Source organism: Hydra vulgaris, chromosome 01 (assembly GCF_038396675.1).
Source record: "Hydra vulgaris chromosome 01, alternate assembly HydraT2T_AEP".
NCBI classification, from domain to species: Eukaryota; Metazoa; Cnidaria; class Hydrozoa; order Anthoathecata; family Hydridae; genus Hydra; species Hydra vulgaris.
The window spans coordinates 885,936-958,024 of NC_088920.1; the positions used below are offsets into that span (position 1 = coordinate 885,936).

At 28.1% G+C, this 72,089-nt stretch overlaps 2 protein-coding genes across 2 annotated transcripts; both read right to left on the reverse strand.

Annotated features, from left to right (window-relative positions):
* Window positions 1–3,004: 3,004 nt before the first annotated feature.
* On the reverse strand, window positions 3,005–59,903 carry LOC136074988 (tetratricopeptide repeat protein 28-like). Its single transcript, XM_065787167.1, has 3 exons — window positions 56,997–59,903; window positions 28,697–28,779; window positions 3,005–8,837 (listed from the first exon to the last, which is right to left on the reverse strand). Exon 3 carries the CDS (start codon window positions 7,285–7,287, stop codon window positions 3,220–3,222), a length of 4,068 nt encoding a protein of 1,355 aa, XP_065643239.1. The 5' UTR covers window positions 7,288–8,837; window positions 28,697–28,779; window positions 56,997–59,903; the 3' UTR covers window positions 3,005–3,219.
* On the reverse strand, window positions 7,290–8,780 carry LOC136075292 (uncharacterized). Its single transcript, XM_065787924.1, has one exon. The coding sequence runs from the start codon at window positions 8,778–8,780 to the stop codon at window positions 7,290–7,292; it is 1,491 nt and encodes a 496-aa protein (XP_065643996.1).
* Window positions 59,904–72,089: the final 12,186 nt, after the last annotated feature.

A 72,089-nucleotide genomic window follows, 5' to 3' on the forward strand; every position in this document is an offset into this window, starting at 1 on the left:
GATTGCAGAAACGCGAGAGCTATTGTTGATATTGGATATTCAACGACGACTATTTTTCAAAAATTTGTTTTGTAGGACCACCTGGAGAGATCGAGTGATGTAAAGCTTACAACATTCAGAGGCAAAGTTCAACAATGTGTTGCAATGACAATGGTTTTGCTTGAGGTTAGCAATGTCTTTGAACGGGATCAGGTTCTATGTGCAAGTTTCCAACCATTTGAAGCAGATGCGATGCTTGGAATAAGTTCAATACAATTGCTAGGATGGCTTATCATTTGTCCGTCAGGTAAAGCGAGATTTGGGGGAATTGTTTGTGCGATAGCAAAAACGAAGAAAAATGCGATATGAAATCAAGAAACGGGACCAAGTCTTCGATGTAGTGGACTAGACAGTTAAATAGATATAGAAAAAAGCAGACGATTCGAAGTTATCTACGAATACTGTTTCACATTATGCGATTCCGGAAAAAGATAAGCAAGAGCAAAATACGGGAGTTGAAAAACCCAAGATGGTCATTGGAATATGATGAATATATAATGGGACCGCCAAATGTCGCGCTTCCACAAACGGCAGTGGTCAAATGCAATTAAAACAAAGTTCCACCGTTGTTAGACTGGAAGTAAACCAATAGGTTCATTAAGACACTTACAAGAGAACACGTCTGTGCTGAAAAGTTGAATTAGTATAAACAAATGAGTTGCAACCCAGAAACTGTTGACCTGCGAAAAGCATTTCTCCAGCTGAAATCCGCTCAGACACTATGGCCGTATCAAACGGTGATGTTTAACAAAAAACGGTAATACCTGTCGCGATATGGTCTTGGACTTGAAGTGGCACCAATGATCATAATGATATTTAAATCAGTAGTGAGTGCCATTGTTGAACAAGATGAAAAATTGAAAAGAAGGACATCGGCATGCGTAGATGATGTTTTTGTACGTAGAAACATTTTTCCAAATATGGCTTAAAAAGTAAGGATTGCGAATAGATAGATGGTAGTGTAACTTAAGTGTTCAACTTGGCCGTGAAGAAGGTTGGCGACAAATTAATATGGTCGAGGGGCAAACGGCTGAAGAAAATTCTGCGGACATTTTTGGGGAGGACAGTTTTCTCCATTTGTGGGCAGTTTGTGAGCCACTTGCCGGTGTGTGGTTGGTTGCGCTTTGCTTGCAGTATTATTAGGCGGAAGGTGGTTTCTTTGAACAATGTTGGGGGGGAGGTGATGAGGTCCATGATGTGCGGATAAGATGTGTTCTGAAAGAAGTGTTGGAGAGAGTGGAATAAAATGACCCTGCTCGTGCAGAAAAAAAAGTGCGTGATGATGAGGTTAAAGTATAGGTTGGAGCTAGTTCTTTGGCATTTCGAGCTCTTGTCCAAATTGGAGGAGTCACTATTAAAGATGCAACATGGCTGCGTAAACTAGGATCTGAAGTTCACATAAACACGGCAGAGCTAAACGACATATTATGCAGTGTAAATATTGATCTGGCTGCCAAGTTCAAAAGACTCCAGTTGTTCACATACTCTGTAATGGTTTCTTTAGAGATTTCTAAAGCTGTAAGCGGAATTCCAGAATGAGATCAAAAGCGTCAGTGGAACTGCTTAAACGGCAAAAAATAAATTTGTTGCGGAAGTTGGCTGACGACTATAACTTGGATGTCAACGTAAATCTGATATCGTCAAAGGACAACTTCGCCGACTCCTTAATCAGAATAACCGGTCTGTGGATGAGATTGTTAAAACTTAACAATGTTACAAATTGTGCCGGATTGGCATTGAGGGATAGAAAATTAGTTTTGAAAATACACATATGGAGTGGAGGTTTCGGAGTCGTAGAACTTTACAATTCGTTCGTAAGATGTTCCCGTCTGTTCCCAACAAAGGAAAATTTACAAAAAGTATTTGGGAGTGTAAACCATGCCAATCCATAGATCTGGTACCTGTTGCGTGCATACACGGCAAAATAAAAGTAAAAAAAACTTTGACAAGATTAGGTAAGGGTATCATTCTTTATAAAAGTGAAAAATTATTTGAGCATGATCAATTGTGAGCCTTCAAAATTCGCACTGTGACTTCAACTGCCACACTCGCAGGGAAGCTTTGCAGTAATTCGACAGTTGAAGTCCATATTTTGAAAGAAGGGAGCACCAAAAGAAATTATAACGGACAATGACACTGCATTTCGAAGTAAATAGACTAGAAAAATTCCTGAAAGTTAGGGGTGCGTTTAAAGCATAGAGCTTCTTATTGTCCTTAAGGGATTAATATCAATGAAAGAAACCACCAAACTGTCAAGAGAGTGGCAAAGCAGTAAAATATTTCAATATCAGAGGCTATTTAATGGTACAATTTCTAAATTGACAAAGAGGAACCAAGTCCGATGAGTAAACTGCAGTACTAAGCCGAAATTATCAAAGTATTGAACAAAAAGACTTAGCTGTCAATGATTGCGCCTAAAAACTCACGATTTGACAACAGTGAGTGGCTTTTGCCATCGAAGGCACGATGTTTGACAAAAAGGCATCCAGGTACCATTACTCGGGTTGTGTTAGTACAAGTACCGTCAGATCGAGAAGCGGAATGCAGCAAGCTTGAATAAACAATGTGGCAAATATTGAAGTAGAGGCTGGCAAAAATAGTACAAATTGCGGCAAAAACATGGAGATCACCCAGGCTATCGAGGACACGAATCATCTGGAGACTGACAACATGTTCAAGGAAACCGAAATACCCCTGCGGGTGAGCAATCACGAACGACGGATACCCCTTTGATACTCTGAAGATTGTTGCTCTTGATTTTAATCCCTGATGATCACGGAGAGGTGCAATTGAATTGCGTGGGAGAAATTATGTACGCAGGTTTTATCTGACATAGTTTCCTAGAGAAAATATAAGTATAGTATAATTGGTTTTTTTTATGAACATATTTGAGGTGATTTGTAAAGTATAAATTGAACTGGAATATTTTGCAAGAAGGATTTTTTTTAAATGATTTAAAAGAAAATTTTTAAAATTGTAACGTTGTGCTGCATGCAAAAAATTTAAAAACTATATTACAAATTACAACTTTTAATACAAACTACAATTACAACATTTAACACTCTCAAGGTTTAAAGGAGAATCAGCAACAGATGGATAAGTTTCATCTTTATAGATGAGATTCTTCTTCTCCAAGCTTTGATTGTGATACTCTATTGCCTTATCATATTGCCATTTCCTTTAATAATTGTTCACAAGGTTATTAAGAGACTTTGCAACAGATGACTGAGGTTCTTCTTTATAGAAGAGTTTATAAATCTCCGAGCTCTTAGTAAAATACTCTTTTGCCTGATCATGTTGCCCTTTTCTTTCATAAACACTTCCGAGGTGATTAAGAGTATGAGCAACATCTGGATGAGGTTCATCTTTATAGATGACTTTCTTCATCTCCAAGCTTTGAGTTAAACACTCTATCGCCTTATCTTGAAGCCCTTTGATGCCATACACTCCCCCTAAGTTATCAAGAATATCAGCAACATCTGGGTAAGGTTGGTTTTTATAGATGAGTTTCTTCATCTCCAAGCTGTTAGTGAAATACTCTATTGCTTTATCATGTTGCCCTTTATTGACATGTACTAGCCCGAGGTTACTAAGAGTAGAAGCAACATCTTGGTGAGGTTCTTTTTTATAGATGAGTTTTTCCATCTCCATGGTTTTAGTGAAACACTCTTCCGCTTTATCATATTGCCCTTTACTGACATACACAAACCCTAGGTTATTTAGAGAATTAGCAACAGTTGGATGAGGTTCATCTTTATAAATGAGTTTATTCATTTCCAAGCTTTGAGTGTAATACTCTATTGCCTCATCATATTGCGCTTTCCAGGAATAAATGTTCCCTAGGTTAATAAGAGTATTAGCAACAGATGGATGAGGTTCACTTTTATAGAAAAGTTTCGCCATCTCCAAGCTTTGATTGCAAAACTCTATTGCCTTATCATATTGTGTTTTTTCGGCATAAGCAATCCCTAGATTAGCAAGAAAATCAGCAACTTCTGGAAGAGGTTCTTCTTTATAAAAGAGTTTATAAATCTCCGAGCTTTTAGTAAAATACTCTATTGCCTTATCACATTGCCCTTTGCTTTTATAAACGTTCCCTAGGCTATTATAAGATTCTGAAAAAGATGGATGAAGTTCGTTTTTATAGATGAGTTTCTTCATCTCCAAGCTTTGATTGTGATACTCTATCGCTTTATCATCTTGCCTTTTCATGTAATAAACGTCTCCTAGGTTATCAAGAGTAGTAGCAACTAATGGATTTGGTTCGTTTTTATTGATGACTCTCATCATCTCCAAGCTTTGAGTTAAATACTCTATCGCCTGATCATGTTGCCCTTTGTTGTAATAAAATTTGCCTAGGTTATTAAGAGTAGAAGCAATATTTGGATGAGGTTTGTCTTTATAGATGACTTTATTCATCTCCAAGCTTAGAGTTGAACACTCTATCGCCTTATCTTGAAGCCCTTTCTTGCCATACACTCCCCCTAGGTATTCAAGAATATCAGCAACATCTGGGTAAGGTTGGTTTTTATAGATGAGTTTCTTCATCTCTAAGCTTACAGTGAAGTACTCTATTGCTTTATCATGTTGCCCTTTATTGGCATGTACTAGCCCTAGGTTACCAAGAGTAGAAGCAACATCTGGGTAAGATTCTTTTTTATAGATGAGTTTTTCCATCGCCATGGTTTTAGTGAAACACTCTTTCGCTTTATCATATTGCCCTTTATTGACATACACTAACCCAAGGCTTTTTAGAGAATCAGCAACAGATGGATGAGGTTCATCTTTATAAATAAGTTTATTCATCTCCAAGCTTTGAGTGTAATACACTATTGCTTCATCATATTGCGCTTTCCAGCAATAAACTTTCCCTAGGTTAATAAGAGTATTAGCAACAGTTGGATGAGGTTCATCTTTATAGAAAAGTTTCGTTATCTCCAATCTTTGAGTGTAATACTCTATTGCCTTATCATATTGCGTTTTCCCGCAATAAACGTTCCCTAGGTTAATAAGAGTAGTAGCAACAGATGGATGAGGTTCATCTTTATAGAAAAGTTTCTTCATCTCCAAGCTTTGAGTGTAATACTGTATTGTCTTATCATATTGCATTTTATTGGCATAAACAATTCCAAGATTATCAAGAAAATCAGCAACTTCTGGATGAGGTTCTTCTTTATAAAAGAGTTTGTGAATCTCCGAGCTTTTAGTAAAATACTCTATTGCCTTATCATGTTGCCCTTTGCTATCATAAACGTTTGCTAGACTATTATAAGATTCAGCAACAGATGGATGAGGTTCGTCTTTATAGATGAGTTTCTTCATCTCCAAGCTTTGATTGTGATACTCTATTGCCTTATCATCTTGCCTTTTCATGTAATAAACTTTTCCTATGTTATTAAGAGTCATAGCAACTAATGGATGAGGTTCGTCTTTATAGATGAGTTTATCGATTTCCGAGTTTTTAATGAAATACTTTATTGCTTTATCATATTGCCCTCTCATGCTATACACATAGCCTAGGTTATTGTAATATTTTGCAATAAATGGATTAGGTTGATCATTATAGATGAGTTTTATCATCTCCAAAGATTGAGTGTGATACTCTATCGCCTGATCATATTGCCCTTTCGTTTGATAAGCAACACCTAGGTTATTAAGAATAATAATAACCAATGGATGAGGTTGGTCTTTAAAGATGAATTTCTTCATGTCTAAGCAATACTGAAGTTGTTCAATGGCTTTATCTTTGTTACCAATTATATCATAAATGTATCCTAAAGTCATTCTTAAATCGAAATTATCTTTATTTTCTGAGCTTACTAACGCTTCCTCTAAATTGCATTGAGCTTTCTTGTATTGTGCTAATCTACAATAAATAAACCCTTTTATAACACTATCATCACTATAAAATCTATTACCCTGAAAAAAGGTTTCCTTACTGGTGTTATCTAATGTTTGATATTGCTTACAGAAATCTTTTAACATTTTATGCAACGGCAATGCAGTATAATAATATTGGAACAATCTACCTTGTTCTCCTAAATCTTCTTCCGATAAGTGGAATATCTGTCCTGCTTGTGCTTTGAGTTCCAAATCAGTTTCAGCTGGTCTAACAAATATCGACATATCTTCTGTTTGCGCTTTGTGATGTAGATAGGTCTTTAACCTTAGAGTAGTTGCAAAAGTTATTGCATTTTTAAGGTTTTTTGCTGCCTCTGTATTTATCACCTGTTTATCCTCTAATTTATTGATTGTATCCCAAGCACTATCTCCATCAATACCATAACACATACCAAGATTATACACCATACGATCAGGTAATCGGTATATCTCTTGTTTAACGTCAAATAATCTACCTTCGCCAGAGTCTAAAAATATAGGATTGAATTTGTCTAAGTCACCTTTTTTAGAGTTTAAAATAAGTGTTTGCTTAGTGTAGCTAATTTCCACAACATTCTCTGTGAGGAGCTTAATGGCTCTCGTCTCATAGTTAAATCTGCCATGTTGGTCATTCTTACTTTGCAAAAACTCTATAACTTTGCCTTGATATTCCTTAACAAGTTCCTCATCGCCATGAACATAACAAACCTTTTCTAGTATATATGGTAAGTTCTTATCTATCTTACTAGCTTTATCTTTTTCATTACGCACATAATACAGCATCCAATCTATTGTTTTTTTTAAGTCATAATGTTTGTCACCTTCTATTCTGCCAAGCGGTGTTTTCCCTCCGAGATCAAAGTTAACTCCTCTGTGTACTAAGTGACTCATATCTACCTTATACTTACTGGTAGGAATTATTGTCTCTCCTAGATTAATTATCTTGAAGTTTACCAAATAGCTTAGGTTTTTAAAGTATTGTTTTATCTTTCTACCTTCGCATTCATCTTGGCCCTCATTTTCTATTAAAATAGCAAATTCCAAATCTGAATATGGCGTCATTTGCTTTAGTGCCATTGAACCGAGTCCTATTACTGCATATTTACAAGGGGGAGGTGTAGTTAGTTCTTTTTCGCTATCACTGTATAATTTACCCAAAAACTTTTGCATTACATTAGCAGTTTCTTCAAATAACGATTTTGCTGTTTTTACATATAATAATTGAAATTTTTGTTTCTCTTCTTGCTGATCAGCGTTAACCTGATGTCGATAATTCATCTCTGTCATTTTCATCATTAGATCGGCTCTGTGTCGCAATTCCGATAATATTTTTTTATTACTTGTTGCTTCCTCACTAACAACAGGCATTTTCACTCTCCATCAATTGCTGTGAATATCAACTCTTGTATGTCGGTTAATTTCTGATATGGATTTGTTAGCTCTTGTTTGAAAAATGAATTTTTACTTTCAGTAGTTAGTTTTTCGTTTAGTATAGTAATGACATATTGATAAAATACTGCAGCATCTGTGAAATACTTAAGCTCTCCGCTTAACTCTCCTAGCTTTGTGGTTAAATACCCTAAGTCTGAGAGTACTTCAACTAAGTCCTTTAGTTCTTCTTGAGTCTTTTTATAGGCAAGTTGTTGGATAAATAGTTTATAATGTTCTTTCTCTATTTGTTTTAGTTCAACAATTTTATTTTTTTCTGTATCACTTATATTTTTTAAACTTACTATCTGTTCTACTTTCGCTCTTATTTCTCCTACTGTTAGCACTGGATCATTTTGTACAGGGTGTACAATTGGTGAGCCATCGAATTCATTGTCAGTTTCCTTAAGTGTAAATTGTTTTTTAAAGTGCTGAGAAACCCGATCCTCTTCTCCAAGTTTCTCTTGCAAAAAAGTCAACTGTGATGAGCTTAGTTGCTCTGCATCTAGTGGATAGGGTGATGAAAGGTTAAGACTGCTCTCTGATCTTCGCTTTACTACCTCATCAGCAGTAATAACGCTAGAGGATGTATCATCCACCATAGATAGTCTGGCATTAGTAAAAGGGCTTTTATGGTCAATATTTACAACTTTTTTACTAAAATTGGTTTTTCCATTTGTTTTAAAAGTATTATACTTTTTGTTGTTATATCTTTGATCTTGGTCATCAGGGGGATTTTGAGTTTTATTGTTTTGATCCGTTACGCTTATTATGTTTGAATTATTGTCAACAAGAGAATAAGACAGTTCTGCGGATTTATGTTCTACTTTATCTTCAAAATCTACTTTTTCTACTACTTCTGACGCTATCAATACAAACTCTTCCTCTTTTTTCAACTCTGTGTAAAGCACTTGAGTTTCTTTATTCTGTTTTCGCTTTGCTAAGCTAATTTTTCTATTTTTTTCTTGCTTATTTGCATCGTCATAGAACGGTAATGTTGGAATCAATTTTTGCTCAACGTTTTGATTTTCATCCTTATTAATTTCATCGCATAGAATTTTTTCAGAGTTTCCAGTTATTTCTTCCATTAAAGGTTGAGTTATGTCTTCCATTGAAGGTTGAGTTATTTCTTCCATTGAAGGTTGAGTTATTTCTTCCATTGAAGGTTGAGTTATTTCTTCCATTGAAGGTTGAGTTATTTCTTCCATTGAAGGTTGAGTTATTTCTTCCATTGAAGGTTGAGTTATTTCTTCCATTGAAGGTTGAGTTATGTCTTCATCTTGAGTTTGTAACATTGAATAAGTAGAATTTCCATTAAAAACTATTTTAAGTTTAGAAAAATTTTCGAACGGTTTGTTGATTTGATGGATCGAACTGAAATTTTCTTTGTAATCTAATTTTAATTTATCATCAAAGTTTGTTTTACCATTCATGTGTTTTTTTATTGAGAGGTTTTCCTGAGGTTCGCACGAAATATCTTTGCAAGTTTCCTAAATTAAAAAAAAGATATTCTAAAAAAAATCAAAATATTTTTTATTAAATAAAAAAATTATGAGTTAAAGTTTTTGTTTTTTTTCCTTTAAATTATGATTATATCGGTAAACATAAATGAATATATAATATATAACAGTTTTAGTTTCTGCATTAACAGTAACCAAAACTGCTTGGTAAGTTAAGGCAAAATAAAGTTTATTAAATAAGCCAGAAGCAACCCACTCAGAAACACAAAACTTATCTTTGATGATTTATCAAACTAGGCAAGTATTTAAATATAATGGACAAAGTTTATTTAAATAAAATATCTTCTTAATCTGAAACAGCAAATAAAAGTTTGTCTATAACTTTTGTTGTGTTTTTATGTCTTTTAAACTTCTTGTTTTAAAAATCTTTTGTTAACGCAAACTTCGGGATGTTTTCCCAATTATTTCAACTAACACAAATATATAAAGCCATTAAAAAAACGTTTATTTTTTATTTGCTTCCAATAAATAATTTCAAAATATAAATGAAGATAATAAAGGATTATATTGTGTTCACCCTTTAAAAAAAATATCCATCTTCTCTAAAGAAAGACTGCATTTTTAATACCACTAATTATTAAAAAAAAAAAAATTATAGTAAAAATTCACCCTAAAATTATTAGTAATAATGTTGCTTGGACACCCATTAAAAGCTATAATTCATTTTTGTGCGTAAAATGTCAGTTTGTATAAACGTTATTTTGCAAAACACAAGGCCAATATAAATTAATTATTTTCCGTTGAACAAACAGTTTTGCAGATAAAAAGCAAAAAGCTTGTAATATTAGAATTCTAATATTAGAATGTAATATTAGAATATTAGAATTATTATTAATTTGTAATATTAGAATATTACCAAATAGTTCGGTATATATATAGAAGAGTTCGATATATATATAGATATATATTATATTATTATAAATATGTAGACATATATATGTAATAATATAATGACCTAAATATTTAATGCTTAAATATTTACCTTGATAATCTAATCTTTTTGCACAAATATTTAATTTTTTTTTTTTCATTTTTTTACCCCGTTCCAATATTTTCAATAAAAGAGTATTTAAGAATGTAATTTTGTTAAAACTTTAAGATGCATTTAAAACTTTATAAATGCTTGAAAAGAAGTCATCATTTAGAATGATGATATATAATGTTGACTCTACTAAAAAATTGGATTTTTGCAAAAAGTCCACATTTGACATCATAAAAGAAAATAAACAAATATTTAAATTCAATAATCATGTTAAAAAATGTAAAACTTTAAATAAGCTGTAAAACATGTAATCATGTTTTACAACTTATTTAAAGTTTTATCAATTTTTAAAATTTATACAAACATTATTTTAATAATAATATTACTTAGCTTGTTTTATTTCATTATGATTTATTATATTTATAAGGCTGTCTTTTATAGACTTACTTTAGGTTTAGATTTTTTTTACTCTGCACTTCCTTTTTTCTCTTCTTTCTACAATGTCATTGGTCGCCATGCAGTCAGCATTGTGTCTAATTTGATTTGATTTTTTTATCTGCAAGAAATTTTTTAAAAATGTTTTAGATAAAATATGATCATTAAGTGTTTGTTTTTTTATTTTAATTTTGCTTTTTTTTTTAACATTTTTAGTTGCTATCTGCATGGAAAATTTGTTTTTAAAACAACTATGAGGTTTTTGAAAAGTATGAACTTTTTGAAAAGTAACTTATGGCAAATTCATCAAACAACTATTGAACCGTAAATCAATTACCGCAGTGAGTATTTTTTTGATTATTGATTGTATTTGAAGCATTTAACATCTTAAATTTAAAATTCATTTATAATAAAGATCTTAAATTTTTAAATTTATTGAAAACCGGTAAAATTTTGAGTTTGTTTTCAACTACGAGTTATTTTAAAACGGTTATTTTTTTAATGGTGGAATTTTTGTCGTTAAAATGCATCGAATTTTGGTTCCAGTTTTGACTCGCATTTAGAAGAAATTCAGATTTATTGAAACTTTAACTTAACATAAGTATTTAAAGTTTTCTACGTTTTTAGTTGAACGTGTTTTACGATTAACTTATTAAAACGTTTAAAACTTTTGAGCGATATATCAATAACATTCAAATCTTAAAGTAAAAATATTACAAAATCAATCACCTAACACTAATTTTCATGCCAATATATAAACTATTTTTATGAGTTCCAACTTTTTGTGTTCCAACTTGTATCAAGGCTTCATGTTTGTTGTTCTCATTTTTACAGCAGTTTTTTTCGATTATTACATATTATTACACTACAGTTTTTTTCGATTATTAAATATTAGCTGAGAATTCCTTCTAAATCAGACATTTCTTGACTTTCTGAAACTTGAAGTGCCTCCTTTGTATCTGGTTTTTTATTGTCTTTTACTTTCGTTTGACAAAAATTAAAAACCGAAGTTTTGTTAGGTTTATTTTGATGATCAAATATTAAATTTACATTATTTTCGTCTCAATGATAAAGTATTTTTAAGTGTGGAGAGTCCAAGTTGTACGTTTGTTTATCATGAATATTTTTTTTTTCTTGACATTATTCTTGCTATCCGCTTTGAATTTTTTGCTATCTGCTTTGAATAGTTATCATTGTTTATATATTGTTTATTATTATGTTTTAGAATGTGTAAAGAATATACTTTATATATTGCTTAAATATTTGAATTAACATTTTTCATAAAGTAGAACTATACTAATATAGTATTAGTAGTTTTAAAACATTTATTTAAAAAAAAAAAAAAAACTCGGAAGAGGAGTTAATTATATTAGAAAAATTTTTTGTTTTATGATAAACAAAATTTGTTAAAAAAGAACATCGTCTTACAATATTGCAGCAAATTTTGTTAAAAGAGAACATCGATCAATAATTTTGCAGCCGGCTTTGTTAAAAGGGAATAATGACCCAAAATATTGCAGTAAAAGTTTTTAATTTTGAATTGTTAGCAAATCAAGTTTATAATTACCAAAATAATTTTTTTTTGAGTAAAGTAAAAAACCATAATTTATTATGTATCGTTATTTTAAATCATATCTAACACCAACTAGGTTATTAATTTCATCAGCGCTCGTATTCTTTCCAAATATGTTTTAAAAAATCTCAGGATTTCTTTATATTAGCATTTAGAAAAAAAAGGCAATTTCACTAAGCAATCCACTCTCAACATGCAACTTACCTTATATTTTTGAAATATTTAATAAATAAGCAGAGTTGTTGCTAAACGTCCTAAGTTGTATTGGGAGGCAAAAATTGTTTTGTTTTAAATCAATTTTGCTTTTTTAATGAAAACAAAAAAAAAGTTACCATTAAGTTACCATATGTTTAAAGATTTCTAGTTTTAATTAACGGCGTTATAACAGTTACGTTGTTCATCATAAATTTAAGTCATATGTCAAACTCACTGAATATATACTTTTATTTTAGTTTGAAAAAAAATTTCATAAATTTGAAAACTTTTAGTAAGTGTGTTTGTAACCAGCTAAAAGATATGTTTAAAGTTATTCACTTTCTTGTTTTTTGGCTGTTTAAGTTCCCACTACAAGATATTATACATATTTTTTTTTTTTTGGTAAAAGCGTATTGCTATTATTAAAAGAAAAAAATAGTTATTTTATATTTTAAAAGCCACAAAGTTATTATTTCATACATGAGCAAAAATTTGTGCTTCGGCATAAAATGGCCCTCTTTTATTTTACGATATATAGTATTTATAGTCCAAAAACATGATGTCCTATAATTAACAAAAAAAAAAACTCCTCTGAGTCTAAAGCGACAACTTCGATAGCCAAAATAGCGACAGCATAAAAAAACAACGGCAAAAAAAAAAAAAAATGTAATTGCCAATTTATTACAAATTTTTTTAAGTTAACGGTTTTGATTTTCATAAAGCAAAATAAAAAAATTTGAAATCACACTTTTATGAAACACAGATGATAAAATATAGTAATTTTTACTAAGTTTTTATATTACTTTAACTTCTTTGAAAATTGAAGTAATGAAATGTATACCAGAGGCAACAGCGCCGGTATGCTGGTCGTCGGTCCTATGACGATAGTTATTTTACTTAACACTGAAAGTGATTGTTAAACATAAATATTATAAATTAAATACATATCACATATCGGCCTTTGATGTATATAATATGTGTGCATTTACACAGGTTATAAATAATATATGTTTAGAATAATACTTTTATGCAATGTATTACATAGAAGAATTATTCTAGACGATGGTGCGTAAAAAAGTAATATGTGATTTTATTATTCTTTAATATAAATATTTCGATATCTGTTTGTTTTAATAATTAGTAAGTTTCATATAAGTAACGTTTGTTTCTGTCCTTATAAGTATCGATAACTATTTCAATTTACTTTAAGTAAAAAAGTAAACGATTCTTTTAAAAAATTTTGCGATAAGCTAGTTGAAAGATTAAAGAAACTTTTATATAAAAAGTATGCGAACCACTGAAGTTACACTTAATGTGACATAATGTGACATTAAATAGGTTGAAATTAAAAAGTTAGTAACTTAAACTTTGTATAACGCAATAAGTTAAATTAAAAATAAGAAACAAAAAAAAAAAACTTGCTAAAACCACAACAAAAAAATGTTTCATTTCTTTCATTCTCTTTTAAAAGTAAAAACGAAAATACAAACTGAAATAACAAAAGTATAGTGTTGCAGCGTCAAAAAACCTAAACCTTGCGCAAGTTTTAAGACATCTGTTTGGTAATCTTAAATGATTATTTTAAACAATAGCTTTTATTAATAGACTCTTGTCTAAACTAAACTTTTCTTGAACTAAACAATTAACAATAGTTGATTGTTTTAAAAATCAAACAGATGTCAAACTCTGTCCTGAAATTTGTCAAAACAAAAATTTAAGGATCAAGGAAAGACAGAATCGCAAAGTCCACAAACCGAGATCTCACTTAAAAAGAAGGCAAAATTAAGGGATGAATAACAGCTTTTGAAACACCTTAAGACAACTATAGGTCTCCATATACCATGTGACAACTTTTAATAGGTCTCAATATAATGATATAAAAAAGATTGCTGTCTTTGTTTCATAAATACTATCATTTATAAAAATTGCTTAAAACATTTATTATAATTTATTATCTATCTGGTTTTAAATATTTATATTAAAATAGAATAAAAATATAGAATAGTAAAATACAGAAGCAAAGGAAAAGCTAAAACAGTAACTGTAATTGCACCCAACCCCACCACACCCACAAAAAGAATTTGATGGTTGAAAACATTGCATGGTCAGAACTTTCAAACGTTACAAATTTTTAAAAGAATAAAATTTAAAACTTTTTGATTAATTTAAATTAAGTATAAAATAATAAATTTGAAACTTTTATTAACTCACCGTTCTCAAGTTTGATAGGGAAAGGATAGGGTGGGGTGGGGGAGGGGCTGTGTAAATATTTGGTAATATTTTTTTCTTGGCCTCCATCTCCACATATTTAAAAAAAATATTCTCATATACAGATGAGCATATTTAAGTTTTGACTTGTCATGTCTGAACATATCACGGGTGCTCGTGTGTAGCTAGTGTGCTACATTGACAGCAATTAGGATTTTTTTTTTTTATATAGGTGGTGTGGTAGAAAGTTTTTTGTAATATTTTAAAAAATTTCGATGCTTTTGTGTTGTAGGGAGAACTCTTTCTGCGTATTTCCAGTTACTTAAAAAAAATATTTTTCAATTATCGTTTTTTAAGAAAGGAATATTTTGGAATATTTCTTAAAATGTATCGTTTTTAAAAACAAACTTTTTAAATCAACCTATATAATGAAATCTGTATTTAAGAACTAATCACAAAATATACTTTAATAAGTAATAAACGCCAAACTAACAAATAACTATTAACACTTAAGTTATGACATGTGTATTAACAACATAGTTATTAATCTAAAATTTGTTACATGTAATTACAACATATTAATAAATTAAATATATTTAAATTAAATAAAGTATTGAAACTTCATTACAATATTTTAGCCATAAATATTTGAGTCATATGTTTTGGCGATATATCTCTTGACGTTATGCTAGTTGGATTAGCTCTAGCCATTTAAAGTTTACAAACTTTTTGTTAATAGATACAAACAATCAATGAAATATATTTAAATAAAGTAAACAGAAAAATGTGTGGGGTACACAGCCGGAGATAAAACAAAAAACGGAGAAAAAAAAAAAAAAAAAAATCATTTTAATAACTAGTTTCAAATTTTCTTTTTAAAAAAATTGGCGTTAAAAAGGTAAAATCCATTTCAAGACTAAAACCACCTGATAGTTTGCTTGATTTAATGCCTAATACTTATAAAAAAATGTTTTTAAAACAACCATGCAAATAACCGTTTTAAAAATTTTACGTTATTACAGTGCTATGTTTTATAGTAAAAAGTAGTTGTTGCTGAAGCTAATAATTTTAACTTTTTTATTTTCGTTTTTGTGGATATTAGTATAAAGATCACTTTGAAATATTTATATAAAATATAACAAAAGCCAAATATTTGGCTACTAAAATAAATCAATGCATTGCTTTATTTTAGTAATTTTAAAATATAAACTTAACGCATACGCTTTAACTTTTATTTTTTTATTTTACCTTTTATTTTATTTTATTTAAATTTTTTTATTTTATTTCGTCATTAAAAAAATAAGCTTTTACAATATTTTTACAACATAAAAACATTAAAGTTACAACATGAAAACATTAAAGTTTCGACCGCATTTCGACCGCATTTTACAACATAAAAATGTGACATTAAAGTTTCGACTGGCAGAGGACATGGTCTTATAATTCAGCTCCGTTAATATAACTAAAAAATTCATCCGATAATAATGAAAAAGGAAAAAAGAAACTAAAGCGAAAACTGATTTAATAATCAATATACTTTTGCAGAAAAAAAGAAAAAAAAAAGTTAATTATTAAAAAATTAACTTCTTCTTCTTCTTCTTCTTATTATTATTATTCACTAAAAAATTATTATCTTATTATTATTATTATTATTATTTACTAAAAAACTAATTTCTTATTAATATTATTTTAATTCTCTATTTTATTCTACTTTTATGTGTATTTTTATTATACACACACGCTCACATACACATAAATATATGTCCGTTCGTTTATACATACAAAACCAAATAAATCTATTTTACATTCCATCAACAAATTGTCTAAGATATGATAAATATTGCATTTACAATTTGCGTTATTATTGTAAAATAGAATATCATACATGCTTTAAGTACCATACAATATAATTAAGTCAATTTATAAGTCATTATATAATTAAAATTATCAAAAGTTTTAAATAAAAGAATAGTAATCGCTTTGTATCAAAATCAAATAAGTGTTGCTTTGTTTCACGTTTAAAATGTTGAGTTGAAGTTAAAGTTTTTATATTACTTATTATAAGCAAGTTCCATAACCGCGGCCCTCCATAACAGCGGCCCTTGGCAAGATATTGAAAATCAGCTTGTTTTGATAATGTTTTTGGTATAATAAAGTTATTTATTGAGTATGTAATTTCATATTTGTGGTTTAAAGAAAAAAAGTAAATTTGGAAAATGATTGGTAGCATACCATTTTTAAACTTAAACTTACAAGTAAGTATATTAAGAATATTTATTTCATAGACATTAGGCACTACAATATCTCTTAGAAGTGGTCTGGCACTAGTGTATTTATTCGCATTTAATAACAAGCGACTTGCTCGTTTTTGTATTTTGTAGATCGTATTTAACTTTGAAGGATAAGATTGTATTTAACTTCGAAGGATAAGATAAGCCCAGATAATGTTGCAGTAGCTGATTTAGCTATGAATAAATGCTAAATAAATATTTGTTAAACAATTTTTGTTCAGGAGATGTTTTGTTTTATACATAATACTAATATGTTTGTTAAGAATTACGCCTAAAAACTTGATTGAGTATTCTCGTTTAAGTTTAGTTTTATCAATTAGTAAACCATGTAGTTTTAAGAGGAGGGTTTCAGATTTTGATAATTTTGTAAAAAGAATATATTTACTTTTTTCGACATTTAGAGACAGTTTGCTAGCCTTAAACCATTTGTTCCAGTTCTCAAGTTATTGATGAACAGTGTTCAATAATAGGCTAATGTTTGTGTGGCTAAAGAATACTTGCTTAATATCAGCAAAAAGGACAAAGTTAAGTATGTTAGAGGATAAGTATGTATTGTTAATTTGAGCAAGGAATAGCAGTGGACCAAGAATTGATCCTTGTAGGACCCCACAAGTAATGTTTTCAAGCCGTGTTACAGTGTTGTCTTATGATAAAGCTTGTTTTCAATTATTAAGAGGGAAACTATTTTGAATTGTTATTTCTTATTCCATAATTTACGGTTTATAAATAAGAATCTCATGGTCAACTGTGTCAAACGCTTTTGAAAGATTGAGAAAAACCCCAAGGGTGTATTTATTGTTGTCAAACCCAATTAAAATGTCGCTGACAAGTTTGGCAACAGCGAGTTCTGTTAAATGGTGTTTTTTTAAAACCATATTGATTGTTTTATTTAGCAGGTGGTGGTTTACCAGATAGTTGTAAAGTCTGATGTGCATTGTGCGCTCTGATATTTTTGAAATGCATGCTAAAATAGAAATAGGCCTGTAGTTTGAAGCTATAGAATAATCTCCGCTTTTAAATATAGGAACAACTTTTGCTAGCTTTAGCTGATCAGGGAATACCCCATTTTTTAAAGGCAGAAGGGGATATTCAATAATATCGTAGACATTTTTACAACGTTTACGCTTATGTCATGTATTCCTGGAATTTTGTTTTGTTTTAAGGTATTAAATGCATTTTTAAGCTCATCCGGAGTTATATCAATCTAGTTCATGACTGAGGCTTTTTTTTTAGATATGATTTATAACAGTTTTTTCCAGGAGTTGTTTTACTGGCTAATTTGCCCAATTTTTATATAATAGTTATTAAATTTCTTTGCAACATCTATTGTTTTATTGGCCACTGTATCATTCTCATCTGTTTTTAAGTATTGCGGGAACACTTTAGTGGCATATTTTTTTTTCCCTGTTACCTCTTTATATACGCACCATGTTTTTTTGGTGTTACCATAATTTTTTAATAAATTGCAATAATAGTTTCTTTAGAACGCTTTTTTAATTTTTTAAATAGATTTTCGTAATATTTGTTTGTAATATATTTTTTTAATAGATTTTCGTTTTTGTAAGTCTTTTTTTTCGAAAACTTTTCACAGTTTTTTTTTTTTTTTTTTTTTTTGATGATTTAATAAGACCTTTTGTCATCCAAGGCCTTTTAAGGTTTTTGAATTTGTTTAACTGTTCAAGATTCGGAAACGCTTTTTCGTACAAACTTGTAAAACTGTCTTGAAAAGTATTGTTATCTGTGTTAGTATCTTTGCAATTAACAACCTGATACTAGTTTTCCATCAATAAATTGCTTCGAAACTACGTTATATTTTTATCCATTTCGTTATATTTTATTCATTTGCTTAGTTATATTTTATTCACTTGCCTTTTTGTTATAATCATTGTTTTGTTTACTTTTTTGCAGTTCAAATTGTTAAGTAGAAAAATTATTGAAAAATGGTCACTTACGTCAGATTTTATTATTCCGCTACGAATGTGTCATTTTATAGTATTATTTGTAAATATATATTATCAATTAAGGTAGCGGTTTGGAGAGTTACTCGAGTTGGCTTATTTATAATGGGTAATACGCTATTCTGTAAGAGATTATTTTAAAAGCGTTTCTATTAGTTTTTACTTTTAAAAGGTCCAAGTTAGTATCATCCAATATGTATAAGTGCTTATTTTAATCCAGTTCTAGGTACTGAATTATATGTTTTTTAAAAGATTTTATATTGCCATCTGGTAGTCTATATAAGCCAGTTATATACGCATTTGCTTTACTTTGGTTTGTTAATTCAACAGTGAAAAGTTCACAGTTTGCGTTCAGTATGCTAAGGTATTCGACTCTTTTAATGAGTATTGTATTATGTATGTAGAAATATATTCCTCCGCCAGTATCTCAACAACGAGTTTGATGAGCTTCATATCTTTGTAATTAAAAATTTGCGTTTATGGTATTTTCGTCTTTGCACCATGTTTCTAAAAGGCATTTTACCGTAAACTTGTGACTTTTAGCATTTCTTTAAAGTTTTCAAAATTTTGCTCATGCTGCGCATAATAAATGTCAGCGCTGAAAATGTATTTTGTGACGCATTTATAAAACAAGATAATTTTTCGATGCCATAGCAATTAGACTTAAATGAGTTGTTTTCAAAAATATTTTTGTCTGGGTTTTTAAATAACTATGGTTATTTAAAAAGGTATGAGTGGAAACTCACCTTTAAACTACGAATACGTATTTTTTTTATAGCAACAAGCAAATGCGCAACTTCGACAAAAACAACTTTAAACTACGAATAAGTATTTTTTTTATAGCAACAAGCAAATGCGCAATCAATTTTATTTTGTTACGACGCAGCGACGCCGCAATGTCTTTTTCGTGGTTTCAAGGGATAGTGATTAATTCTTAGTTAATTGTTTTCTATTGTTGACCTTGTAATTTTTTGATTTGTTATGTTTTTTTTTATTTATCTTTTAACCTAAATGTACCTCAAGTGTACTAACTCAACGCCGTTAATGCATGTTCTGGAAATACAAGAATTTTGCGTTTTTATAAAAAGGTATTTTTCATGCATTTTTTCAGCCCAAATATTTTTTTTTTTTAATTTTTATTTTTTCCCAAGCGCTTTAATTTGTCTAAAATCAAACAAAGTTAACTTATTTAAAATGGTGCTGCTCTCAATGAAGATAAAATTGAGAAAACAATTTTTACAAACAAGTTTTAAGTTATATGTTTAATTTCTAACCAGTCATATGTCTGCAAGCATATTAAAGGTCGAAAAAAAATAGTTTTTTCATAATTAAATCTGATTTTTCCATTTTATATGAAAGTTTATATTAATTTGAGTGTGAAGAACACACTAATTGACATACGACCAGTTAGACTTTTAAAGTTAAACCTCTTAATGTTTATTTAAAAGTCTAAGCTCAAAATTTAAACATTACTGTGATGTGAACCAACCCTATTTTATAATGCCATAAAATTATTTTACTAAAATTCCGGTCTATAAATTACCATAGATTAATGTAAACATGTAATATAGTGGGCAGAATATAAATTTACTTAACCAAATTTAGAATACAAGGAAAACATTAGATTTATAATAAAATTAGCTCAATTTTTTGTTATGTCAGAACTGCCTATTGCTGATTCTTTAACTTGCGGTTTCTCTAAAGTTACAGTATATATAACTTTAACTGAAAAACCTAGAACCAATCATTTAGCAAATGAAAATTATAAAGTTTTTAGATCAAGAGTGCTAAAACATCAATACAAAATTTATATTGAAAAAAATCCAAAATTTCACTTTGATAACAAACAAATAAAAAAATAAGGCCTGGTTATTGTTAACCATTTTAAAAACTTAGGGAACACCAGGTCAAATTCTTTTTGAAAGATATTTTGTTTACCTTTTCCAAAGAAAGATTTAATAATTAAGGAAACTCAAAAATACTTTATAGCCTTTTAAAAGGTTCAAACATAAAGCAGAAAAAAGAGGAATTTATAGGCAGAAAAAACATTCAATCGCAACTCATAAAGCGCTGAACAAACTAGATCAGGATTTTAATAACACATTTTCCACCACATTCACAAAAGCTATGAAAATCAATATACTTAATCCACAAAATGAAAAAAAGAAACACAGATGTGATGCAAATAAAAAAAAAAATGATATTAAAAATCACTGGAAAGAAACCTCAACAGATAGGTATTTTTATACGAAAGCTCAGCAGATAAGTATTCATAAATACCTGAGAACTTATATCTATACTTACTAAACATTGTTTGTACATACTGCATATACTACACAAGTGTGTGTGTGCTTCCTGCGCCAGAGAGAGTGAGAGTGAGAGAGAGAGAGAATGAGAGAGAGAGAGAGAGAGAGAGAGAGAGAGAGAATGTACTCTCTCTCACTTTGTGTTACTTACATATATAATATATGTATACAACACAAAGTAAAATAAAAAATTAACTTTCTTGAGGCATTTGGTGTTCCTGTATTATTTGGTATTTCTGTATCAAGCAATAGAGATAATCTCCGCCTAACCCATAGTTTTGAAACATAAAAAAATGCGAAAAAAAGAAGAATATTAGAACTATCAGCTATAAAAAATGTAAGTCATGTACAAACAAATGAGTTGGTTGAAATAAGAATAGTATAACTTCAAAACAGATTTAAGTTAAGTCAATATTTATAATTACAATGCGTTATTATGTTAAACTTAGGGCTAATATAAGTCATTAGTTCATCCAGTGACTCCTGGGTGAAGTAGTATGTAGGGAATTTTTTACATAAACCAAATAAAGAATCTAATAAAACCTAACAAATATCAAATTGAGGAAAATTTAACTTATACCATTATAGTTCTTTACCAAATGATCATTAATTATAAATGATGTATGCATTTTTTATAATTTGGACAATATACACATTAATTAAATGCAACAGATGGCCTTGGTATTATAATTTCAAGTTGTATATTTCAATATATATATATATATATATATATATATATATATATATATATATATATATATATATATATATATATATATATATATACTCATACACACATACTTTAAAACTCTATTCACATTTAGAAGGAACCTACGGGATGTGGAAACACTCACAGGGCTCGTTTAACAACCCATATGACAAATGTGTTATAAGTACAGAGAATTACTAGCCATTCTATATGTAGTTATGTTATATACCTTCTAGCATACTACAGAGAAGGATTAAGGGTTGAAAAGTGCATATAGAGACGCTTATACATAGTTTTATTTTTTCTGCCACTAAATTAGGGAGAGAAAAAAGCAAGAAACCCTGTTGGTTCTATGGAGAAATATTCTTGGAAACAAGTTGAGTGTTTGGATGAAATTTCATCCTACCCTAATGGTTTTAAAATAAACTTTTCTGAACTAGCATGTAAATTTTCTGTGACAAACAAAAAAGGTAATAGTTGTATTACCTTTTTTGTTTGTCACAGAAAATTTACATAAATAGTATATTTACAAAAATAATAAACTAATTATAAATGTATTATGCTAATAATTTATTTTTACCATTTTAACAGTAATAAGTACCAATGAAAAATAAGAATTTTAAACAAAATAATTTTTAGGAATTACACCCGCAAACGGAGGCCAAGTACTAAAAAAACTTTTAGAATCTATGAACTGTAATCTAAAAAGGCTAAATCTAAAAAAAAAAATTTCAGATAATACATACTTTAATGGCACTAATATTAATAATATACAGTATAGAAGAAAAAAACAGAGGTATTTATTACCTTTTTCTTCACTTATCATTAATAAGTTAAACTTTTCAAACTTTATTAGTCATTCATGTTTAAACTCATGTATAGGTTAAACATGGCATACATCAGAGATATATTTTAGCCATGCGAGCCAACTAATAAAAAAATAAAGCAGCAACTCAAAAAAAATATACGGTGGAGTATATAATTCAGGGGAAAAGATTGTACCCCAAAGATATGAAAAAGTATTTATATCATCTGAAAATCAGGCAATTACAAAAAAATAGGTTCATATTAAAGGCAGAAAAAAGACCATGAGATTTTTATTCAAAGACCATGAGATTTTTATGAAAGTTTGAAACAATAATGAACTAAAAGCACTTTCTCAAAGGCAAATCGTTGATGCTCTTGATAATATTCAGGAATATAAAAATGAATATGAAACCTTAACTAAAAAAGAGCTGATAAATATACTTAAAACTTATGAAAGAACAAGGAGTTTAATATTTTGGCATGATTGCTCCAGTATATCTAATTACACTCACTTTTTTGTTACTGTTGGCGTAATGAAACAACCATATTTTTAAGTAGCTTTGAATGTAAACAAAAGTATGGAGAGGATATAAATGTTCAATTAGAGGTCGAAAATCCTTATTTGTACATACTTGGTAGATGTCCTTCCAATGACCAGCAATTTTTGTACAGCGATGACAGGATTAATGACATTTTACAATTGAACAATTCCTTAGAATTCAAGAGAACATCTATTTTAGATGTTGCACGAATACTCAAAGGTGACAATCCAGCAGCACAACTGGAAGCTGGTCATCAGAAGGGTGGTAATTATTTTTGTTGGGCATGTAACATGCATGCAGATCTCTCTAATAATATATCTATATCACTAAGCTTCCCATTCAATTCCTTACAAAATGGTATAGACCATATAAACGCAAGTAACACCTCACAGCTGGCAGTAAACCAAGGAAAAGCCAAATTATATTCATGTCTAAAAAAAGATCAGATTGAAAAAGAACTTTATGAAAGAAATATTCAATTTCCATTAAATGCATCTGTAAAACAATTAAAGGAGCTATTGGCAAATGAAAGGCAAGGATTGCCTGCCCTTGTTTTTAAAAAAACAGGTTTTTCTTTAACACAATTAAATCTTTAACACTATGAAATTTTAAATAATGAACCAATGCATGATATTTCAAACCATGTTAAAAATATATTTGATAAATAGCCATATTTAGTAGAAAAATAAGATTGTAGAAAAATTGTAGAAAATGTAATTTAAAGCACTTTCAATGGCATTGAAGCAAAAAATGCTGCCAACTATCAAAAAAGTTTATTTATAGTTACTAACTGGTTTCTAGAACAGGACAAGGTTGGTCAATTTGTTTTTAAATTTTTACTAACTATGTGCAAAATAAAAAACATCCTTTATATGCCACAAGAATTTAGATCAACACACAGTATTCTTCGTTTAATAAATACCGCATTTGTTTATAATTATTTGCAATAATTATAAAAAAACAAATTTAGAATCAAATTTAAAAAATAGCAAGCGAAAATTCTTTCGTGCATACTATCACTCAATCATATCCCATGCTCCACTACAGTGTAGATTGTTTGCAGGTCGTACGTCTAATGTGGAAAAAGAAGAAGCAATGTTTCAAAATTTGAAACTGTCTACAAAAACATCTTCTAATCATCATTCAGATAATGCTATTTTTAATACAATAATCCGCAACCAAACAAAAAAATATTTAAAGGAAGGAAAAAAGTTATGTGATTGTATTTCAATACTTCACAAATTCTACCAACCATTACATAGTCTATTTAATGACACAAAAATATAATTTACTTGGATTGAAAAGAATAGCAACGAAAATCAAAAACTTTTAGAAAAATCAGCTGACTATTTAGTAGTAGGTATTAGTATATGGTGAAAGAAGTTGAAGATGGAGTAGTATTCTTTAATACAAACTACCCCAATAATTCGTAAAAAAATTTTCCCATTTTTGTTCCTCGTCAATGCAACAACAGTCAGAGTACCTATAAAAATGCTGGAAACATTGTTTGGAAAACAAACACAAAATTCCTGCTTATAAAATCACAGTTAGTGCAAATTTGTTTTATTTAGACACACTTCAATATTTTTAAATTTTCAACACTGAAAATATATCTAGAAATATTATTATACCACTAGATATAATTTTGATTTAATAATATTAAAGTTTTATAAATTATTATTAAAAACAATTATATAAATAATACAATTATTCTTAATAACAACATCTAATGTTATTAATATTTTATTATAAAAGAACTTAAATATTATAAAAAATATGTTTATAATGTGTTTACAACATTATCATTATGTAACACATAACCATTGAATGTACAGTCAAGTACACAATTATTGTGCTATAATTTTAGCAGTATGCATACCATATTACGCATAATAACGTTATAATATATATAAATATATATATATATATATATATATATATATATATATATATATATATATATATATATATATATATATATATATATATATATATATATATATATATATATATATATATATATATATATATATATATATATATATATATATATATATTACAACGTTATTATGCATAAAATGCTACGCATACTGCAAAAATTATGGCTCAATGATTGTGTCAACAGTGCATTTAATGGTTATGCACTACGTAACGATTATGTGCATATATAATTATAACTATATATATATATATATATATATATATATATATATATATATATATATATATATATATATATATATATATATATATATATATATATATATATATATATATATATATATATATATATATATATGTATATATATATAATACATATTAAATAGTTAAAACACTACATATTAAATAGTTATAACTACATATATAATAAACAAAACAAAACGACAAAAGTAAATATAAAAGCCTATTCAGTGTCTATGAAAGCTCGTTACATTTCTTATTTATTTCAAAAGTCGTCACTCTTATTTAATCTTTTTTTTGTAACTCTTATTTTAATATTTTTTATATGTACATCAAGTCTACACTTATTTTTTAATTTTTTAAATTTTTTTAAGTTTTTTTATACTTTATAGGGTTAACAAAAATACTGTTTCAAAAACCTTTCATTTTTTTTTTTTTTTTTTTTTTGTTACTTGGTAGACATGGAAAAATTCGGTCAACTTTAAATTAAAACTATAAAAATCTTTTATTTCAAAAGTTTTTTAACTAAATGCATGTATTATAATTAAACTAAATTTTCTGTATGTATTATAATTAGCATATTAACTTTTTTTCAAAGGGGTCTTGGTATGTTACTTTGGGAGGAATTAAATTTACACGGCATTTTTCTATAGTTTATCAGTTATACTTATCTTATTGTCACCTTATGGGTCACAATAATGGTCTTTTCGTTTTCTGGAAGTTTTTTTTCATTTTTTACCATTACAATATACTACAAAAAACTCTTATAGCTATGCCTTAAAAATCTTCAATTATTCACTCTTCTGGTAGGTTGGGGTGATTTGCATTTTAAGAAACAGTTTCAACGTTATTAATTTTGCACCACTGGAAAACTACTTACAATAGTGAGAAGCAGATCGTGGCAAAAGAGATATCAAAGTTTGTGCTTTTTTATAAATGGCAAATATCATTTTTGGAGGCATCCTTTAAAAATAGAGATGAGCCGGAAATGATTATTAAGTGATAAAACAAGTAGACTTCATGTTACAGTTGTAAATTGCCTGCCACACAAAGAACATGACAAAATTTATTCTTGCTCAATATATTTAAGTTCTTTATTTACAAGTTTTTCTATGTTCCCATTGTAAAGTTGTTGATCAGGAATGTGTGAAAATTTTGCCTTGCTATATGTTTTGTTGCCTTCAATTATGCGCATTTTCTTATCACCCCTTATTTTTACCAACTTCTTTGCACGAAAAATTTCGTTTCATTTTCAATTTGAGCTTCTCTGATGTGCATTTTTATATGCAATTAATTTCATCATTTTTTGACTCTTTTTGGACTTAACCACGTGAGCTCTAGAATTTTTTAGCAAGATCACTTTGTGACAAAGTTCTTGTTACTGAACTGATAATCAACTTTACCGTTTTATATTTAAGAAAAGTTTTCTTTCATTCACTTCAATGCTTTGACTATAATTTAACTTAGTTATGTTATCCATGACCGTAGATAACAGCTCTGGCGCAGTAGTTATAGTCCCGGCTCAGAATCAAGAGATTCGACGCCGGCTCTATTCCAACGAGCGATGTTAACAAGGAAGGAGGCGTGAACTTCCTGGTCAATTGTTCCTCAGCCTTGCTCTGTGATAAGACCGAAAGGTTTTCTAGGAGCACCCTAATAACCAAAATAAAAAAATATTTTTTTTATTTATTTAGCAATCATACGACACGAAATCTGTCTAAACGACACCAAATCAATAGGTTTTGAAAAATGAAAACTTTCAAAACTACTTTAGGTTTTTCAATTTGTTTTCTCGACGTTTCGTGGTTGTTTAAACAAAAGTTTATTGAAATAATTGAAGACTAGATTGTAATATTTAATTAAAAAATGTTTGAAATAAAAAGCTTTTATGGTTGTTTTAGGCCCATTTTTTATGACCCGGTTTTTACCTATAATTTAATTCTGTGCTAATTGAAAAAAAAAAAAATAAGAAATAAAACAAATGAAATAAAAAATTAAATAAAAAATGCTTTTTTACGGTTTCTTTATGACAATGATGGATTAAATTATAACAATTTTAGTCAAGTTAAAATAAAAAAAGCTTTACTTGAAAAACTAAAAAAGTCATGCTAATATTGGTAGAAAAATCAAACGTAAAGGGCAGGATGATTAAAAAAAAGCAATTGCTTTAACTCAGTGTTTTTGGAGTAACTGGTCAGCTTTACGTTAATAAAACTTTGAGCCCAAAATTTTTATTCACATATTCTCCATAAACGCTGAGTAATTGGTCAGCTTCATTTGAATAAAAACATGAGCAAAATTACTGAAACTTTTTGTTCACGTAAAGCTGACCGATTACTGAGTAAAAGAAGTTGCTTCTTTTTTATTCACCCGTATTGAATAAATTCAAAAGGATTTTAGTTTAAAGTTAGTTCTTGTGTTGCTATATTAAAGAAACGACAAGGAAAAGAGAACTTTCATATCTGCTAAAAAAGCAACAAAGATTTGCTGCTCTTAGCCAAGGAAAAAAAAAGACTAATCTAGAAAAAGAAATTTTTTCCAGATTAGGTCACTATCAGGCGAGATGACAAATGCTTTAGTAAATACTTACATTGTCACCATTAATAACTTTATTCGGAAGTGATAAGAAGTCTTTCCATTCCCGGCACATCGATAACCTCAATAAAAGTCGATGGAGTTTAAGGTATCCCTTAGAGAGGCACTATGTATCCTTAAAGTGGGCCTCAAGGTTGAGCATTTCTCCTCCGAATGTTGCCTGCTCATAACAGACCTGCAATTTGTAGTTGTAGTCAAAAGCCATGGTTTTTGCAATTATCTGGGTCATTAAAGTTGAAAAAACTCAATTGTGGTTTCATATAAGCAGTTTTAAATTTTGTTTTTACGCCGTGACATAAACAGATTCTAAAAATAACTGAGGTAATTATTTTTATCAACATATTTGCATTTTTTAGATGTACTAGATGGAGTTCTCATAGCGCTGGAATTTTGAAATCCTTATTTTTACTGGTTGTCTAAAACTAACGGTACCCTAATTGTCACAGCGTGACAATAGGGGTTATATTTACTTAAAATAAATGGTTTTCTGAATTCTTTAGACAATAACTTTTTTTTGACAATAACTGTTTTTATCATAAGTAGCAAAGATTAGTTCACCTAAAAAACCTGATTGAAATGAGCAAGACAGTTTGTTTTTTTATAGGTTCAATTGAACTTAGACGATTTAAAATGAACTAAAATAAAATTAAACCTTCTGTTTCAGCCAGTAATATTTTTTATATTAGCGGCATACTTTAACAAGCTGTATATTTTCCAAAGGAGGAGAAGTAGAGCTTTATACTAATATATAATATTATGCAAATAGGCTTGGTTTACTTTTTTCATTTTTTGTGAGACATTCACGGAATTGCTCTGTTTTCAAATAAAATTTTATTCAAAAACTTCAGGTTAAAATATTTATTTTTTTATTAGTTTTTATGATGTTTTTTAAAAAACAACAACACATATTTACAGATGAATTTACAGAAAAATTATGAATTATGAATTATGAAAATTTTGAGAATCTATAAAATATGAAAACGAATTTACAGAGAACTTATAATGTTTTTTTAAAAAACAACAACACAAAGTTACAAAAAAACTTACATGTTTGTTTCTTATAATAGAAAACTTCAATTGTTGTTGAAATTAATGCGCTTCTTTTCTCATTCAAGCTTTACGAATTTTTGCTGAAAGATAAAGGCATTTAATTATCTGGACGCTGGTTGACACGTCAAGTCTTAATTTGATTGGTGAAATAAATTTTTTCATCAAGGGTCGTCCATTAATTACTCAACGTAAAACTTATTTAAAAATTAGAAGTAGGAGATCATTTTGCTCTTTTGCGCGGCGATTTTTACGAGTTTTTTTTTTTCATTGTAATTCACGTCCCCAAGGCCAAAAAGGTCACTACATATAAATAGGCTACTTATGGTTATAACCCGGAGAAACAAGTTGAGCGCGGTACTACCAAGGACGGAACTACCAAAGCGGAACCTCTCGCTTATGAAGCAAGCGCTCTACCACTACACCACTACCGCAGTTATATATATACTTGATTTAATTAAAGACTCTGCGAAGGTAAACTTGAGATCTTTTTTCTTTTGTCTATGTGTAATTTATCTACCTCACGTGATTTAAACTACCGCAAACCGTTTAGTTTGTTACTATTTTAATAAGAAGACTGTATAAAAGCATGATGATAGGACCCAGGTCACGCATAAACTTCTTAAATATAGTTATGCTGAAATATAATAACTTCATTGTTATCTTATCTCAGATTTTAACTAACGATTAGTTTAGCTATATAACGAACACTTAACATTTCAAAATAAGTTTAATAAAAAACGTCATATACAAATAATCATCTCGTGATTTTAAAATCAAGATAAAATTCAATTCTTTTTTCTATTAGACATAAAAAAGAAACGTTAAAACTTAGAAAAATCTAGAGGTTTTACATATTTCAGATTGCACGTTTGACATTATGAAACATGAAACTCAGTCTTGGGCCGTCTTGAAAAGATCTTAATGGTGTGTCGGGTATGACGTATCTATTTTTTGTCGAGTAATGCCAAGAAAGTTTTTTGCCGATTAAGATCTTTTTAGTAAAAACAAAAAATATATATAAACATGTCTTGATTATAAATCAATCCCAAACGCTTGTTTACTTACAAAAGAATACTTAAATTAATAAATAATATTGAGCAATTGCTTCTACTCCAAGTTTTTAGAGTAATTGCTTAAACTACGCAAATAAAAAGTTTGAACAATTGCTTTCTTTGGGGGTAAAAGCTCTAACCCTGCGCAACTGCTCCTCCAAGAGAAAAAGGCAGGAATAAAAAAACTTTAACTCATAGAATGGCGAGCATTTGAATCAATTTTTACGAGCTCCCATAATAGTTGTTTTTTTTTTTGTTTTTTTGTTTTTTTTTGAGACATTTTATTGTTTTACGACTTCATTTTACTATTTTTAACTATATATATACATACTTGTATATATACATACTTGTATATAAATATATATATATATATATATATATATATATATATATATATATATAATATATATATATATATATATATATATATATATATATATATATATATATATATATATATATATATATATATATATATATATATATATACATATATATATATACATATATATATATAGGCACTGCCACGGCCTAAAATGAAAATGTATTCAAAGTTTATTCTCTTTTTTGTCAACTTTTAGAAAATGAATATTTATGTCGATTCATGAGAGTGTATTTAAAATATACCTTTAATACTAAAAGTAGTTTATTCAAGTCATTTCTATGCTTCCAAAAGTTACGGCTGTTTTTATTGTCGCATGATAAAAAAAGAATCTTTGTAAAATTTTATTTTAAGCATGAATTTATTAGCATAATCGGATTTAAGTTAACGTGAAAATGGAATTAACATGTTCAAATTGTTGTAGGTCAGATTTTATAATTATTAAAATATACATGTTTCAAACAAATAAGGAAAGAACTTTTGCAATTTTCATGTAACGTAAGGTAACAAAAACATGATAAAGTTTTGTTTTTTCTAAAATTTAGTTAAAAAACATAAGTTTTTTAATAAGACTTGCAAAAGAACGTTAAATGATTGTTACATTTAAAGTTTTGAATAACTATACTTAGTTAAAGCACAATTTAATTTTAAATTTGCGTAAGCCAAGTTTAAACCACATTCACTAAAGTTGTCGGAGCGTATTTACCAAACTTTTTTTTTGTTTAAGTTTAGCGTAAGTTCAAAACTGTGAAATCCGTTTCACGAAACTTGTGCAGTTGCGTTTAACAAAATTTACGTAAGTTTTTCCGTAAGTTCAGCGCTAAAAAATCGATATTCACCAAACTTTTTAAAAACTTGCTCAGCTCAATTTGAGCAAGAAAAGTTATGTTAGTTATGAGCTGCCTTAACTTTGGCGTAACGTTAAAATCACTAAATATTAAAAATGGTGTAGTATTATTATGATTCGTTTATAGCTAAAATGACAAATCGATATAGAATTGTTTTATAATGTATACAATTTATCAATATAAATGGTGTACATTATAACAAAGTTAGCAGTAAACATAGATATATTCACAAGTATAAATGCATCATAATAATTTGATATCTTATTAACTAAATATCGTCTTAATAATTAAGATGTTATATAATTATTAAATTATAGTAATATAACATCGCATGATATGATATCGTAATAATATTATTGTATTTTTGCGTAACTTTATCAATTTATTTTTTTATCGCAGCAATATGACACCATATATTAGGATCCTAATATATATTAAGTTACATGCATTATGGTATGATGTTATTAAATACTGATATACATCTTAATGACAACCATTAAGGTGTTACATTGTTAATTAAGTTAAACATAATGTATTTAATATATATATATTAATAATTTATTATATTATTAATATAACATAGCATGCTATTTTATAAAATAATAGTAGCATTATATAAAATTAGATGCTATAGTATACTATATATTATTTATAGCTTAAAACATATATTATATTTTTTATAAGATGCTTTATTGCTATAATGCAGTTATGATTTAGATAATACATATTATTATTGAGTTATTATATTAATTAAAAACAACTATATCTTTATAAATAATAATAAAACTCTGTATATATTAACAAAAAACAACTTTATCATCATAAATATTCTATTTCATATTTTTTTGCTAAATGGTACACATCTCTTTAAGTATAACGATCATAGTTCACTTAGTTGTTTTAATAGCTCTATTTAGTTTTAGATAAAATAGTGGGGGCTCTAAGCATAAAAATAGTTTAAATTGTGATACCAGCATAAAACTTGGCAAAATTGTTGTTAATAACTATACAAATTGATATAGAAATGGACCCTACTTGTAAACGTCTTAGGTTTTGAGTTATGGAGTCTTCTATTTTTAGTGAAATGGGCTTATAGAATTTCATTTTATAAAGAAGGGGTATTAAGTATAAATAAATTAAATTGTTATACTAGCTTGAAAATTTAAGAAAATTGTCTAAAAACTAAAAGAATTATATTCAAAAAATATATATTTTTAGAACCTCGTTCTAAAAATATTTTTTTTGGTCCTGGGGCGACCCCCAAGTTTGAACCTCTTTAATTTATATGGTGAGAGCCAATAAGTTCAAATAGTTCCAGTAATGTCTTTGTTGATAGATGGTTCTTGGAGATTGTTCCAGAGATTCCAAATTGCTTGGAATCTCTGGAACAATCTCCATTGTTCCAGAGATTCTAAGCAAGTTTTTTACCCCGCCCTACAAAGTAAGACACGGTATCACAGCCAGTGAATGCAAACCACAAAAAAACAGCTTGTGTTTTTTCACCTAACGTTTGAGCTTAATAACGTATGGAAAGCCAACGTTTCAGTTTTTCAACTCCAAACTCTATCCAAAACTGCTTGATACCCGTTAATTGTTTAAAAACTGAAATTGAAATTGCAACAGTATCTGTGTCAACTGTCTGAATACAAACAATTTGGTGCCCATCGTCAACAGCCTTTTTAACGTGTAGCAAAATCCGAGTGTCAGCTTCCTCATGGTTACAAGGTGAAATAGATTTTTCCTTAAAATATTTGGAATTAGATAAAACAGTTTCATCACACGTTGTTACTAAAAGTAAGTCAAATGTCGGTACTTGTACAAAGTTTGTTGCAAGCATTTTAAACAACTCATTTTTATTTTCATCCAATCGTAAGAACTGTGACCAACTTTTAAAAATAGGAGTTGAATCAGAAACACACACTCTAACTCCATTACCACAACTATCCCTGGTCTGGGTTTTTAAACTACATTCAAAATAAAGGTCAAACACAATGTCAATCCTTTGTATTTATTCATGTTTTGCCGATGAGATTATTTTGTATTGATTATTTTGTTTTGAAATTCAATTTCTGAATACTCCTTGAATGTCTTCAAATTTACGGGATGAAATATATGAACAATTGCTCCTCCATCTAAGATTTTTGCAGTGATACCTTTAGGAGTAGTCAAAGAAGGTGCCGAATAGTCTTCAAGGCATTTAAGATAATCTGATTAATTAGTTTTTCGGAGTTTGCCGTATTCAGATATTGCTGGTGGATAAGCATGATTTTCATGTTGAAAAAAATCATATAAATCTCCATCTCTATGTTGAGATGCAACATAAAGTGATGCGAACATTTTACATTCTTCTTTGAGCATTACTGTTTTTAACCTTCCTTTTTGAGTGGCAAGGATTTTTTTCTCTCTAAACAAGCATAAGTTATTTTTGGGGATTGTCTTGTATATTGAATCTCTTCCAATTGTTAAACAATTCTGAATATAAAATTTGGATGACTCAATACCTATTTGCTTAGCTTTTCTAACGGATGCTCTAGCTTCTGCATCAATTAATGTCTTTGTTGATAAATTCATGAGAATGTCTTCTTCTACTAAAAAGGGATTTCCGAAATCTTTAATAACTTCAATAATCTCTGATACATATTCATTATAATTTTTTTTAAAGACAGGTGTATCTTCGTGATGATTTTTCTCATTGTCATCTTTTTCTTCTCCAAATCTTTCTAGAAGTTCAGCAAGTAGTGGTTCTCACTCCATCCACTTTATCAACGCACTTGGGTTATCTAAAATGCCGATCGAGCCACCATTTCCCTTTATGATCTTAATGTTTTGTTCATGGGCTTGATCTGTAGCCATAGACAAAAAAGGGCGTCTTGTCTTTTGAAACGCGAAAAAACCTTTGCAGAACTCGGCGTAAACCTCAGGCTGTCTTTGAGGTAGCATCTTCATGTCAGAAAGAAAAATCTAAATCAAACATCCAAGGAATAACTTGTTCCAAAGCACTGACAAACCAAAATTTTTTTCAGCCAATCGTTATCGCAATAATTTAGATCTTCCTATATTTATGAACGGTGATGCACTCGATGAGTCACCTACTCTTCATCTTTTAGGATTAACTCTTACTTCCAATCTTTATTGGAAACCATAATCAAATCAGTTGTAAAATTAGCATCTGCTAAGGTTGCATCTCTTTATCGAGCTCGTCACTTTTTTACTTCGGATTCTATTCACTATCTCTATAAATCTCAAATCCGGCAATGTATGGAATACTGTTGCCATATCTGGGGCGGATCTTCTATTGATGTCCTTTCTCTTTTAGACAAGGTGCAAAAAAACATTGTAAACATTGTTGGACCTGCTCTTGCAGCCACTCTCCAACCATTATCACATCGTCGTAATGTTGCTTCTCTTTCTCTTTTCTACAAATACTATAATGGGCACTGCTCTAAAGAGCTAGCGTCTCTTGTGCCATATACAAAAATTCATTCTCATGTTACTTGTCATTCAATTAAGTGTCATCCTTTTTCTGTGACTGTTCCTTAGTGCTCCAAAAACGCTTATTCGTCTATTTTTTTTCCTGGAACATGAGCTCTTTGAAATTCGCTTCTTTCATCTTGCTTTCCTGATTCATATAATTTGCAATCTTTTAAGTCGTCCGTCAATCTTTATCGTGCTCTACAATCTTCATCTTTTCTATTTCAGTAGCTTTCAACTTTAATTAGTGGCTGCTTGCAGCCTTGTTGGAAGCGAAAATGTTTATAAATTAAAAAAAAAAAAAAAAAAAATTGGGTGTATGATGTTCTTTGTTGTTGGATCCACAGTTCAAATGAAATTGTAGATAAATTTTTGAATGCTTCAGTCAAAAATAAATATAAACCAGCTAATGAAACTTGAGCTGCATACCTGGAGCGTTTTACTTTTCAACCAGTTAGTATAGATGCAGCTCGACCAGAAGTTTTTATACCGGCTTTAGCTATGGCATCACACCAACCACTGCCTTCTAACCAATCTCCAACCAAAGATAATGAGGCCATTTCTATGTGTAACCTGCCCATCATCATTAATAATTTATCTTCACCATATACACTACCGTGCAAAAGTCTTCGCTCATGTGTAATATTTGCAAGGAACAGTAAATGCAATACATTTTAGGATGATTTTAAATATATAAAAAGAATAAAATGTTAATATAAAAAGTTGATGAGGCCAAATCATAATTTTGCATACTTTTTCCTTTTCTTTTTGTTTCAAATAATTTTGTTTACCTTTGTTTTGTTGAGTTCTGCTGCTAAAAACATGGCAGAAAATTTTCTATATGAATAACCTTTTTCACGTAAAATACATATAAAGTTCTTCAGTATTCTTTATTAAATTTAAAACTGCACAAAAGTTTTAACCAAAATATTTTTTGTAAGCTTAGGTTTGACAGTAGCATAATACTTTCCGGCATGGTAAGGATGTTTTCAGTAATTTTAATTGGTTGCTTTTAATAGACTTATGTTTACATTTATACTTAAAAATGGCATTAGTGTGCGCATTTAATGTCTTGAATTTAATAAAGAATTTGAGAAATTGTGAAAGTAAAAAAAGAATATTGTGAAGAACTTCGTGGCAAAATATGTATTTTACGTGACGAAGGTTATTCATATAGAAAAATTGCTTCCAGGTTAAAAATATCCGAATCAGGTGTGAGATATGCTCTACAACGATTGCATGATATTGGTTCCAACAGTGACAGATCACGTTCTGGAAGACCAAGAGTTACATCACGGCAAGAAGATACGTTTATTGTTGTGTCCAGCAAAAGAAATAGAAAAATTCCAGCCACAATTTTAACAGCAGAACTCAACAAAACAAGGGTAAAGCCAGTATCAACTGATACTGTAAAAAGAAGACTAAGATCAGTCAACTTAATTGGATGCGTTGCTGCACGTAAACTTTTGTTGAGGGCAGTAAATAAGAAGAAAAGATTGGAATGGGCAAAAATGCATAAAAATTGGGGATTAGAAGATTGGAAGAAAGTTCTATGGACAGACGAGAGTAGGTTCGAACTTTTTGGTACCTGACGTCGCGTGCATGTTAGGCGTTTACCTAATGAGAGAGTGCTTCCTCAATGTATACAAAGTACTGTAAAACATGGAGGTAGTAATATTATGCTTTGGGGATGTTTTGGCAATGGGTTAACTGGAGATTTAGTTAAAATCACATCTACCATGGATAAACACATGTACCATAATATTTTGGTTGAGCACGCGATTCCATCTGGTATTCGTATAATTGGGAAAGGATTCATCATGCAGCAGGACAACGATCCAAAACATGCATCTGGATTATGCCAAAATTATTTGAAACTAAAAGAAAGGGGAAAAGTTTGCAAAATTATGACTTGGCCTCCTCAATCACCAGATCTATCACCCATCGAAAAGTTGTATGATGAACTGGATTGGAAGATCAGAGAAGCAGGTAAAACATCTTTTATTAATCAGCAAATGCTATGGGAACGTTTGCAAAAAGCTTGGAATGAGATAACAGCGGAAACCATGAATAAATTATTAGCCCGAATGCCAAGATTATGTGCTGCTGTTATACGCTCCAAGGGGTCTCATATTGATGAAAATAAAATTTAACATTTACAACTTTGTATATTAACATTTTATTGATTTTATATATTTAAAATCATGCTAAAATGTATTGTATTTACTGTCTAATTCATTGTTTAATAAACAATTAAAAATAAACGCAATTTTTTTGCAAACTTTTGTTACTTTATTGAAATATTACAAATGAGCGGAGACTTTTGCACGGTAGTGTAGTTCCGGGTAGTGCCACTGAACTTGTTTACCTTAAGCATACACTGATTGGTCAGCGGTTATTATGGGGACTTGATATGGGTTGATTTTTGCTAAAACTTTTTTAACTATGTTAAAAGTTTGTCTAACCATAGATGTTGAGTTGATAGATTCATTAATAAGTGGCAATAAAACAGAAGTATATTTTGTTTCCTGGTTATCTTTTACTGTCTTCGAATGAAAAGCTGCCGAAGATATTTTTGCTGTTTCTTCCCCTTCTGATTTTTTCCGTAATACAGCTGTCAACCATTCTCTTGATTCACTTAGAGCGTCAATGTTTTTGAGCTGGTTGAAATTGATTGTTTGTAATGGATATTCTACAGAATGGTCTTTAGTAAGCTCTATTGTAGTGTAATATGATGGTAACTCCAAAATATTTTTAGTAACTTTTCCCAAAAAATCATAATCAAACTTCTTTATAACTAATTCTACTTCAGCATGTTGAAATATGGATATTGATTTTCCATGAAAAGATTTGGTAGCTGTACTAGAAGATGGGTTGGGATCAATGGTACCGATTGCTGCAGTTGTAAAAACATTATTGATAAGTGAAGGAGGACACACAATGTTATTATCATTGTAGAGTTTACATAGTTGATTGGTAATTGTGGTTTTAGTGGCATCAATTCTTGTTTGAGGTACACTAACTCCAAACTTTGCTAAACTATTTACAATGCCTTTGTTTCTTGTTTTGGAATGTATATTTAAACCAACGCATAATAGAAAAAGTGGAATTCTATCATTTTTATGACGTTTTTTATTTTCCTTCTTGTTTGGTTGGAACTTTGTTTTTTAAACAATTGTAAAATATGAGTTGAGAATTAGTAGATGCAACTTTACTATGTGCTGAATCAATTTTAACATCTTTTACGCGAACCTTTTTATCTAGTTCAAGAATCATCATCGTTTAGATGCTCTCTGGTAGTGATAGTTATCAAAATTTGTATAACATTTGTTGTGTCTCTTGGTAGCTTTTTGGATTTAGAAGGATTGACAATGTCGCAACTATTTGATGATAGCTCTTGACATATGAAGCATTTATCCCACATAATGGCATTATTTGTTGTTGTTGGTAATTCATAACCAGTTGCACCATTTACAAATTTAAAACTCTTCTGAGACATTTATTATTAAATTTTAAGGGCTAACTCTGTTATATTGATTTTTATAGGTCTCATTTATTTTAAATAAATGAAGTAAAATAATAGTAAAAGACGTCCAAAAGTAGCAAGCTTTATATAGATTTATTGTCGTCAATAAATGCTAGTAAATAGTTTAAAATTTTAAAATTTTAAAAACAAACATATCAATCTCTTAGTAAACTATAATTGCTACGGAAATACCAAAAAACCTAATGCATGAGGATTATGCTCGTTAAAGTTACTTATTTTGAAAGATACATTTACTTATGAACAAAAAACAACTAAAAAAAAAACATTTTTTGTTTACATACATTGTTTGCACTAACCAAAACAGTTTGTTAAATTCTGGTTATTTTAAAACTTTTACAGAATGACCACGCGCATACTTTCTGTCTTTATTTCAAGCCGATTTTACACTATAAAATGAAGTTTTTTAAGTCCATTTCTAAAAAAAAAATCTCTACAATTAAAAACCGAAGACATTTACAATTATTGTCCTTTTCTAAATCAATTTGTATAGTTATTAACAACAGTTTCACCAAGTTTCATGCTGGTATCACATTTTGAACTATTTTGGTAAATATTTATGCTTAGAGCCCCCACTAAAATGGAAATTTAGTTAAATTGGTCAAGATCAAATTTGGCGTTATGCTCCACATGTTGCTGTAAATGATTACTCTAATGCAAAATGTTTAAAAAAATTTTTGTAGTCTAAAAATACATAGAGATATTGTCAATCACATTAACATTGATTTGTCACCAATCCCATTGAGAAGCAACCCATATTCTTTAGAAACAAAAGTGCTTATATCAATGAGGTTTTTAATCAAAGTAATGTTTTAAAAAAGTAATTGGTAAAAAATATTAGTCAATTTAAAAAAACAAGCAACAAAAAGGAATAATCTTTTGATCTTTTATTGTTTAATATGCTTGTTATTAATGGACTTGTTATTAATGTATATAATGGATTTTTTATTGCTAAATATTTATTTTTGTTCTTTCTTTCTTAGCAATATCTTAACTTGTTAACTTTTCTTATTTTATATTATTAGTATCTGTATCATAAATATTGTAATAAAGAAAAAAAAAGAAAAAAAAGAAAAAATAATAATCCTTGTTATCAATCAACTATTAATGGTTACAAATGAAGTTTAAAAGAGTTGGTTTAGAGACTACTTACTTAAAAATATATTTTCTTCGTTTTCAGAGGAGTCAATAAGTATCCTGGATAAAGATATTTATTTATTCTTATTCTGAATTAAAAAAGATACTGGAGTATAATCCTATGCAGGTTTTCTTTTTGCAGACTCAGGATACCGGTTGTTAACAATCATAATTACCCCATTTAAACAGCCAACTACACCAGAGAAAATAAATTTCTACAAAATTCGCCTTCAGGTAGATGTGATGTGGAGCATTCCTTTGGTCATCTCAAAAATCATTGGAGGTCACAAGAGAGGTGGAGCACTTCAGTGTTCCTAGCATATACTTACCTTAACAACTTACTAACATTAACCTACTAGATAACATAATTACTAATAATTTTTCAAATTGCTGCTTTAGTACTGGTATAATAAAGACTGAGTTGACAGACCATTTTCCCACATTTCTTTTAACAAAAAGCATAACCCCTGATAATATTTTCACAAAACACATTATTTACAAGCGACAGATCAATGAAAACTCCATGCAACAATTTTGCAACCTTCTAATTAACTTCGTCAATTAGAAGACAATGCTTATGAACTTTTCCTAGCGCAATTTTGTAAACAATCCATTAAAGTGTTTCCTGTAAAAATGTTTTTTATATATTCAAAATCACTTCTATTGGATAACAAAAGGCATACTAAAATCGTCAAGGAAAAAACAAAAACTTTATGAAAAATTTATTAAAAAAATAACATATTCAAACGAAGAAAAATATAAAAACTATAAAAATACTCTAAAAATTATATTATTCGAAATTAAAAAATAAAAACTATAAATATATGTTTGAAAAAATCAAAAAATACTCTAAAAAACTATATTATTCGAAATTGCTAGAAAATGAAAATGGAAATACTTAACAAACTTGGATTACTATAAAAGAAATAATTGCACAAAACAAATTTAAAAGTAACGCTCTGCCAAAAAAACTTTAATTGACGGTGAATCAATTTATGACAAAGCACTAATAGCTGAAGAATTTAACAGTTTCTTCATTAATGTTAGCTCAAATTTAGCACAAAGTATTCCTTTAACTTCTTCAATATTTGATTCATATTTAACAAATTCTAATAAATAATGAATAAGTATTGAATGAATGAATGAATGAATATGATATAATTCAACCATCTTTGTTTCATTTCTTCAATCTGTCATTTAAATCAGGTAAAGTTCCGAATAATTTAAAAATTGCTTGAGTAACTCCAGTATTTAAGTCTGGGGATGACAAAAGTATTGAAACAGTTTTTAAAGTAGTAAATAAAGAATTAAATAAAGTATATAAACGATTTATATGCAACAAATTGTCTTTGAATGTTCGAAAAAAAAGTTTTATCTTTTCCTCAAACCAAGTAAAACAAAAGCAGCACCACTTATTCCTCCCAATCTTTTGATGAATAAAACTAACATCAAAAGGCAAAGTATCTGTATTTAAATTTAAAGTAAATTTTTTGGGTGTGAACTATGATGAAAGTCAACCTTGGAAAGTTCATTTAAATTTTATAGAAAAAAAAATCTCAAAAAACTTTGGCTTGATTTATAGAGTTAAGCCACTTTTAAATTTTAAGTCCTTAAAAAATTTATACTTTTCCTTTATGCATAGTTACTTAACTTACGGCAACATCATGTGGGCAAGTACTAATCACACTAAGCTAAAAAAAACTTTATAGCAAGCAAAAACACGCCGTTAGAATCATATTTGGAGCTGGTAGAACGATTCCTTGTGAACCTCTTTTACGTATAATTAGTGCTGTGAATATTTTCAAACTTAACATACATCTTGTTCTTCAGTTCGTGTATAAAACAAAATATGGACTGTCCCCCAAAATATTTGAAACTTATTTTAAAGAAATACACCAATATGCAACAAGATTTGTTGCAAAGAACTTTGTAATACCAAAATCTAATTCTAAACAAATTTCTTATTCATTTTAGAATCGCGGACCACTTCTGTGGAAAACATTTCCATACATTGTTATTGGAAGAAAAAAAATTTCTACATCGGTTTAAAACTGATTCAAAACAGCTTTTATTAAACACAGATTTTGATTTATATTATTATAAGTCTTTCTTTTAAAAATAGATCAAAACTGAAACTTAAGATATTTTTTCTATGTAATTATTAAAAAAAGGTTAAAATTTTTTGACAATAACCATTATCAAGAATCACATTTTCTCGCTTTTTATTTTTTGTGTGTATATATATATATATAAAAAGTTATTATATATTTACTTTTACATTTACCCAATCGAGTAATGATATTATGTATTAAACGATATCTTACTTTATATTTTATATATTTTACTTAAATATATATAAAGTTATTATATATTCACTCTTACTTTTCCGCAATCTATTTATGACATTATGTATTAAACGATATCTTACTTTATTTCAATATATTTTTTGTAAACATTCATTTAATTTTTCTTTTATACTATATATTCTTGAAACAACTTTGTAAAAATAGTAAATTGTAACACGGTGCTTGGCGATAAGGCAAATCGATGCCTTTTTCTTGCTCCGGCCATTAACTTAATTGTAAATTTATGGAAACAGTTAAATTTATTTAACAGCAAAATATAATGATAAAATAAAATAAAAACAATATACTGCAAAATATATTTTACATGCATTTCAGTGGAAAACTTTTGCAATTGCTTAGAATTAGAAATTCCAGATGATATTGACTTTGAGGATAATGGTGAAGATGATGTACGCGATGTTCTGACTAAATTAACACAAGTCAAATATCTGATATTGGCATTTTACAAGTAATACAAATTAAAACTATTTGTTTGCAAATCTAAGACAATAATATAATGTTGAATGGTACATGGGCAAGTGTTACAAGGATTTTTTTGACGTTTCATATAGGACTTGTTTAGGCGTAATGCCAACTCCAAACTTAGGTATGTTCATGCTTATGTCAAATCAATATTCAAAATTTTATTTATTTGTATTTTAAATAAACACTATTTATGAAGAATTTATTATTAAATGAAACGAAAGTTTTTATAGCAAGTTTAACTTATATTAAACATCTGTCAAAATTTACCTGCCTTTTATAACCTCTTTGTAGATTAATCAATTCTAAATCCCTCTCTTTTTTTTTCTAATTGAAATTAGAATTATTAAATAAATATTTAATAATTTTCTTATTGAATATTTTATTAAATAAATATTCAATAAGAGATAATTAGTTTTTATAGCAGAGTTTTACAAAGATATTTATTTTATTTTATAAAGCTGTAGAAAATATTATTTACTCTATATTTAAATTTTTTAGAAATTATATGAATTCAATATTAGAAAAGTTTGTTTTATGAAATTACGAAAACATGGTTCATTAAAAAAAAATCAACTCGGTTAGTTTTTTTTTTTTTTTTTTTTTTTGCGCAACCCTATTTTACATTAATGCTGCGAAACATTGGTGAATTCTGAATAGTTACGAAAACAACGCTGAATTTAAGGTTTCCGTAACCTTCGTTGAGCTACGCAAGAGTTTCGAAAGTTTAGTGAATACGCACCCTGGCGCTATTTTCGTTAGCAAAATGAATTATGTCATTAAATAATTCTTATTTCGTCACGTTGGTTTGACAATGTTATAACTAAAACTTTTTACAGTAGGAGAATTTAGAACTAAATTTTTTTTTTTTTTTAAAAAGTTAATTAATTAATTTTAAAAGTTAGTTAAATTAACTCATGTTATTGTTTTTTTATTTGTTTACACATTTTTTTTTTTGGTTGGCATAAAAATATACATAAATAAATAAAAATAAGAACTTTAATTATTTTTTTATTTAGACATTAAAAAAATAAGATATATTCTTCTAATATAAAAAAGTTAACGGAAGGAGGGGGGCGGGGTCATCCATAAAGCACGTTACCCTATATTTGTCAATTCTAAACCCGTTTCCTTCTGTTTCAAACAATCACATATACCTGAACCCCCTCTCCCTCCGAAACTGTGATAGTAGTTTTACGTCAAAATAAATTTTATAAGATCTAAATGTAAATACTTTTAAAAATTCAACCTAAAGAAAAAAAAGAATGCGATAAAAGAAGTGTAAGTAAAAACTTCTACAAACAAATCAGAAATCAAAAGATTTTTCTATTTTAATGGCTCCAATTAAAGTTGCAACATTAGGGACAACATTAGGAACGCATTGTTATAGATCAAAGGCGCCGCCAATTACTGAAATGCTATGCGAGTTGAAATTCTTAGCCTCGTTTTTTGAAATAATTTTACAAAACCGACATTTTTGGTTTTATAACTTCTTCCAGTAAATGTTGTAATACTCGTAAAGTACTAACTTTTGCTAAGTATAAATGCATTTTATGTAATTAAGAATGTATCACGTATTTAAAAACATTTTAATTAATATGCAAGCTTTGTTTAATAATAACTTATTTGCAAATAATGTTTTTGTAAAAATACAATATGTGATATATTAAAATAAATATTGTAAAGTTATAAAAGTTTTCGACGTGTTGTAGGTAATATCGTAGATTATTTATAGATTGAAGTATTTTAGATTTCGCTAATCCCTTAAAGACTTAAACCTCTTTTTTGACGGAAATCAAATCGTTGTTAGTCTCACAACTTTGTTTTGATATTTTTCGGATTGAATTTTTCTTTACAAGTAAAGTTCTACAATAACCATATGATTTAAAAACATTTTGTTATATAGTTATACTGGAGTTATACAAAGTTGATTGAATATATAGAATGTTTTTTAACAAATTAGTAAAACATATTAACTACAATACTTTACATAATAAAGTTTTTTATTTAATTGGATTGATAAGACAATTATCATTTCGTATAATCGTATAAAAATAATTCCACGTGACGCAAATATTTCCTTTTGTTTGGCTATTGTTGTTTAAACAATTGCAAGCGCGTATATCTTGGATTTTAAACAATCAGTTAACCGTTTAAAACGTCTATTAAAACGTCCTTGGTAATACTAGTGCAACTTTTTAAAGTTGCTCTTGGTCTTGCGATAAAACTGTTTTCGATTTCAAGAATGGCACCAGTTTTTTTCAATTTCCAAAATTGTTAATTATTTTCAATTAATGAGACTTTTGTAATTTTTTTGTTACTTACCTCTAGCTCTTAATATTTGATTAAAAAAATCGCTCGCTAACTTTAGTTAGCGGGCGATTATTATCGCGAATTTTTTTAATCAAATATTGCCTAACTTAGTCAGTGAGGCCTGGACCTTCATGTCAACTTTTAACAGAAAGACTAAAAACTTTACGATTGGAACGATCAAAGAAGGAATGTCTGAGTTTCAAAGAATTAGCCAAATTCATTTCAGAGGCCTGGACTCGAAATTAATTCAATGTAGGAAAAAAAGTAAAAATGGTAACTGTTATTAGAAAAAATCAACTAAACAATACTGTTGCTAGTACTATTAGTTCGTAATTCATCATGATTAAAAACGTAAATGATTAAAAAAGATAGAAAAAGAGTCTTATGTGGTACTTTCGAGGAATTGAGAAACAAAATGCAAATCTATTTACGTTATTTAAAGCTAAAAAGTAAACTGAAGCCTAATATGCTATCAAATATTGTTATTGAATAATAAACATGTATTTTTAATGCAGTCTCACTTAAAATACCTAAAATTATAGCTGAATGGTCAACAAACAAGATGTTTTACGATAAGAAAATTAGTGAAGATATTGTTTACAGATATTGTGAACATAAAAATAAAGGAAACTGCGGTGTTCCTGAAAAGGCTTCTTTATGCAATAAAGAATACTACAAAGTTGCAAAATGAAATAGTTACCTGGTTAAATGTGACATGCATTAACTCTATGAGTATAAAAATTATACAGTGACTATTTGAGATCAGCTGTTTGACTTTTTGATTGATTTAATCCTGAAATAAAACATTATAGTTGTCCTGTTAGTTCTAGTAGGTTGTGTACTGGGTTGCTTACTTTCACTTTTGTATTTTTTATAACACAATAATGATAAAAGACTAACTAAAATAAAAACTATAAAGGAAATGATTTAGACTCTATCTTACACAGAACAGTTAGAAAGTTTAACCATTTTTTAAATTAACCGAGTCCTTAAAAAAGAAAAAAAAGAGATAGCATAATTGTATTATCAGCAGATCCAGAACTTATAATACTTTAAGAAAAATAACACTACAAAATAATTCCAAAAGTGTCATTAATATCATCCCAAATAATACTGAAAATACTAATGTTCAAAACACTTATGAAGGTTTAAAAGGCATATATTTCGCATTAATATAGTTTTTTAACAATGGTACTGTTAATGGTGATGTGGTATTAAATACATAAGCATAGAGCAAAACACAAGAGTGGCATGATTACAGAAAACATAAAATTACAGCTGGTTAACCATCTAATTTACTTGGTTTTTTTAGGAAACTTTTAAATTTTTATATTATATTGGAATATTTAAAAAAAAATAGGACATCAACACCAGGCCTGGGCCATCTAGAAAATATTCAAAAAGGTAAATTATTTGAAAACTTCTTTCTAAAGTAAAAGTTAAAAAATGCCTGTACCTTATTAACCTAATCAACAATAAAAACGGTTATTGCCACGATAAATTAGATCCTTCAAGAGATTTTCAGACCAGAAAACTTAAGATTGTTTTGATTGTGTTGGGCCATGAACAAGTAAAATATTTTCTTCAATGCCAGCTACGATTAAGTTCAATGTTCATTGCCAGCTACTGATTAAGTGTACAGATGCAAAACTATGTTTTTAATCATACCTGCTAGAGACCAATACAACAAACACTTTAAGTTAAACAAAATAATACCTTCTCAGTTGAAAAAAATGTTGAAGAAACAGTAAATTCAATATATGATTGGAAGAAAACAAAAAACTGAAATTATCTTGAAATCAAGTTTTGCAATCTTATTTTATAATGTTAAAAGTCAAATTTAGCAATCTGGTTTAGTTATGTTAAAACCATGAAAAAAACTTAAAGTTTGTTCCTTTGTAATTTTTTCGAGATAAAAGCAATTTATTATTTGAAAATTGTATATTATGTACAAGTTCAAAAATAAAAATAAAAAAAGGGAAAATTATAGTTATAAAAATAATAAAAAATAATATATACTATATATGAATATATATTCATATATAGTATATATGAATATATATTCATATATAGTATATATGAATATATATTCATATATAGTATATATAATAGGTTCCTTTTTATAATTTTTATAACTATAATTTTCTCTTTACTGAATTGTACTTTTGTTTATAGCATATCACTTTTTTTTTATGATTGATTTAAGTTTTTTTTTTAATTATTCAGTTTTTTTGGCATGATTTTTCTTATTGTTTAACCGCAATAATAATGTCTGGAAAATTGTTTGTATTTTTTCTCTCTTTTTATAAACTTATTTTAAACAACATCGTATAGGTTTTTGTACACTTTCTTAGTAAACGATAGTATTTGATTAGAAAGTTCGAATCTTTTAATTTAAAATTATTATAAAGCATAAAGCAGAAGTACAATGCAACTGAAGCGTTTTAAAAATCTAGTCAGAAAAAGTATAGATATTAAAATGTAGAACACTTGTTAATACTTTATCAAACTGAGAAGCTACCATTTCTATTTTTTTCACTACATCGTAAACCTAAGTATGCGGACCGCGTCTAATGAATTTAAATAATTATCTCCACTTCTAACGGCAAGAAGTGAATTATTAGAGATTAAAGACAAGTTTATTTGAGCCCAGATTACAATAATACATAGCAGTAAAACATATGAAATAAAGGTGATGTCTATCTAATGATGGCCGCTATTTGGAAAGAATTGCAAAAGCCAACAACTCAAAAAACAAGAAAAGAGGTGGTAATCTTATATAGAGAGAAAGTTAATAGTGGGTGTATCTGAGAGGGTGCATCAGGGAAAATTAAGGACGTTTAAAGGTGCAGATGATCATGTATTAGCGTACAGTGTTAAGAGTTTCGGGCAAAAAACTTAGAAGTAAAAGCTGGAAACTAGGAGATAGTGCTATATATATATATATATATATATATATATATATATATATATATATATATATATATATATATATATATGTATATATATATATTTATATATATATATATATATATATATATATATATATATATATATATATATATATATATATATATATATATATATATATATATATGTATATGTATATATATACATATATACATGTGTATATATATGTATATACATGTGTTATATATATATATGTCCTGACACATATATATATAACACATGTATATACATGTGTTATATATATATGTGTCCTGTGTTACTTATTGGACGCAAACAAACATTGCCTTAAACCTGTTGTTTTCTGTTGCATATTTCAAGCTAAATATTTTACTTAGATAAACTGGCTACTTAAATTAAATTGTATCTGCATAAAATTATTCAAAAGATTGTTTTAGCTTGTTGTGGAATTGAAGGATAAATGAAAATAAGTGACTTATTAATTTTTAATTTTTTATTCACTAAAACAAGAAGAAGAATCATTGATATAACTACAATAATAATGTTCAATTTCATCACACTCTCCCCAATTCTCCCCGACATCTTTAAGTTTTAAGTTATCAATTGTTTAAAGATCTAACTGGGTGTTAACTTTTCTTTACTACATTTCGCGTCACCGATTACCTCTGATGAATTTTTATATATTTTTCAAATTTAATATAGAGCTTTTAAATTGGTATGAAATTAATTTTATATATGTTATGTATATAATACAATGTTTCTTGCATTACCTTGGCTGCAATGGCTGCAGTAAGTACCGTGTTAATCACTCACGAATGAGCATTGACATGTTGCTCAATATATAATACTAGCTGACCGAACACCAATCTTTTCTATGCATGTTCTATCCGTTCAGTCGGAATCACGTGACAATGCGCGAGATATAGTAACCATATTGAATTGGGGAAAAACCAACTATTTTATTTTACAAGTCAAGAAAGTGTGAATTAAAAGTAACCCACCAGTAGTAAACAAACATAAAGATTAAGAATTTTAGGAGATCATGGCTTTTTAAATACACTTAAGATGTACCGGATATTTTAAATATACTAGAGATGTACCGGATGTGATTTTTACATATCCGGCCGGACAAGTAAGGTCTGGTAGGTCTGTTGATCTTTGCAAGAGATGAGACTCAACAAAAGAAAAGTTACTTCAAAGACCATTAGTATTAGTAAATGACAATAATATAAATATTACATAGATATCGAACTTTACTGTTTTTAGTGTAGCCAATTTAATATTATGTAATCCGCTAGATCCGCAATTTAATATTATGTAATCCGCTAAAAAATTTTTCTTGTTCTGTTTTTTCAATTTTTGTTTAAATAATTATAAATCAAATAGTTTTTATTCAGTTTTTAACTTGTTCCTTGCATTTCTTTTATTCAAAATTAAGAGTTAGTAATTTTTTTAAAGTGTACGATAACTTTTGTCACACAGTGTATATTACATAGATATCGAACTTTACTGTTTTTAGTGAAGCCAATTTAATATATGTAATTCGCTAGATCCGCTATATATATATATATATATATATATATATATATATATATATATATATATATATATATATATATATATATATATATATATATATATATAAATTTTTACAAACAGTATAAAAACTTGTTTGAAAAAATTTAAAAAAATTCAAAGAAAAACTATTTCTCAATTAAAATAAAAAGTACAAATGGTGATATTAAGAAAACTTGGGGTATCATGAAAGAAATAATTGGGATAAAAACCTGCAAAATAAATCGTTTACCTGCTCAAATTGTCATAGATAATAAAGAGTATGACAATAATAATGCAATTTCAGAAAAATTTAATAGTTTTTTTGTCAACATAGGCCCAAATCTAGCTTCAAAAGTCAATTGTACAAACAACTCATTTGAAACTTATCTAACTAGTGTCAACAACGAATTAATATTTAAAGAACTAAAAATTGATGAACTCGAAAATGCAATAAACTCTCTTAAAACAAACAAGTCTCCAGGTATAGATGACATTTGCAGTAATATCGTCGTCAATGTCTTTTCGGAGATACGCAAACCTTTTTTCGAAATATTTAAATCATCAATTATAACAGGAACTGTACCAGATAAATTAAAAGTAGCTAAAATTGTACCTATTTTTAAAACCGGTGAAACATTTCTAATAAACAATTACAGACTAACTTCAATAATTCCAACATTTTCTAAAATACTTGAAAGAATAATCTACAATAGATTATATGAATACCTGATTCAAAACAAGTTCTTAAATAAAAAACAATTCGGCTTTCAAGCACAGCACTCAACAGAACATGCAATTTTAGATTTAGTTAATAGCATGAGTGATTCTTTTAATAAAAAGCAATTTGTATTAGGAACTTTTATAGACCTATCCAAAGCATTTGACACAAGTAATCATGATATCTTACTAATAAAATGGAAAAATACGGAACAAAAAATACTAGCCTAGATTGGTTTAAAAGTTATCTGTGCAACAGACAACAATGTGTTATTTCGAACGATAATAAATATTCTAATTTACTAAAAATAAAATGCGGAGTTCCCCAAGGTTCCATTCTTGGTCCTCTTTTATTTTTAATTTATATTAACGATCTTCCACAATCACTAAAAAAACTTGATGCAATAATGTTTGCTGATGACACAAATTTATTTTATTCATCAGCATCAATTGAAAATCTCTTTGAATCTGCAAATGATGACCTTGAGAGTCTAAACATTTGGTTTAAAGTAAATAAATTATCTTTAAATCAAGAAAAAACAAAATACATCTTGTTTCATTCCAACCAGCAAAAAAAAAAAATACCAAGCATGCTACCATTACTAAAAATTGATAACATAAACATCGAAAGAACTGAAACTATTCAATTTCTTGGGATTATTATTGACGAAACAATTTCTTGGAAACCCCATATGAAAACATTAAATACAAAAATATCAAAAAGTATCGGCATACTTTACAAAGTCAAAACTATACTTTCCCAGGAGAATCTGAAAGTTCTCTACTTTTCTTACATACAAAGTTATCTAACATATGCTAATATTGCCTGGGGAAGTACAAATAAATCTAAATAAAGTTCTCTGTATACACACCAAAAACACGCATCAAGATTGATTTATAATAAAAATAAATTCACTCATGCCAATCCTTTACTTTAAAAACTTGAATGCTTTAAATATCTATCAAATTAACATCTACCAAAATGTTTTATTTATGCTCAAATATAAGCTCGGACTTGTCCCAACTCATTTTACTAATAACATTTTTCAAACCAACGCCCACAGATATATCACACGAGGAACCGGAAACTTTACATTGCCCATAAAAGAAACAAAATTTTCGAGATTTTCAATTGTATACCGTGGCCCCTATTTATACAACAAAACAATACCTCAAAATATAGAACTTACTAAATTGGATAATCTTATTGCCCTGAAGAAAAAACTAAAAGACCTCATAATTAACAAAACCAATTTTATCGATATGTATTAAATATAAAAGAACAATTAATATAATAAAATGTAAAAAGAACAATTTAAGCTATAAAAATAAATAAAAAAGAAATAAAACATAAAATATAAAAAAATAAATAAATAAAAATTGTTAGCAACTATACATAGTAAAATATTACTGAACAATAGACCTCAAAAAATTAATGTGTGTCTTTACTCTTTAAATTTTTTTAAATTCAAAATATTAATGTGTGTCTTTACTCTTTAAATTTTAAAGGTTCTCGATGAAAAGACTTTTCTTAGTCTTCTGCGAGTTTCCTTACAACTACATAATACTACTAATATATGTTGATATATATTTTCAACAAATAACATATATTTTCAACGACAACGACAAGCAAGTCCCTAGTAGCCCTGTGGTGCGACGGACTTGCGTATATTTTTTAAATGCATGGGTTAATAGCCAGCACTTTATATTATAAACCACGAATTTATTATTTTAACTCGCATGAGTTAAAATGTAAAACGCGCATGCGTAAAACAGCATTGTTAACGCTCTTTAGATATTGTAAATATTTGTGGTGGACATTTATATTAACTGGAGACATGTAAATATTATTTGTTTTTGAAATATGTAATAATGATTGTTTTAAAAAAAAAAAAAAGGAAAAAAATATATATATATATATATATATATGTTTATATTTATATTTATATATATATATATATATATATATATATATATATATATATATATATATATATATATATATATATATATATATATATATATATATATATATATATATATATATATATATATATATATATAGAAGCGTATATAGATAACAAATTGTTACTAGTTTTTTCTTTCTTTTACAGCCTACGGCGTTTTCAGAAACTTAAAAAAAAAATAGAAAAAAAATTGCTGCCTAATGCTACACCCTCAGTTAATGAAGCGGCACTCCTTTGAGACAGAAGACTATAAGTACTGTAATATAATGTACCTATAAAAACCCCCCACTCCATCCCACTCCCCCAACCCACTCCCCGAACCCCAACCCCCCTTTTTCCAACAGCAGGCTATTTCAGTGTGAAGTCAGGGATGTTATCTAAACACGCATTTATAGTTATGCATGCAAGTTCAGGCCTTTTTAAGACCACCTAAATAATATTTTATCTTGACAATTTGATAAATGCGCTGAAAAAAAATCGTTTTTAATTACATCGAAAATAAATAACTTTATCGCATTAATAAATAACTTAATCACATAAATAACTAAATCACTTTACTAACGTTTATCACGTTTATCTTTACTAACACATTTATATTAGCAAAACGCTTTTAAATAAAGTAGTTAATGACTTTAATTAAAATTTAAATGAAAGTTGTATAAATTTTTATTTATATTATTTAATTATATAAGATTTTTTTATAATTAAGAAAAAAAATTAAATTAATTTTAAAAAATTTTGAAGGCAAGGACTTTAAACGATGATGGTCTCTTTAATATAAAACTTTATATAAGAATCATTAAAGTTATTTTACTCATAAAAAAAAATTTTATCAGAAAAGAAAAAAGACGACCTTTTTTGAAAGCCATTTGAAATAAATAACTTTTTTAAATCTTTTTTTATGTTTCTATATCATTGAAACGCATTTAAATAAAGTAACAAACTACTGCTAATGATTTTTCATAAATATATTATTGAATATCGTGTATATTTTTTATTATTTAAATAAGTATGTATTTTTTATTATAAATGTCTTAAAATAAAAAAAAATTATATCAACTTTTTTAATAAACAATTTAACTGTTTTTTCTTTTGTTAATGTTACTGCGAATTGTTAAGAATCTATTTTTAACTTTTAAAATTGCGCATTTATTAAGCAATTGTTAGATGTATGTTACTTTAGTATGATACTTAACTTTATTTAAAAAGGGTTTCGCATAATATAAAATTATATAAGCATTAGTAAAGATAAACGATTCAAAGTTATTTATTCCAAAATTAATTAAATAATCTTACGTCATAGTTTATTATTTATTTTTAAGCTAAGTTTTAGTTTTTATTTTAGTTTTAGTTAAGTTATTTTTATTTTAGTTTTTGTTTTTTTTTTATGAAGATTGATTTGCTTCTTTACAATAAGTTTTTTTTTAAAGTTTTTACATGCTTAAGATAACTTTTTCAGCGCACTTTTAAAATGTATACAAATTTTCAAAACATATTTAACAGCATGTTTAAGTTTTCAAAACCAAACATTATTTGTGTGGTCATATTATAGCGTGGAATTGCAGGCCTTTCTGGCCAAGCCTTATATATATATATATATATATATATTTATATATATATATATATATATATATATATATATATATCTATATATATATATATATAGATATATAAATACACATATAAATTAGTAAAATACGCTTATCTAACTTTTATCTTCTACTTTAGGTATCACCGTTGCTGGATCATCAAGAAGAGTTGATGTTAACAGTTTCAAACTCCTCCTGATGATCCAGCAATGGTGAAACTTAAAGTAGAAGATAAAAGTTGATAAGTGTTTTTTACTAATTTATTATTGCTCTGTTCGTTAAGAACATTGAGCACTCTATTTGTAAAATACACTAACATAAATTACAGATATATACATATATATATATATATATATATATATATATATATATATATATATATATATATATATATATATATATATATATATATATATATATATATATATATATATATATATATATATATATATATATATATATATATCTATATATATATATATATATAGATATATATATACGCAGGGCCGGCGCCATCATTTTTTGGTCTTTGAGATAGCTAACTTCCAGACATGGAGCAAACTCCAAACATTTATATGTTTATACTTATGTAAAATAAGAATGCTTTGCAAAAATTTGCGATAATTGAAGCTTGGGAACAAAAAAGCCCCAAATTTTTTGCCTAGTCTGCCCCAAACCTGAGAGCAACAAGTTGATAAAATATTTTTTCCACTCTTTTCAACTAGACTTATATTCATCGATAAATTTTAAGTATTATAGTAAAATAGTTTACCATTCAAAAAATATGACCATAGAAAGCTTCAACCCCCCTCAGTTTGAGGGGGTTGCAAGTTTTATATGTTCATAATTTTTGAACGCTAAGAGAATAATACTATGAAACTTAAAATTTATCGATAAATATAAGTCTAGTTGAATATAGTATAAAAATATTTCATCAACTTGTTGCTCTCACGTTTGGGGCAGGCTAGGCAAAGAATTTTGGGCTTTTTTGTTCCCAAGCCCCAATCATCGCAATTTTTTGCAAAGCATTCTTATTTGACATAATTATAAACATATAAATGTTTGGAGTTTGCTCCATGTCTGGAAGTTAGCTATCTCAAAGACCAAAAAATGCTGGCGCCGACCCTGTATATACGCCATGCATAGCCTACCGAAAGTCGGTAGCCGAAATATAAAAGCTATCCTAAAGAAAATTTTGTTATTGGTTGAGAACATCACATGTCAAAATAAATTTTATTTTGCTATACCGTAAAATGAAGAAAATTTGACATAAGATTTAAAAAAAAAAAAACGAAAAAAATGTAAACAGGTTTTTTTATTAAATAAATAGACTGCCAGCCCATATCAAAACCCTCAGTCAATGCATGTACACTCTGCTGCACCTATCCCTAAATTAGTAAATGTAAGTACACTTCACTGCGCATATTTATAAGTTTGTAAAAGCATGTACATTCTTCGATGCCTATCCCTAAATCAATTGGTGTATGAACACTCCATTGCATTTATTGATGTATGAACACTCTTCGTACTATTCACAGCGCATATCTCTAAATAATTTAGTAATATATAATCATAATAGCCTAAAACATAAATAAATGAAAGCTTAGAAAAAAACATTTAAAATTAAAAATTTTATCACAAGTGGCATTCGAACTCTTAGCCCCAGCACACGGTATAACAACTCTATACATTGCGCTACTTAGTCGTTAGGAACTACAAATTAAAAATGTTTTTAATTAGTTAGTTTATTGTAACATGTGATTTCTTAACCAATAAGAAAAGACTTTTATTAAGATAATTTTTTTTTTCTGCCTCCGGCTTTTGGTAGGTTATCCACTGCGTTTATATATATATATATATATATATATATATATATATATATATATATATATATATATATATATATATAAATATATATATATATATATATATATATATATATATATATATACACATATATATATCTGTGTGTGTGTATATACATACTAAATGCAACAAAAATACTTATACACTTTTTTTCTCCTTTTATTTAGCCGTACAAATATTTACAAGTTCCGTGCTTTATAATATATATAAAAATGGCAAGGACGAGAAGAAGACAGATTTGCCTTATCACCAAGTCCCTTGTTTTTTCTAGACATTTATATAAATACATTGTAACTAAAATTAAAAATTAAAAATGAGAGAAAAAAGAAAAATGTTTCAAAGAAGTTAATATAAAATGCAAAGTGGTTAAAGTCTTTCAAAGTTGTTTTTAATACAAGTTAAAGAAGTAGTTTTTTTTCTCAATAACATGAAGATTAACTTACGGTCATGCAATGCTATATATATTCAAATTTCAAAGTTATTCATTAAAGTAAAATTTTAATAAATCATTCAAGAAAACCAAAACCAACAGCATAAAAAGAAAATATGAAAAATGAAAACATAAAGGTTATTTTATAATTAGAAGACACTATATATATATATATATATATATATATATATATATATATATATATATATATATATATATATATATATATATATATATATATATATATATATATATATATATATATATATATATATATATATATATATATATATATATATATATATATATATATATATATATATATATAAATACATATATATATATATATATATATAAATATATATATATATATATATATATATATATATATATATATATATATATATATATATATATATAAATATATATATATATATATATATATATATATATATATATATACACACATACATATATCTATAAATACTCATACATACACACACATATATACATATACACATACACTTATTATATATACATATACACTTATTATAAAATATATAGTAGCAATCAAATAAAATAAATAAATATGCAGCTTTAAACTCTTTTTCCTTTAAGAATTACTTTACAGGATAATTCTTAAAAAAAAACTTTGATTTAAAAACTAATAATCCTTTCCACTTTTGATAAATTTTTGGCCAACCTTCCATGGCCTAAAAGTTTATCAAAAAAGAATCTAATTTAAAATTCAAAAACAGTTAACATTCAGAAGGCCTTATAGCAAAAACAAACTTACAAAATCTTATTTATTTTTCTTTAAACTATGTATGAAAAAAAAAGTCATGCTTATGATAGCCATTCTAGACGATTTTTTTATAATTTAAAAAAACATATATAATTTTTATTATCGTATAGAGCTTGACCTGACTTAAAAAATGAGGGGTCATTCGACCTTTGAAGTTAAGCGGATCCAAAGTTATTGAATTTTTTGTAGTGCAAAAATAAATAAATTTTGACGAAAAGTACAGGGCTTAAGTATGGAAAATTTGCAGTGTTATGGCACCGAAAAAGAGTATTTTTGGATCATATTGACTTTTGAATAACTTTTGAACCGTTATTACATTTGACTTGAAATTTTCCATATTGATTCAACATCTATAAGAAAATAAAATACAAAAATATTTTCATTTAATTCAGTCGGGAATGTCCAGATTTGTCTATTTTACAGACTGTGGGTTTTAACTTATTTACTTAGTTTTGGTGTCATATTAACTTTAGAATAACTTTTAAACCATTATTACATTTGACTTTAAATTTTCCATAGTGATCCAACAACTATAAGAAAATAAAATACCTCAAAATTTTTTTGTTCAACTGACGAGATTTACCAGAATCATCTATTTTACAGACTGATGGTTTTCACTTATTTACTTAGTTTTGGAAAATAAAATTTGGGGTTTTTATATAATTACACTATACAAATATGCATAAAGGAATCATGGAATCCAAATATACATCATTTTAAAAATATTGTATAATTTACAGACCGGTCAGTAAATTACTACAAAAGGGCATTAAAATCTGTCGAAATTATTCAGAATAAACTATTTAACAGACAGAAGATTCTTCAATAAAGTTAAAATTTAATTTTTAATGAAAATAACTTACAGCAAACGAACTTTCTGAAATTTGGAGTACTTACAACTGCAATAGGCAGGTATAACAGCAGAAACTATATCTAAAAATGTAAAAATATTATTATTAGAAACACAAATACACAATAATGTGTTAAAAATATTTTGTTAATTCCTTTTAAAAATATATAAATTTAAAACATTTAAAACTAAATAAGTATAAAATAAGAAACTTACTCTTTAAGATTGCTTATGTGAACCTATGAAAACGCCTCAGACAAAAAAAATGAAAATAACATAGAAAAATGTTTTTATTCTAAAACTTATTTCGTGGCTTTTAGTGAATGATTGGAAGTAGCAAGTTTCAGTAACGAAACAAACTAATAATCATTTTTAACAATACACACCATCGTGAAGGTAAGCCAAGTTGTCTATCAACACAAAATATCACAACAATAACATCACAATCACAAAACACACAGACCCTGTGGCACTAAACGCTCCTAAGTCACACTTGTGTCACTAAGTAATGGGTTAACTTTTAACCAAAACTAATGATCATCCTGAAAAGCTTAAAGGTGGCTCTATTTGCAGATGACATAAGAAACAAATGGATTTCAATCATCTTGTTTAAGAACTGACTTGTTAACTGTTGTTACAGAATGGTACGACATAGCATTACATAGAGGTGGTTAGGCAAATTCTACTGCTCTGGATATCAAAGGCTTTCGATAAAGTCTGGCATGATGGACTTACCAATTATTAATTGTTATTTTAATATTTTATTATTTGCTAATTGTTATCTAGCTATATAAACTTCGTCTTGGCTCTTCCGGTAACTTCCAACTTTAAAAGTTGTTACCTTCTGATGCTTGCTCTACCCCTACTTTTATCCACAATAGTGAAATTGTTCCCAATCAAATAACTGCTTTTGTACCTTCTGAATTAATTTTGAAAATTGCTAATGATGACTTTTCATGCTCTGTTACCCCAACTTCTATTGCATACATCCCTTTAGGAAATGGTTTAAAAACCTTTCTTATTAAAACGCAATTTAATCAAGAGAATCTTCTAGTTTCCAATTTGAATACTACCTATATTATCTGGTGATTTTACCTATTAAATAAAGAAATTTTAATTTGTAACATGTAATTGAAGTTTTTGAAGAAGGTAGATATATCTAATGGTCTAATTATATGCAAGGGTTTTGAGTCTTTAATTAACAAACACTTATGCTCTCCTCTCGAATCTAATAACTTACTTTCTGATCATCACTATGGATTCAAATTTTTGATCATCACTATGGATTCAATCGCCTCATTTTACAGCTGATACTACCATTTATTCCTGCCTTGATAAGAACGCAACACTCTCTGATTGCTTGAAGAGGCATTTGAGCTTAAAAAGGATCTCATTTCTGCTACAGCATTAGGCTCACAGTGGCTGGTGAACTTTAAGAAAATTTAATTTTTTTTACCTAATCGTTATCGCCATAATCTAGATCTTCCTATATTTATTAACAGTAATGTACTCCATGAGTCATCTACCCTTCGTCTTCTAGGATTAACTCTTACTTCCAATCTTTCTTGGGAACTATTTATCAAATCCATTGCAAAATTAGCATCTGGCAAGGTTGCATCTCTTTATCAAGCTCAACACTTTCTTACTCGGGATTTTATTCTTTATCTCTATAAATTTCAAATCCTTCTTAGTATGGAATACTGTTGCCCTATCTGGGGCGGATCTTCCAATAATGCCCTTTCTCTTTTAGACAAGGTTCAAAAATGCATTGTAAACATAGTTGGACCTGCTTTTGCAGCCAAGCTCCAACCATTATCACATCATTGTAATGTTGCTTCTCTTTCTCTTTTCTATAAATATTATCATGATCACTGCTCTAAAGAGCTAGTGTCTCTTGTACCATATACTAATATTCATTGTTGTGTTACTTGTCATTCAATTAAGTCTCATCCTTTTAATGTGACTGAAATTGTAATAAAGTCGCAAAGACAAATAAATTTCGAAAAAAAAAAAACATCAAAAATAAAAGAGAGATGTTGTTAACAAAACTTCAGATTAGAGGGTGACACAAGTTTATTAACAAAAATAAAAAATAAAAATAATTATAGAATACCAAGACCTGCCGCTGTAGCCAATCATTGTCGCATTGTCATAGTGTTGCTTCTCTTAATCTTTTCTACAAATACTATAAGGGTGATGTTTTAAGGAGCTAGTGTCTCTTATGCCATCTGCTAAAATTCATTTTTGTATTACTTATCATTCAATTAGGTCTCATCCATTTACTGTGAATGTCCCTAAGTGCTACAAAAATTCTTATTTGTGTGACTAATCATTCAGCATCTTTTTACTCTATATGTTCCTTCATGGTCTAAAAAATTTTTTTTTCTTTAACAAAACATAAATATACATATAATGACTTACGCGTGCATGAATGCTGTGCCAGAGAATACCTATAATTCCAACAGAACATAGAAATACGTATGGTGACTTACAGGTACATAAACAGAAACTTACATATATTGACTTACGGCTGCGTCAACACCGCTTCAGAGGTCCAACAGAACACAAACATACACATAATGACTAATCGGTACATAAACACATACATAGATATAGTGACTTACGGGTGCGTCAACACCGCTCCAGAGGTCCAACAGAACACAAACATACACATAATGACTAACCAGTACATATACACATACATACATATAGTGACTTACCGGTGCATCAACACCGCTCCAGAAGTCCAACAGAACACAAACATACACAAAATGACTGACGGGTACATAAACACAACATACATATAATGACTTACGGGTGCGTAAACACAAACATTCAAATAATTACTTATCAGTAGATCAACACCGCTGCAGAGGTGAACAGAAAACAGGTATTCATATTATGACTTGTAGATGCACCTACAAAAATATACATGTAATGACTCACAAATACCTAAACACAAGGATACATATATTAATGGTACATTAGCTAAGCAGTAAAATCGCTACATATGACCCCAAAATCTAAGAAATCTGCCTTAAATTTAAAATGACACACTAAAATAATGTTGGAATTAAATTGTGTATCAATGATACACAATTTAATTTAAGAAATTTCTATTATTTATTTATTATTCCTAACTATATATTCTTATAAATATAATACTACGAATATACATTACATATTCCTAATATAATTATTATTATATATGTATATCTTATTATTTCATATATATATATATATATATATATATATATATATATATATATATATATATATATATATATATATATATATATATATATATATATATATATATATACAGTATCGGACAAAGCGAGTGCAACCAAATAATGCTAATTTAGTTTCTTTATATAAAAGTGCTGCATTTTTTCAATTTAGAGAAATAACTATGTAACTGTTTAGAGACAAAGTTCTTCAAGTTTTATTCATCACAAAGTTCATTATTTGTACACGAAAATTAATAAATTAATCAAAAGTATTAAAAAAAGTTGATTTCCTTCTGGACAAAACAAGTGCAATTCGACAAAATGTTGACCAAGCTGTATTTCGCTATCAATATTACGTGGCGAATCCTTTGTTGTCAATCACAGCCTTGCATCTTCGAGGCATAGATTCGATCAGGTGATCAATGAAACTTTGTGGAATCGCTGCCCAGGCCTTTTGGTTTTGTTCAAACAGTTGATCCTTATTATGTACACCTTCACCATTAATTCTGCGGTTGACGATCTCCCACAGGTTCTCGATAGGGTTGAGATCCGGAGATTGAGGCAGCCAATCCATCACCGATAGGTGGTTGTCTTGAAACCACTGCTGGACTACTTTTGCAGTGTGTTTCGGATCGTTGTCTTGCTGAAAAATCCATTTTGTTGGCATATTCCATTTAGCATGAGGTCACATAACATCTTTCAGGATATTTTTATACATTAAACGGTCCATTATTCCATCGTTTCGATGTATTGGACCTAGACCATTAGCAGAAAAACACCCCCAGACCATTACATTGCCTCCACCATGCTTCACGGTCTTATGGCAGTAACGTAAATCGAGGCGTTTTCTGACCGGTCGACGTACACGGTAAATACCATCGCTCCCAATGATGATAAACTTCGATTCATCACTGAACAGGATAGTTCGCCATTTCTGCACATTCCAGTCAATATGAGATGTAGCAAATAGGAGTCTTTTCTTCTGGTTTTTTAGTGAAATCAGTGGTTTCTTTGCAGGGCGTCGAGAAAACAATCCGGCTTCAACAGCACGTCGTCTGATTGTTCGGTCCGATACAGGCAGCTCTGATCGCTATTGTATCTCGACTGATAATATCCAGGGATCCTTCTAGACGGATCTGACAATTATAGAATCCTCTCTAGAAGTGGTGGAACGTGGTCTTCCACATTTGTTATCTGCTGCCAACTTCCCCGTAGGACAATATTTGGAACATAGTCTTGATACGGTCCATTTTTTCACGCCATATTTATCATAAATACTTTTTTGTGACATTCCGCTTACGTAATCGCCAATAATTTTCTTTCTTAGTTCCAATCCAAGACTGTCGGGAGCCATTTTTGCACTTGAAGTCATAAAAATAATAAAAATAAATAATCACGCTTCTCAAAGCTTACTGTGTTACATTTACCTTGTGATGATACAATAATGCTCTGTGGAACACAACGTCTTGGTTGGATGTGGACTGTATTGATGTAATGAAACACTTGTTGTATTTCACTTCTTGTATTGATGTTCTTTGATAAAACACTTTGATAAAACTCACTCCGATAAACTGTCTTGATAATACTGACTGATTGACTTCCATATACTGACTGAATTACATGTCGATATACATGTCTCTTATAAAGTAAAATGAAGCTGTGTGAACCTGTTCTGGAAGATTCCATATGCTTTTTTTTGATGTTTCTGGAAGCTTCTGGAAGCGTCTGGATGCTTCTGAATGTTTCTGGATATTTCTGGATGCTACAGGATGCTTCCAGATGCTTCTTCTGGAAACTTCTGGAAGTTTCTGCATGCTTCAGGAAGCTTCTGGAAACTTCTGGATACTTCCTTTAATTATTAAAAAACCTCCGTGACGTTGATACGGACCAGACTTAAGAAAATGAAACAAACCAAAAAAGTTGCACTTGTTTTTTCCGCTGCAAAATGGCACTTGTCAACGAAATTCTGCCTGTGTGCTGTCACCTGTCAGCTGTTTGCTCATGTCATGGCATGCTATGACTGCAGACTCCTGAACTGTTTGCTGTGGTAGTATAGTTCGTTTCGTTTTTAAGACATATTAAATTAGGAACACTTTTTAGCATTGTTCGATGTTGGTTGCAAATGTTTTGTCCAATACTGTATATAAATATATATTGTAAAATTATTTATTATTATAAGAATCAACAATAAAAATTTGCGAGCATCTAACGAGAACCAACAATTGCAGATCGACGCAAGAGAGGAGAGTAATATCACTTTCGCGTCAACAATTATGACAATTATTTGCTTTTTGAATAGAAACAATTATGACAATTATTTGCTTTTTGAATAGATGTATGGTAAACTGAAGGATATAAAAAACGCAAAAAAAAACATACTGATTTAGAAAAAAATTTGCAAAGGCGCGCTGCTAAATTGACTGATTTAGCGAAAACATGCAAAGAGTTTTGGTTGTGGCAGGTGTCAATATAGCAGCACTCTTTAACGATTCTCCCTTAGCCAATATGCATCAATACGGAGTTCCAAAAACAAATCTGCATTTGAAAGTCACAAAAAGATTGATTCTAATTTTTGGTTTCCAGGAGCTCTAAATTTTTTAAAAAGCTATTGGACTATTTATAAGAAAAAAGTTTTGACTTTTTGAGGAACAATCAATTTTTGAACCCGGATTCCTTAGGTGTAATGGCGGCAGGGACTCAGGGACTCCGGGAATGAAATCAATAAGTTCTAAGTCATTAAATCTTATGACTTTGCTCATGTAGCAGATTATAAATCAATAAAAATTTGGAGCTTTTGGACGCCAGAGACCAAGAATTAAAGGAGATATAAACCCGGACTCTTTTCAAGACTCCGCATCTTTGCCAATAGGATATTGGGTATACTTTTTTTTGGCAACGTCTATGTGACTATTATAAGAAAAACACCACTTAAGACTTGAGTCCAGTCGGAGAAGAATTTTCCGCAAACAATTTTCTATTAACCTCGTTGTCAAGGGAGTTTTAAGTGCCAAGTAAGGATTTCGTTACAAAACCCATAGTCAGTCAGTTTAAGACCAAGCAGAAAACATATATATATATATATATATATATGTTATATATATATATATATATATATATATGTTATATATATATATATATATATATATATATATATATATATATATATATATATATATATATATATATATATAGAAAACATGTCTCCGTGTAATTAATTCTGCGGATCGGTTCGCACATTCCTCAATATTTTTTAATCAAATAAAAATCCTCTAAATATTATATAGAGGACTTTCATTTGATATATATATATATATATATATATATATATATATATATATATATATATATATATATATATATATATATATATATATATATATATATCAAATGAGATTTCTGATGAATCTTTGTTGATGAAACACAGTGTTAAATGGAAAAAAAAAAAAAAAAAATTTTTGTTAAGTGATTTTCTACTACTAATATAATTGCTCTGTTCTTTTAAGAACATTGAGCACTCTATTGTTTAGAATACTTTTTAAAGTTGTTTAAATATATATATATATATATATATATATATATATATATATATATATATATATATATATATATATATATATATATATTATATAGAGGATTTTCATTTGATTAAAAAATATTGAAGAATGTGTGAGCCAATCCGCAGAATTAATTAAACGGATTGCATGTTTTTGACGGCGATAGAGACATTGTAACTTGCTTTGATCAGTGCTTCCCCTAGCAATAACTCCATAACTTATACAACTATGAATGAAATAATAATAAAATTTAGTTAAATTATATTTGCCTAAATGAGTGCGCGCCTTATATAAAATTCCGATACCTTTTGAAACTTTTGAGCAGGCATAGTTAATATGATGTTTCCATGTGATGTTCTCGTCAATGAAAACCCTCAGGTATTTAGTTACAGAACCTCTTTTTATTTTAATATGGTCAATAAGAATTTTTGGAAGATTTGGGGGGTAAAGAACGTTTTTTCGTGAGCGGTTGGAAAAAAATTCCATTTTATTTTGCTTACATTTAATGTTATTTTGTTACTTTTAAACCATTTAGATATGTTTTAAAGTTCTTTGTTCATCAATGAAGAATAGTAGATAGATGTAACTGTAAGGGAGAAATAAATTTGTGTTGTCAGCAAACATAATACTAAAAAGATTTGATGCTTTATGCAATTCGTTGATATATATATTAAAAACAAAAGAGGGCCTTAGATGGAACCTTGCGGAACACCACCGGAAACATTTAAAAACTGTTTATTATTAAGTCCATTACAAGAAACAAATTATTTTCTGTTAGATAAATAACATCGAAACCATTTAATTACAGTTTCATTTATTCCGTAATAATTAAGTTACAAAGCAAAATACCATGATTGACAGTATCAAATGCTTTTGATAGATCGATAAAAATTTCTTATGTGAATTGAGATTTTTCGAAAGAATGGAAATTTCACGTACCAATTAAATAATTGCATGCTCAGATGAGTAGTTCTTTTAAACTAATTGTTGCATAATAAATTATTTAAACTAAAATAATTAAATACTCTATTGAACATGATTCTTTCTAGTACTTTTGAAAATATAGATAAAATAGAGACAGGCCGGTAATTACTAATGTCAGATTTGTCACAACTTTTGAATAGTGGAATAACTTCAGCAATTTTATATTGATCGGGAAAGACTCCTTGTTTGATAGATGATTTAAAGACTTTCAAAAGAATATATTTTATTTGTGTTAAAATTATGTTATCATTGATTTCATCCGGTCCAACTGTTTTATTTTTTATAGTGTTTAAAGGCTTTTTTGAACTCATCAAATAGTAACTCTTTATATAACTCTTCCGAGTGAATGCAATTATCCATCGGTACTAGGAAATCTTTAAATGAGGATTCAGTGTTCGTAATTGATATAGATAGTTTAGAGCCTATTTCAACAATGAATTTATTGAATTTGTGAGCTATTGCTTGAGAATTATTTATATTACTGTAATCCACTTTGATCATGTGTGGCAGGGCGAAGAAAGGGAAATTTTTTAAACCTTCGGTAACCCAGGGAGAATTAATGTTTTTCTGATTTATCGTTTTTTTATATAAAGGATAATTGGTATCATAAACAGAGTAAAATGTTTTTAAAAAATTATCTTAAATGTTGTTTGCGTTATCTCTAAAGTCGATGTTCTTCCCAAAGAAGCAATGATAACTGTGTTTTAAATGCTCAACATTTATTTGGTTATAGTAAATGTTAGATTTAGTCATAATTTTAAAGTTAAAGTTAATGTTAAAAAAGGTAGAGAAATGGTCAAATATGTCTGTTTTTAAGATACCTTTATTTAAGTCACTGTGAGAAATATCAGTTGTTAGAATGTTATCAATTAGAGTAGCTGATTTTGGAGTAACTTTGATAGGCTGGTTTATTAGAGGAATGGCTCCTAATTTAAATAGAATCATTAAATAGAATCAAATTAAATAGAATCATAAATTAAATAGAATTATAAATTAAATAGAATCATAATATAATCCTAAATTAAATAGAATCATAAAAATACTTACTTTAATGTCCGAAGAGTAATGGTAGAAGTTCATATTGAAATCCCCTACCATAATATTCTTTTTTTTTTCAAGGATGCCTTTTTTGAAAAGGTTTTCTTCAAAATACATGCTCATGTTCTCGGCCACACCGTTCGGAGGCCTGTAGCAACAGCTCAGTAAAATGTTTTTTGATTGATTGTTTAGAATTTCAATAGTTAAAATTTCTTAGTCGCCGTCAGAAATACTTAAATCATTCCTAATATAATGTGCAATATTTTTCTTTACGTAAATAAGAAATCCTCCACGGCGTTTATTGATAAGTCTCTCTTGAGAAATTAACTCAAAGTAAGGAAGAATAAAATTTGAAGTATTATATATTTCTTTTTCAGTTATCCAGCTTTCAGTTAAACAAATTATATTTAAGAAATTGTTTTCTCAATTTACTCACTTTAACCCAGAGTAAATAATTAAACTTACAATAATTTAACTTATATATATATATATATATATATATATATATATATATATATATATATATATATATATATATATATATATTTATATATATATATGTTTTTACAATTACATAGTTTTAACAAGTTTTAACAACACAATTCTAAAATAATTGAAATAATATTGAGATATATTTAATGTACAAAGTCATGTATTACAATTTATATTTTGAGAATGCAAGATAAGTCTAAAAAAAATAAACCTTATTTATGTAGTCAAGGACAACTTGCAGAAAGTTGTGTAAAATCTTGTTTTCGAGAACCATTTTTTTCTTTTAACTTCATGAAATACTAATCGGTAATACATTCATGACATTTTGTTTGAAATATTTTGATATTTTAATAACTCGTAAAATATTCGAATCATTCTTAATGAGTTTTTTTAGATTGGTTTTTAAGGAATTTATATATTTCAGAAGTGATATTGAATAATTTTTGGTATAATTTGTTTTACAGATAAAGGGGCTTTCCATTAATTAAGTCAATATTTTTTTTCCATTTTTACCTCCCAATTCCCTTTGTCAACAACTTGTCAAACCTCAAGAGACTTCTTTATAAAACTACGTCTACACTCGATAACGCCCTCCCTTACCGTGAATGAACCAACTGCGCAGGTAGTGTTAAAAATTTATCATGATTTATGTACAGTACAGAGTCATAATCCCTTAATATTTCTTAATCCAATATATGGCCTACTGTTATTATACGGCCCAATTTGTTGCAATTTTTGTAAAAAATTAAGAGGCCAGTTTTTACTGCTAATTTTTAAATTTTAAATTATGTATGAAAAGTTTTATTAACAACAACAACAACAATAACATTATATTTACCAGTGAATATTATACAAAGGTGTTGAAAAATATTGAATTATAATATTGTAACAATTACTATATAAATATTTGCTAGCATGCATTGGTTTATGCTTTTATAGTCATTTAATGTGTAATGTATTCTGAACTGATTAATATGTAAATGTATTTTGACTGATTGCCTGTTTCATTATATTCCATTAGAGAGTGGAATAAGGAAATAGACACACAGACAGTCCATTATTATTACTGTATATAGTCTAACTGCTTTTTTATGCAATGTTATTCAAGTGGAAATAGTTCCAATAATAAATGTAAGTGAATTTTATATTTAAAAATAACTGTGTTACATTTTTTTGATTTGTTTTAGTAATAAAATGGTTAATAAATATGTTGTTACAAACTGTAAAACTGGTTACTCTAATGGTCCAAAAAAGTTAACATTTCATTTTCCAGAAGAATTTGATTTGCCAGAACAATGGATATACTTTGTCAATAGAAAAGATTTGGTTCCATCAAAATATTCAGCTATTTGTGTAAAGCATTTTGATGACAAATTTATTAATTATGGAAAAAGATGCACCTTGAAATGAAATCTTCTTCCAGTTCCAACTACTTAAACCGATAAAATAAGTGGATTGTTAATTCTAAGGTTTCCAAAGTTGCCCCGAACGAACCAACTTTGAGATATATAGGAAAAGATGAGTTTGAAGATTTTCAAAGTATTGATAAAATAGTTAATCTTGATTCTTTGACAGAACAACTTTCTTTGCCAGGCTTTACATTAAAAAAAAAATTCATGATAGTGTTGTTTATTATAAACTATGTTTTAATAAAAAATCAGGCATACTAACTGTTTTTGAGTCAATAACTGTAAATAAAGATCTTTATGTTTCATTGTCATATAAAGGCTATCATATTTCTTTACCTGAATGGTTTCATAGTGACCATAATTGCAAATTAACAAACTGTAGTACGTTAGAAAATTTTTCTGTCTATATTAGAAATAAAGCCAATGATATGAATTCAAGGCAGACCTTCATATTCTGCATCCATTATACTAGGTACGTGGACTGATTTTTTTTAGTTGAGAATATCCTCAAATGTTATATATCTTTAGAAAGCCCTTCAATATAGTATTTTAAAGATGAAAAAATTATCAAAAACGAACAATTTAAAAAAAAGTTATGACGTTTTTGGTAGCAAATTTTAAATATTTGGATTTATTGAATAAACTGGTTCAAAATTATTTTTTTTTTTACTGAAATTGTTATAACTTCGTTGAAATTTATCCAAATGCTTATAACTTGGTACCAAAAGATAGATGTAAGAGTACGCTGCGAGTTTATATTAGTCTACCTATATAGGGGGTGTCTAGGAGGCCAGAGGGGTTACGACACACTTTCATAACCCTAAAAAAATACAAGTTTTTTATCTGAAAGATTGTTTTTTCTGATACAATTTTTGATCTTTATACACAAAAAGTTGTTCTTATTCGATTCCATTTCATTTTCAAATATTAGTGTTTCGTTATAACACTCTAATAGTGAAATGTTACATTCTTATAAATATTTTAATCTTAAAAACACTGATTATATTTTGTTTTCAAAAGTATAAACTATACTTTCTTATTCTACACCAATTACAAGTGGTGTATTAATTGGCATTAGGGGCGGGATGAGTGCCACGCCTAACTCCTCCCCTCCCCCTCCCGTCTTCTTTAGTCTTCAAGCCAAAAAAAAAAATTTTTTAAAGAGATGTGAAAAAGGCGTATATATACATATATATATATATGAACATATGTATATATATATATATATATATATATATATATATATATATATATATATATATATATATATATATATATAAATATAATTATATACATATATATACATATATATATATATATATATATATATATATATATATAAATATATATGTATATATAGATATATAGATATATAAATATCATTAAAATAAATAAATATAATTTAAAAAATAAAAAATAAAAATTTAAAATAGAAAACAATTTACCGAGTCATCATTAAGTGCACGCGCAATTGCCATCTAAATTCATTTTATCACAATAACAAATATAACAAACTTTTTAATTGTCAATTCTTATGAGTAAAATAAAAATGTTCTTATACTCACAACTATTTTTTAAACAAAAACTGAACATTTAAACACACATTCCAAACAAAAACTGAACATTGTAACACACATTCCAAACAATACCTAAACATTTTAACACACATTCCAAACTAAAACTGAACATTTTAATACACATTCCAAACAAAAACTGAACATTTTAACACACATTCCAAACAAATAATGTCAAATATAATATGGTTGTAACTTGCAGGAAAATATTTCTAACTTCCTAAATGATACCTATTTTTGGTGGACATTTTTTTCATTTAAAAATTGAAAATAAAGGGCAGAAAAAGCAAAAATTATCAGTAAAAACTTAATTAAATTATGAGTAAAAACTAAATTTGTTACAAAAGTAAGTAGCAAAGTAAGGCATTACAATACCCTATTCAATAATGTTTAATGTTGCTCATTAATGGAACAACACATAATGCAGCATCGAATTTGTCACAGGCAACAAATAATTTTCGCGATTTGTTTGATTTATTAAAATGTAGTACACATCTTTTTGCAGCATTGTTTTTGTTTGCAGTTGCTGGTATCATACCTATGTAATGGTTAGACTCTGTAAGCCAAAAAGAGTTTTCTGCAAGGAATGTGCTTGAAAAAAAAAAATCTTATTAAGACAATTTGTGCTTAAAAAAAAATATCTATTTTACACAATTTGTGATTTAGTAATAAAGAATAAAAAATCAAGCTTATTACGCATATCGCGATTGCTTTTTACACCATTGCAATTAGTTTTTTCTTGAAAATAATATTTTCGCGATTTGTTTGTTGTTGTTTTTGTCTGTTGTTTTTTTCGTTAATTTTTTTATCCTTTTCTAATTTAGCATTTTTTTAGCCATTGTTAAAAGTAATGTTTTTGTCTAAGTTTTTTAATTGGAGTCATAAAGGACGTCACGCTAAATTTATTTTTTGAATAGAAGTGTAATCTTTGCTCTCTTGCGCGGAGATTTTATTGAACATAAAGCAATTAGATTAAATCTCTGCATGGAAACCAATATTATTTTAAATTTATTTTTAGTTTGATTTACTGAATGGATAAAGTACATCACAGTCAATTTACCTTTAAACTAAATCAAACGACTAGTTTAAATTATTACAGCAACTTATAGTAACTCAACTATTAAATGTACTTATTATACTCAAAGAATCACAAAAATTAGCTAAATAAATGTTTCTATTTATATCTTATACGTTACTAACACATAATATAAGCTCATAACTAAAAATTATTTTAATAAGAGATCTTGAATAGCATATAAAAAACACGATACCATTTTTTTTACACTTTATATAAGACGATATCAAGATCAAACATTTCCTTTAAATGCGAAGGAATTTTATTTTGTTTTAAGGAATTTTATTTAAAAAGGTTGTTTTGATTAAACAGCTTATGGAATTTATGAGATTTTGGGAAGTTTTTATCGATTAAATTTAGGAAAAGTTTAGCTACGTTTGTCTTGACATTAATTGAAAACGGAGGGTTAAACCAAATAATATTTCGTGCGCGTGATTTTGCAACTTTTATAGAATCATTGGCAACGGCACTAATGTTTTCTTTAAATCAACTAGGTTTGAGGGCACTGTTGTAAAAAGTAGCGGCTCGATTAAAAACTTCATTACTTGAAGATATACTTCTTATACGATTAGATATTATTGAGGGAATAGCTTTAAGAATGTTTGGAGAATGGTTTAAATTAACACTGATATATAATAGGGTATCACCTGCTTTCCTATATGGCTGATAAGAATTGTCAGACAAGTTGAGCGAAATGTCAAGAAAGTTAACAATTTTTTAATTAGAATTTATTGTTATATTTAGTTTAAATTTTCCGTTAAAAAGAATGATAAGGTTTTTCTTTATTATTTCCGATTATGTTCCACTAATACCATTGAAACAGCAAAGCCCGTTATCTCTATATAAACCGTTGGTGCTTAATCCGTGTTCTTTGCTGATGGTATATAAAATAAAAAGGCCTACTTGTTCACACAACTCGGCTCCATCAAAGCTTACTATTGTCACATCAAAATCTCCTGATTTTTTAACCCACATATTATTGTAAAAAGTGAGGATTTTCTAGAATGGTAAATATCAGTTGTATTATCTGAAATAAATAAAGAACAAAAATAAATATTTAGCAATAAAAAATCCATTATATACATTAATAATAAGTCCATTAATAACAAGCATATTTAACAATAAAAGATCAAAAGATTATTCCTTTTTGTTGCTTGTTTTTTTAAATTGACTAATATTTTTTACCAATTACTTTTTTAAAACATTACTTTGATTAAAAACCTCATTGATATAAACACTTTTGTTTTTAAAGAATATGGGTTGCTTCTCAATGGGATTGGTGACAAATCAATGTTAATGTGATTGACAATATCTCTATGTATTTTTAGACTACAAAATTTTTTTTAAACATTTTGCATTAGAGTAATCATTTACAGCAACATGCGGAGCATAACGCGAAATTTGATCTTAACCAATTTAACTAAATTTCCATTTTAGTGGGGGCTCTAAGCATATATATTTACCAAAATAGTTCAAAATGTGATACCAGCATGAAACTTGGCGAAACTGTTGTTAATAACTATACAAATTGATTTAGAAAAGGACAATAATTGTAAATGTCTTCGGTTTTTAGTTGTAGAGATTTTTTTTTTAGAAATGGACAAAAAAAACTTCATTTTATAATGTAAATTCGGCTTGAAATAAAGACAGAAATTATGCGCGTGGTCATACTGTGAAAGTTTTAAAATAAACAGAATTTAACAAACTGTTTTGGTTAGTGCAAACAATGTATGTAAACAAAAAATGTTTT

Excerpts from the sequence above, each read along its gene's own strand:
- LOC136074988 (XM_065787167.1), bottom strand. The coding sequence starts at position 7,287 with ATGCCTGTTGTTAGTGAGGAAGCAACAAGTAATAAAAAAATATTATCG.
- LOC136075292 (XM_065787924.1), bottom strand. The coding sequence starts at position 8,780 with ATGAATGGTAAAACAAACTTTGATGATAAATTAAAATTAGATTACAAA.